The sequence below is a fragment of the Balaenoptera physalus genome (genome assembly GCF_965194825.1).
Source record: "Balaenoptera physalus genome assembly, chromosome: 20".
NCBI classification, from domain to species: Eukaryota; Metazoa; Chordata; class Mammalia; order Artiodactyla; family Balaenopteridae; genus Balaenoptera; species Balaenoptera physalus.
Window position 1 is genome coordinate 9106198 of NC_138901.1, and position 71736 is coordinate 9177933.

A 71736-nucleotide genomic window follows, 5' to 3' on the forward strand; every position below is an offset into this window, starting at 1 on the left:
GATGAGTGGAGACGGACCAGCAAGTTGGGCAGACCCAAGGACAGGTCATGACCAAGCCTGAGCAGGGCCAAGGGCTGGTGCAGAGGTCAGCTGGAGGACCAGGTTGAGGGTCCACAAGGGACCCAGTTTCTCTGTCTTACTACGGATGGTGCCAACACAGCATTGAGAAGATCGAGGATTGGGAAACACGGGCTCGAGGCTCTCCCAAACTCTATGGATTGAGGAGTTGGGAGGGCAGAGCAGGTTGCCATAGAAACTTGATCTGCTTTATTTTTGCCCAAGATAATTGGTAAGTACCCATGACCACGTGCCAACTTGATAGCAAGAAGATGTTGTGCGCGGGGACTTCAGGCCCACTTGTGCCGTTGATTGATTCCTTGATCGTCCCTGCCCCTCTGTCCTCTTTCCACCTCCCCCAGTCCCCTTTGAGCCCCCGTTCCGCGCCCCCCCCCCCAAATTGAGTAGACATAGAAAGTCAGACAGAGATAGAATCCTTTATTGCTCTGCTTTGACTATGTAATTTTGTCCTGGGCCAGTGGTAAACTGAGTCTTCACAGGAAGAAAATCTGGTGGGTAAGTGGAGTTTGGGGAACCTGCTAAGAATGTGAAACCTGGGAGCCCTGTTAAAAAATATTCCATCTTTAAAGGATGGGAGCATTTTAGTTCAGGTCCCAAGGATACTGCTTTTGACATATCACGGTGGGTCTTGCCTCTTAAAGGAAAGATGAAGTGCGAGTGAGGGGGCTGAGATGTGCCCATTCCAGCACTCAGCTCCAGCTGGCAGCCTCCCCATTCCGGAAGGGGCTACTGAAGACCCTGCAGAGCTGAGCCCCTCCGGCTCTGTCCTGGTTTGAGCCCTTCCCTCCCTAAGCCTCCTCCCCCAGTGAGTATCCCTATCAGGATGAGTATAAATAAGCGTGACCACCTCTCAATTTTCCATGGCTGATTACCCACTTTGCGGATTATCTGAAGCCAAGTTTCGCTTCTAGACCAGCATTACCGCACCCAGCAGCCCTCCCCACCCCGCCTGAGTGGGGAGACTCAGAGGAGAAGTCTGCTCGTTTGCGATCTGGCCTCACAAAGGGGCATCTCAGGGGGACAAACCAAACCACTGTCGACGTAGCGCGCTGTCCTCATGAGATAAATGCCCAGGATTTTGCATCACCCGCCCCATTGAGCCTCGTTAATGGAATAAGAAAACTGTGCCCAAATCCATCCGCCTCCGCATTTGTTTCCAGTTCACTTTTCCCTGTGGGAAGATGCCCGCCCCCCCAAACCAAACTGACAATTAGAAACTGCCCATTTTAACGGTGATGAGGACCCCTGATACCCGTGGAGGGCTCACCGCGTACCCAGCCCCGAGCCGGTTCAGGTAGATGTTCTCATCCTTACACCCAAGTCGCGGCTGTGTCCCCAGGAAGCGGACTCGGAGGCAGGACTGGAGTACAAATCATTTAATCAAGAGGGGGAAGCAGGGAGGTGAGATGCGGACAGGAAGCAGGGAGGTGAGATGCGGACAGGAAGCAGGGAGGTGAGATGGGACAGGAAGCAGGGAGGTGAGATGGGACAGGAAGCAGGGAGGTGAGATGCGGACAGGAGGCAGGGAGGTGAGATGCGGACAGGAGGCAGGGAGGTGAGATGGGACAGGAAGCAGGGAGGTGAGATGCGGACAGGAAGCAGGGAGGTGAGATGCGGACAGGAAGCAGGGAGGTGAGATGCGGACAGGAAGCAGGGAGGTGAGATGGGACAGGAAGCAGGGAGGTGAGATGCGGACAGGAAGCAGGGAGGTGAGATGCGGACAGGAAGCAGGGAGGTGAGATGCGGACAGGAAGCAGGGAGGCGAGATGCGGACAGGAGGCAGGGAGGTGAGATGCGGACAGGAAGCAGGGAGGTGAGATGCGGGCAGGAGGCAGGGAGGTGAGATGCGGACAGGAGGCAGCCAATCAGAATGCCCCATCTGTACTATTACCTCAGCGGACAAAGGGGGCTCCACCCCCAGTGACTCTGGGGGACAGAGGCTGGGGGGCCTATCCATCCACTCCCTGAACACCCTTGGCCGAGGGCTGCTCCCACGGGCATAACTCATCAGCACTTCTGTCCTGACCTCTTCCCAGGGGGACACTGCCTCAGGCATCAGAGTAAACAGAGGTGACTGTCAAGGGGCTATGGGTGGGACACCAACTGGTTCTGGGACACCATTTCCCTGAGAAGAAAGTAAAACTCATCAAGGGTCCTTGCCCAAGGCCATGCAGCTGATGGCAGACGGGGGATGCCCCCCCCAAAGTCCAAACCCTCCAAGACCCACCAAGGGTCCCCCCACCCCAGCCTGGCGACTCCCCCAGGTAACCATCCCTCTGTGGCTCCCCTGAGGCATCTGGCTCCCAGGTTAGAGGATTTTGCAGCCCTCCTTCTGCTAACACTTCCCTTCACCTGTGCCGGAGTAAAGGCACCACAGAACGAAACATTCACAACATTCCCAACCAAGGTCAAAAGTTAGGTAATGGCAAGAGCTTGACCTTCAAAATCCTGTTTTCTTCACCGACACAAAGAAGAGATGACTGGCCAAAAAAAAAAAAAAATCCGGCTGACAAGTGCTGGTGAGGATGTGGAAGAGTTGGAATCCTCATACACTGCTGGTGGGGATGTAAAAAAATTGGAGCCGCTTTGGAAAGAAAACAGCTAAAACAGTTAAACATAGAATTGCCGTGGGACTGAGCAACTCCACTCCAGAAATACACCCAAAAGCACTGAAAATGGGTGTTCACATAAACACCTGAACACAGATGTTCACAGTAGCACTGTTCACAACAGCCAAAAGATGGAAGCAACCCAAAGGTCCATCAACTGATGTGTGAATGGATAAACAAAATGTGGTCCATTCACATGATGCAATATTATTGTCGCCATAAAAAGGAATGAAGTTCTGCTACCTGCTACTGAAACAGGAGGGAAGGGGGCAGGGCACAACATTTAAAAGAATGACATAGCCCAAGGACACAACATAACCTGATTAGAACCAAATGGGTCCAAGATGGAGGATGAGTCGACTTCCACTAGACCTTGAGCCTCAGTATAGGCTCACTGTAACACATCAGCAAGCTAAATGACACACCCACAGGCGCCAGGACAGTTCCAAGGTCCATCATAAAGGTCAAAAAGTAGGCGGTGGCCCAATTCCTGGAAATCCCCGCCCCTTCCTGAAATAGCTGGAATACTCCTCCCACTCATTAACCTATGAAATTACCCACCCCTATAAAAACTGACAACCCCACACCCTGGTGCCTTTCTCACCTTCTGAGATGGTCCACACTCTGTCTGTGGAATGTGTTTCTCTCTAAATAAATCCACTTCTTACCTATCACTTTGTCTCTCACTGAATTCTTTCTGCGATGAGACATCAAGAACCTGAACTTCATTAAGTCCTGAAACCAGGTGTGTGATCTCAGTTAAAAGAACGTGGGTTCAGGTTCCAATCTGAGTTGCACCGTTTCACTACCACATGGATGAACCTTGAAAACATTATGGTCAGGAAGAAGCCAGATACAAAAGGATACATATTGTATGAGTCCCTTTATATGAAGTGTCTAGAATGGACAAATCTATAGAGACAGAAAGCCGATTCATGGTTGCAAGGGCTGGAAGAAGACAGGAATGGGGTATAACTGTTACCTGAAAACTGGGTTCACCTCTTGGTGGATGTCAAACCAAAAGACACAACCAAGCCAAAGAGTGGGAGAAGGAAGGATTTCTTATTACTTGCAGCAAGTAAGGAGAACACTGGGGATCTTTCCCAAAGTAGTGCCTCCCAAAACAGCAAAATTGGGGAAGTTTTAAGTTAAAGGTGTATGCATATTCATGAAGGGGCTGGAGCAGGGGAGAATTCGGCATAGAATTGGGGCAAAGGTCAACAGAGTCCAAGTTCTAGTTGGTTGAAGTCAAGAGGGTCAGCAGCAACATTCCATCCTCCCCCTGGGGGGGGGGCCTTAGTTCCTGGAGAACTCAAAGACTATATCAGATTGTGATATATATCCTTGAGGAGGAACTAAGACTGTTTTATTGCTGACCTATTGTTTCTTGACTGCATTTCTTTTGTTCCTGCATTTCCTTTACTTTCCCTAAGATCAGTGATTACGGAGACCTGTTCAAGGGCAAGCATCATGGCCGGGCTTAGATCACAGAACAGCTTAGACCAAAATGGCCTCTCTTATGTCAAGAAAGCCATGCCTGGTTCTCTTGCTCTGGGGACCCCCTACCCTATCTGCCTACCTAACTGCTTGTGGTGGGGAGTTCCTTTTGCAGTGATGAAAATGTTTTGAAACTAGATAGTGGTGATGGTCACACAGCACTGTGAGTGTTCTAAATGCCACTGAATTGTATTTAAAATAGTTTAAGTGGGAACTTTTATGGAATGCGTATTTTACCACAATAAAAAAAAAAAATAGCCACCCACCCCAGAAGGGAGGAGTGATATAATCTCAATAAACTTTTACTGCACATAATTCAAAGGGGGCACTTGAGAAACATGAGAAATCACGACTCTTTTTCATACCTACAATGGAGCCTGGGGACAAGCCCAAACCAATAATAATAAAATAATAAGACCTAACAGCTGTGGGGATAAAAATCATCTTTTTGGCTCACATGTGGATAATCGAGAGTTAACTCTTAATAAAATGATAAAACGCAGGAGCAGCTGGAATAAAGATTACCTCCTGAGCCAACTGCCAGAGACCATCTTCATAAAATAATGACTCCCTTTTTTATTTCCCTCATTTTATTGTACAAGATGTAATTGTAGCCAGGCTGTTCCCCAACTTCCAGGGGAAGGTAATTGTCAATCAAGATGAAAAATGTCATAATTTAAGTCTGTCCCGGCCTGACAGGAAGGTCCATATGGCCTATGAGGGAGACACGTGGAGTGGTGATTTACACCATCACTAGCAGGGTGGCTTTCTTCACAACAGTCAGGGGCCACGTGGGCTGGAAGGTCACCTTCAGCAGCTGGGGCCACCAGGTCGTGCTCCACGCTCGGCTGCAGAGAATGACCGGATGACATCCACCACTGTGGGGTCCTTGGTGAGTCCCCCGAGATGGAAGAAAGGGGCAGGGTCCCCACCCAGAAAACACTGGCGGAGAGATGACAGTGAAATAAAATAATTGGTTTCCGCTGTCCTCTCCTGCTGCCCCCAAAAGCTTAAATCTCGAGAGCAACCGACAAAGTCTGGAAGTCTGGGGGTCTGTCGTATCGGGTTTTGTCTTTGTTGCCTTGTTGCATTTCTTTGTCTTAAGTTTGGAAGTGTTGTTTGTTTCCTTTGCAGGGATGCTTACCTGGGACTGAGTTTTCAGGGGTCCGTATACTGTTAAGTTTCCCTCGAACCTGTACCCAGCCAGGGCCTGAGGAAGCAGGACACTCCTGCAGAGAGCCTGCCCACCGCCCCACCAGCCTCCTACAAGCTTAAACCGAGGCTTTACGGGCTGAACCCTGTCCCTCCCACCCCCCACCCCAACCAGGAAGCCGGAGGTCATGTTGTCAGACTCTGCAACCCAAGAATCAGAGGCGTCTGGAGTTAGTAGATCCTTGAAGCAGGACCATCCCTGACCTGTCTGATGTCCAGCCTCGCAGAAGGAGCGTTCCCTGCCCCCTGCCACCCCTGACTCCCCCCAGGTAACCCTTCCTTGGATACCCCATGCTGGGGCTGCTGCTTGTCAGGATGAACAGAACAAGTCCTGGCTCCTCCTCCTTTGGAGCCTGTCAACTACCCGCCTCGTCCCCCCCGTGCTGTTTACGGGTTTTTAAAAATTTTTTTTAATAAACACCATCTGAATAGCAACACAGTCACACGGTAGGGGCTGCAGCCTGTCTCCTCCATCCCCCTCGGGTACACTGGGCCCAGGGAGACTGGCAGAGTTTCTCCCGGGCAATCAGGAGCCTGGGGAAGCTCCAGGAATTTCTGAGGACAGCAGCAGGAGATGGCAGAGAGCACGCCCACCGCCCCCACCGCGTGCGCGCGCACACACGCACACGCACTTTCGCACACGCACACACGCTCGCGCGCTCTCCCTACTCTCAGGAGCCCCCACACACACACACACACACCTCACGGGCATCCAGTCCCGTTAACTGATTGCTTCTCCCCGTCGTAATATTCTAGGCTGTTCAGCAAACCTCCTTCTTTTGTTTCTGCTTCCCACCGTCCTTTGGAGAGAGGCCTGTTTTGATTAATATTAATGCTCCGTCTGAACCTCTTTCCCAACCATTGTAAAGGGCAGTTCCTCTCTTCGGCAGAGGCATTGATCAATTGACACAAAGCAAGGGGCAGGGATCAATACGGAGGGCGGGCCGAGGGAGCAGATTCCGGAGTCTTTGGACGGCCAAGATTTGATATCTTTTTCCTCCCCAGAAACGCCCCCTTCTGCTGCTCAGACTGAGCTTCAAACAGCGGGGCTGGAGGGGCTTCTCGGACGCAGGGCTCGGTGCCTGAAGCCGACCAAATTACCTCTGAAACAATGTGATAATCAGCTGAGCAGGGGCTGGCCGCCTCCGGGCACCATCCTGCTAATCCTGTTTGGCAGTCTCCGCCCCTCTCCTCCCCACGGCTCCGAGCCCCCTGCTCTGGGTGGCAGCCCCCTCGTTCAAGAAGCTAGCCTCCCTGCCGGCTAGCTCGCCTAGGCCAGGGCACCAGCCTGGGGTGGGCAGCGGGACGAGCCCCCCAAATCCCCGCCAGTTGGTCCTCCCCCTCCCCCTCCCTCCGCCCCACCCCTTCTTCCTCTCCCCAGATCTGCTGTAACTGACATTTTCCATCTGACAGGTTCTGTTTTCCCTGCCTCCGGTTGCCGGGGAAACAAGCAGAGAGGACCGCAGCCAGGGAGCCGTTAGCTGCCTTTTTAAGGGGCCCTGGACGTAAACAGCACTCTCCATAATGGGAGCCGGGCACAGAGGTTTAAAAAAACAAAACAACACCGAAGAGGAGGCTAAAGTGGGAGGAAAAAAAAAAAAATCAAGGGAAGGGTCCCCCCACTGGGATAATGAGAGAGGAGAGAGTGAAGGAAGAAAGATTCGAGAAAGCCTCACACTCCTTTGGACAAAACCAGCAACCTTTGTGGAAAGTTCTAATCCTCTCCCTGATGTGCAAAAAAGCAGACACCTGGCCCCCAGCCCTCTGTGGGGCCGCCTCCTAAGGTCTTCAAGACCAGGAATCTCTGCAGGTAGGACTTGGCCAGCTACCTGAGACTTTGGCGCCATTGAGCTGCAAGGGGGGCTGTTAGGATTGAAACCACCTCGGGGTTGAAAAGATGCTCTCCTGGAAGTGATGGGGACCATGCAAGCTTATCCTCCCACGCAGGTTTGTCAGCACACCTGTCAACTGTCAAGAGATTCTATCTCTTGAGTATTTCTGACCTTCACCCCTCCTGCCAAGGCGGGCTTCTACTATTTTCCCTGGGCCTTTGCAATTGCCTCCTAATCGGTCCCTGCACCCTCCTGGCTCACATGCTGTTGATGTCCAGGACGGGACATCTCAGCACAAGGGTTGCTCCCCTTTTGTGTGTACCAGGGGTTCAGGGGTGTCCTGTGGGCCTCCCAACAGTACAAGGCAGCCAGACAGAGGGTGAAACAGCTCTGAACTAACAAAAGCAGCAGCTATAAGGAGCCACCTCTCTATGGGATCCGACCCTCGGAAATCTCCTGCTTTTCTTTCCAGGAGCAAAGGGAGCCGATCTGTGATGAACAAAAAGTTCTTCTCAGGAAGCTCAGGCCCACCCAGCATCCAGGTGGCCACATCCCAGGGGGATGAGAATTATCATGCACTTCATTTGCATCATGCTTTTTAATTTACCAGAGTGCTTTCCCATCTTTATTTCATTTTGTCTTCCCTACAATCCTGTAAAATAATCAGGGAAGACACAGGCTTACCCTTCCTCTATGTGCGTAAAGCTCGGCCACTTCACCACATAGATTGTCAAATGATTATATAGGGAAACTGAGTCCCCAAAATGTTAGATCAACTGTCCAAGGGGCCAGAGACAGAGCAGACACAAAAAGGGCGGTGTGTATCTTCTATGTCAGGGCTTTTCTTGAACAATACTGCCTCCTGGAAGAGGTCCTTGATGATGATGACGGCAAATACAGCGATGGTGATGACAACGATTGTATGTATCAGACTCATGTTCTGTAAGTTTACAATAGATGAAGAAGTTGGAGAGGGTCAGGAACCAGACTGAGGAGGATCTTGGATGCCAAGGTCAATAGTTTCAGCTTTTCCCAGGAGCAGTGGGGACCCAGCATGTTTCCAGCTGGGAGTGTGTGCTGGGTTGAATGGTGGCCACCCCCCACTGCCCCAAAAAGATATGTCCATGTCTTAATCCCTGGAACTTGGGAATGTGACCTGATTTGGAAAAAGGGTCTTTGCAGATGTGATTAAGTTGAAATCTTGTTTTATCCGGTGGGACCCAAATCCAATCACAAATATCCTTATCAGAGGGAGGAAGAGGGAGATGAGAGAGACAGAAGAGGAGGCCATGTGGCCACGGAGGCAGAAATTGGAGTGATGCGGCCACAAGCCAAGGAACCAGGGTCTGCAAGGGGCAGGAAGGATCGTCCCCTCGAGCCTCCGAGAGAGCATAGACCAGCCAGATGCCAGACTTCGAGCCTCCAGAGCCGTGAGAGAATAAATCTCCGTTGTTTTAAGCTCCCAAGCTTGTGCTGATTTGTCACAGCAGCCACAGGAGACTGATACAGGGTGACCCACGCCACACCAGCAGGTCGGGTTTCATTGCATTTGCTGCCCCCTGCACAGGCGGGTCAGGCCTGGCTCATCGCCCAGGATGGGAGAGCAGGCACCTCAGGGCCTTGCCCAGGTTCCCGAGGTTGGCGAGCACAGAGGCACGACCAGGGCCCACGTGTCCTCACCCCGTCCCAGCGTCTCCCTCACCAAGGTCCAGAAGGCCCCGGTGCCCCAGGCAACTGAGGACTGTGCCCCCCACCCCATTTTGTTCCTTAACACAGACCCCACTCCTCAGGAGCTAAAGATATTTTCACCTGATTTGCATCAATTAAGTAAAGGCTCAAAAGAAATCTCTGCCTTTGCTCAGAAAGAATCTACTTAAAAAAAAAAAAAAAGAGCATGAGCTGGGAGGCAGACCTCAAACTCCAGGAAATATTCTCCTTTTCTCTGGCCGTGATATTGGTCACCCCTCAGAGGCCTCCACTGAGCCCAGGGGAGTCCAGGGAACTCTTGGGAATTGCTCTCATCCTCAGGTTACCCTCTTGGAGGTCAGACCCAAATCTCTCTGGTCTTCAGTTTATTCATCTGCAAAATGGGATCATTTTAGTGGCTACTTCCCAAGGCTATTAGGAAGGATAAAGACAATGAGATAATATGTGCCATGTGTTCAACAAGGTGCCTGCATGAGTCAAGATCTCCATGGATGATGGGGATGGAGGTGGGGATGGGGATAAGGATGGGTAGGGGGATGATGGATGGAGATGGGGATGGGGATGGGGATGGGGATATGGATGGGGAGGGGAAGGGAGATGGTGGATGGGGATGTGGATGGAGATGGGGATGGGGTTGGGGATAAGGATGGGGATGGGGATGGTGGAGGGAGATGGTGGATGGAGATGGTGATGGGGATGAGGATGGGGATGGGGTTGGGGATGGAGGATGGAGATGGGGATGGGGATGGGGATGGGGATAAGGATGGGGATGGGGATAAGGATGGGGAGGGGAAGGGGGATGGTGGATGGGGATGTGGATGGAGATGGGGATGGGGTTGGGGATAAGGATGGGGATGGGGATGGTGGAGGGAGATGGTGGATGGAGATGGTGATGGGGATGAGGATGGGGATGGGGTTGGGGATGGAGGATGGAGATGGTGATGGGGATGGGGATGGGGATAAGGATGGGGATGGGGATAAGGATGGGGAGGGGAAGGGGGATGGTGGATGGGGATGTGGATGGAGATGGGGATGGGGTTGGGGATAAGGAGGGGGATGGGGATAAGGATGGGGAGGGGGATGATGGATGGAGATAGGGATGGGGATGGAGATGGGGATGGAGATGGGGATGGGGATAAGGATGGGGAGGGGGATGATGGATGGAGATGGGGATGGGGATGGAGATGGGGATAAGGATGGGGAGGGGAAGGGGGATGGTGGATGGGGATGTGGATGGAGATGGGGATGGGGTTGGGGATAAGGAGGGGGATGGGGATGGTGGAGGGGGATGGGGATAAGGATGAGGAGGGGGATGATGGATGGAGATGGGGATGGGGATAGAGATAGTGGATGGGGATGGGTATAGGGATGGGGATGGGGATGGTGGATGGTGATGGTGAAAAATCATGTGACTAGTGTGGGCAGGACTCCCAGGAGGCCATGCGGCTTGTTTGGAGGCTGGAGGACTCAAGAGGAAGGAGTCCACTCTTCAGCCTTTCCAAGTGGAACAGGCTTGCCCTGAGCCAGGCCAGTGTCCACAATGTCCAGGGCTCCAGGACCATGCCCACCACCCACCTGGAGAGGAAGCTCCACTTTGCTGCCCAGGGAAAGCCTTGGAACATGTCCATCCCGGGGGCACCGCCAGCCCTACCCACCAGTCTCTTTCCTTTCCTGGATCCAGGAGCACTGCCTGGCCTGCCCTCTCCCTGTGTGTTAGATCCAAATTAATTGCCTTTGTTAGGTTAATCGTGCAAGTGTCCCTTTGATTCTTTTTCATCCAGCAGATTCCTGTGTGTTGCTAAAAATACAAACGCATGACTCACAGCTTCTGAGGACCATAAAGGAGAGAGAACACTGCATGGCCTTTCTGCGCTTTGGAGTCAGGCCAGGGTACCAGCCGGGGCGGGGGAGCTGAGAATGAGCGCTGCACTTGCGCCCAGCTGCGGAGGGCAGAAAGAGGAGGGGTCCAGATGGGCCAAGAGCTCCGAGCTGTCTGCAGCGTCTTCAGGGCATGGGACCATAGTTGTTAAGAAAACTTTTGCCCCTTTTCTTTGAGCTCTTCATCTGCTCTGCTATGTAGGGTGTTATCTTGCGAAAGGTCAAGATCTCAAGATCCCGGTTCTTGTTTATGGTCTTTTGTATTCTACCTCCCACCTGCTCACACCAGCCTTTAGGAGGCAGTAAGAGGTTCTCAGATGTATGCCCAGATGTGCCCGCTGTCTCTGGGCCCTCCACAGCCTTGCACCAGTGGAGAGAGATCCGCAGGGCACCAGCCTCACCCGAGATGAGCAACATAGACCCATTCTCACGCCTTCCCTTCTGATGTCGCAGCGGTCCCCCAGCAGCCCCCCACCCCAGCCCTGCCCTGGGAATGTCTTCCACGTTCCGTGAGGTTGGCCTTCATTTGCTTCAAGGAGAGACCCCGGGACCAAGAGGCAGCATCTCATGACCTTGAAGAGATGGGACTTTGAAGTCAGAGACATTCTCTCAGGAAACCTCTGCTTCCTCCTCATTCAAATGGGGGCATTGGTAGACGCCCCCCCCGCCCCCCCCCCCCCGAGGGTGATGTAATGAGGATTAAGGGAGAGCAAACATGCAAAACCCTCAGCCCAATGCCTGGCCCAGAGAAAGGCTCCATACACATCACCACTGATCAGCGGGTATTGATACTGTTACTGCATTCATTGCTCCCACACGCGGGGCCCACGCTTACCCCATCCTCATCCCACATCTGGGTCTTCTGCCCTCCCCTTCCTGGGCACCTCTGAGTCACAAAGACAGTTGGCTGAAAAGCAAACACCATCCGTCCCCGCCCCTGGGAAGCAGCCTCTGAAAAACAACAAAGCCTTCAAGAGAATTTCCTTGGCAGCCAAGGCCCTCCGATGAATCAGGGTTCTTTTCTGATTACTTACTGTATCCCAGGTGACCTGCTGGGTCATCTCCGATTCCCCTCCAGGGTGCAGAGCCAGCAGGAACAGGAATGCAGGGTAGGTGAAGGGGAGAGGAGATGTGTCCGGGCTCAGAAATAAGGGGCTGACCAATCCCTGTCAGGCTCCCAGGGAAATTTGTGTTGCTGTGACTGGAGCTGAGGGACCAGACATCCCTTCCTGCGCGCCTGAAGCCCTTCCACAGAGGCCGCCACCTCCTTCTCCCTGAGGCAAGGGCTGTATTGGGGTAGCCTATATGCCCAGCACCCTGGAACGCTCCAGCCCTGAATGGGCAGAAGTGAGAGCATCCGGCATCAGGTGAGAGCTGGCTGCCGGGGCTGCACCCATGCCTGCCCCCCTGTGTTCTCCTCTGTGATCATTATCTACACGGAGCAGGACAGCAGGACGCCTGGTCCCCTGGGCACTACTCCCCAGTGCTTCCAAACTCACTGGAAAAAGCTTAAAGGTAGGTGTTAGCAGAGAATCACAGTAAACAGCAAAATGACCCAGCTGGAGATGTGGTGGAGGGCACTCCGTACCCCCAACACCACCACACGTACCCCTTTTATGAGCGCTGGCTGCAGCCACACTGTTCCATAGGCAGCTAACTTCCCTGCAGCCGAGCCCATAATTCAACCTTTGAGGGTGACATGTTCTTCCCGTGTTGAGGACTGATTGATCCAGAAAGAGTTCGGTTCTATTGGAAGGTCAGTCCCCATACTGGCCACTCCTGGTCTACCTTGGGAGTTATGTAGGATTTTTTAAATTATTAAGATGGTGGACTGTTCGAATTTTATTTTTATTATATTGCCTGCCAAAGCAGTTTCCATCTTCTTGCCCCTCTGAGGCAAATTGTTGTAATAATGGCCCCTACTTGCTCATGCCTGCCTCTGTGTCCATGCCCTTAGCCCCTGTACTGCTGATTCTGAGCCTGGCCATGTGACTGGCTTTGCCAGTGACAGAACAGCAAACGTGACACCGCGGAGGCTTGGAAAGCACTTGTGCACTTTGGACCCCTGAGGCCAGAGTGAGGAAGCATGGGCTCACCTCCTGGAGGGTGAGAGGCCACGCGGAGCAGAGATGGGGCGTCGCAGCTGGGATCCCCGGACAAGCAACCTGCCGCTGGCCGGAATGTGAGTGAGGCCATCCTGGAGCCCCCAGCCCCAGCCCAGCCACCAGCTGATCATGCAGATCAGGTAAACCTGCCCAGAAAATATCTACCTAGCCAACCCATGGAAAACTGAGAAATAATAGGCACTAAATTTGGGGATGGTTTATAACTGATACACTCTCCAACCTCTACCCAACTGTGAGCTGCCGGATGGCAAAGACTGTATTATTTCAATGTGTATTTCTATGCCTGGAGCAGTACATTGTAGAGAAAACACTCAGTAAAAGGGGGTACATGGAATACGCATGTACACACACACAAACACAACACACACGCATGCAGCAGACACGCACACACATTTCTCACGCATTTATCTTCTAAGTGAACTGTAGATGCGTGAATTTCAAGCATCCCTCCTGCGACTTTCCTGGTGGAGATTTTTGCTGTAGGTACCGCACCTGGCAGCCAGGTCAGTGGGCGTGGCTGCCCTGCATTCTCTGGCCTTAGAGCAGGTCACCCTCAACGCTGCCTGGGACATACCACCACCTCAGCTGGTGCTCCAACATCATACATGAAGAAGCATCACCGCGTTCTTGACTAGCTGGGCAATGAGACCTGCAAGAGGGTCCCTGGAGATAGCAATGGAGGTCTCACAGGGCAACAGAGACTAGGTCACCTCTTGACGCCCCTTCCAGGAGCAAAATTTATGGGGTCCTAGGCTGTCTGCGGGGACCACCTCTTTCCACACAGTTAAGACCCACCCCCGACTGTTTTGCCCTAAGAGCCCACGTGTACCTAGGTGTGACTGGAGTTTCTCCCTCCAGCATGAGTGGCTTTTTTTACAATCTGACTTATGGTCTGAGCCAGAGAAATAGCCCCCCTTCCCTCCCTCTGTATCAACAGGGCTCCCACCTCACCTTCCTCTGTATATAATACTTTTGAGAGCATCTCAGAGTTTACAGGGTCCAAGGTCAGGTTTTCTTCTTGAAACCGTCCAGCATTCAGAGCTGCCCAACATAGGCTGGTGAGACAGGAGCCGGCCTGGGACGGGGCTCCCGGCAGGATTCCCACCTCACCTCCGACTCCTCAGCCTCCAGCCTGGTGGCTGGTCACATGGCAGCCACCCCGCTGCCCTGAGAGCACCAGGACCTGGAGTCACCCTACTTCTCTCTCAGCCCAAGCCCGACCCAGTTCCACGGGAAATGCTCAAAAACCACTGAGCTTAATAAAGTGTTGCCCAAGGGTATTGTCATAGACCGCTTTAGGAGAACAAATTGCTAGAAGCTTTACGAGGGCAATTTGGCAACATATATAAAATTTTTAAGTGGCCATCCCTGTTGACATAGCACTTTTCCAAGTTAACCTCGAGTATAAAAAGTTTAAGAATGTTTGTCTCAGGATTGTTTGTAATAGCAAAAGAAATTGTGAGTGGCTGATCATCTATACTACACAAATCCAAATATCCAGGGAACCAAATGCAAAGGCACACACACAAAAAAAGGTTTTATTTTTCAGGGGGGGAGAGGGGAGAGACCAATTGGAATATCTCTTTTTTAGGGTTATAATAACATACTGGGGGCTTCTCTGGTGGTGCAGTTGTTAAGAATCCACCTGCCAATGCAGGGGCAGGGATTCGAGCCCTGGTCCAGGAAGATCCCTCATGCCACGGAGCAACTAAGCCCGTGCGCCACAACTACTGAGCCTGTGCTCTGGAGCCCATGAGCCACAACTACTGAGCCCACGCGCCTAGAGCCCGTGCTCCACAACAAGAGAGGCCACCACAATGAGAAGCCCGTGCATCGCAACGAAGAGTAGCCCCCGCTCACCGCAACTAGAGAAAGCCCACGCACAGCAAAGAAGACCCAACGCAGCCAAAAATAAATAAATAAAAATTTTTTAAGTCTTTAAAAAAAAAATAGTATACTGAAATTTATCACCTATAATATTTATTTTCTTGATTAAGTTAGATCTTTTAAAACATGTTCTACAAAATAATAATTTAGAAATACAGCTTTTCTCCCACCCATATATTTTGCGCAACGACCTCTTCCTGTTTATCTTCAGCATGTGTCCTCATCACAACCACATCCTACATCCTCTTTTGGGACCTCGAACAATTTTCAGAAGGCATCATTTCCCTGGAAATTTCATCCTAGGCCACAGGGGCCCATTCACTTAATATGAGGACAGTGTTTCATTTTGTTTTGTTTGATTCATTTATCCTGTCGGGCATATTCACAGTTTCCACAAGATAACCACTTACCGTATTACATTTTAAATTGATATTTAAAGTTGTTTACAACAACATTGATTGAAGTCTAATAGATCAAATATAAAGTAATTCCTGTTTTTAAAAACTCTTGCTTAATACTAAATCATACACAATAAATGTCTATCAACAAGGGATTCCTTAATCAGTGATGGCACCTCCGTACAATGGAAGACTACCTCACCTTTAAAAAGAATGTGATAAGGAGATTGGTTCAAGATGGCAGAGTAGAAGGACGTGCACTCACTCCCTCTTGCAAGAATCACAACTAACTGCTGAACGATCATCGACAGGGAGACACTGGAACTCACCGAAAGAGATACCCCACATCCAAAGACAAAGGAGAAGCTGCAATGAGATGGTAGGAGGGGCGCAATCACAATAAAATCAAATCCCATAACCGCTGGGTTCGTGACTCACAAACTGGAGAACAATTATACCACAGAAGTCCACCCACTGGAGTGAAGGTTCTGAGCCCCACATCAGGCTTCCCAGCCTGGGGGTCCAGCAACAGGAAGAGAAATTCCTAGAGAATCAGACTTTGAAGGCTAACAGGATTTGATTGCAGGACTTTGACAGGACTGAGGGAAACAGAGACTCCACTCTTGGAGGGCACACACAAAGTAGTATGCACATAAGGACCCAGGGGAAGGAGCAGTGACCCCAGAGGAGACTGAATCAGATCTACCTGCTAGTGTTGGAGGGTCTCCTGCAGAGGCAGGGGGTGGCTGTGGCTCACAATGGGGACAAGGACACTGCAAGCAGAAGTTCTGGGAATTACTCCTTGGCATGAGCCCTCCCAGAGTCCACCATTAGCCCCACCAAAGAGCCCGGTAGGCTCCAGTGCTGGGTTGCCTCAGGCCAAAAAACCAACAGGGAGGGAACCCAGCCCCGCCCATCAGCAGACAAGCAGGTTAAAGTTTTACTGAGCTCTTTCCACCAGAGCAACCCGCAGCTCTACCCACAACCAGTCCCTCCCATCAGGAAGATTGCACAAGTCTCTTAGATAGCCTCATCCACCAGAGGGCAGACAGCAGAAGCAAGAAGAACTACAATTCTGCAGCCTGTGGAACAAAAACCACATTCACAGAAAGACAGACAAAATGAAAAGGCAGAGGAGTATGTACCAGATGAAGGAACAAGATAAAACCCCAGAGAAACAACTAAATGAAGTGGAGATAGGCAACCTTCCAGAAAAAGAATTCAGAATAATGATAGTGAAGATGATCCAGGACCTCGGAAAAAGAATGGAGGCAAAGATTGAGAAGATGCAAGAAATGTTTAACAAAGACCTTAGAAGAATTAAAGAACAAACAGAGATGAACAATACAATAGCTGAAATGAAAAATACACTAGAAGGAACCAATAACAGAATAACTGAGGCAGAAGACCGGATAAGTGACCTGGAAGACAGAATGGTGGAATTCACTGCCGTGGAACAGAATAAAGAAAAAAGAATGAAAAGAAATGAAGACAGCCTAATAGACCTCTGGGACAACATTAAATGCACCAACATTTGCATTATAGGGGTCCCAGAAGGAGAAGAGAGACAGAAAGGACCCGAGAAAATATGTGAAGAGATTATAGTTGAAAACTTCCCTAACATGGGAAAGGAAATAGCCACCCAAGTCCAGGAAACGCAGAGAGTCCCAGGCAGGATAAATCCAAGGAGAAACACACCGAGACACATAGTAATCAAACTGACAAAAATTAAAGACAAAGAAAAATTATTAAAAACAACAAGGGAAAAATGACAAATAATATACAAAGGAACTCCCATAAGGTTAACAGCTGATTTCTCAGCATAAACTCTACAAGCTAGAAGGGAGTGGCATGATATATTTAAAGTGACGAAAGGGAAGAACCTACAACCAAGATTACTCTCCCAGCAAGGATCTCATTCAGATTTGAGAGAGAAATCAAAAGCTTTACAGACAAACAAAAGCTAAGAGAATTCAGCACCACCAAACCAGCTCTACAACAAATGCTAAAGGAACTTCTCTAAGTGGGAAACACAAGAGAAGAAAAGGGCATACAAAAACAAACCCAAAACAATTAAGAAAATTGTAATCGGAACATACATATCAATAATTACCTTAAATGTGAATGGATTAAATGCTCCAACCAAAAGACACAGGCTCACTGAATGGATACAAAAACATATATATGCTGTCTACAAGAGACCCACTTCAGACCTAGGGACACATACAGACTGAAAGTGAGGGGATGGAAAAAGATATTCCATGCAAATGGAAATGAAAAGAAAGCTGGAGTCTCAATACTCATGTCAGATAAAATAGACTTTAAAATAAAGAATATTACAAGAGACAAGGAAGGACACTACATAATGATCAAGGGATCAATCTGAGAAGAAGATATAACAATTATAAATATATATGCACCCAACATAGGAGCACCTCAGTACATAAGGCAACTGCTAACAGCTATAAAAGAGGAAATCAACAGTAACACAATAATAGTGGGGGACTTTAACACCTCACTTACACCAATGGACAGATCATCCAAAATGAAAATAAATAAGGAAATAGAAGCTTTAAATGACACAATAGACCAGATAGATTTAATTGATATTTATAAGACATTCCATCCAAAAACAGTAGATTACACTTTCTTCTCAAGTGTGCATGGAACATTCTCCAGGATAGATCACATCTTGGGTCACAAATCAAGCCTCAGTAAATTTAAGAAAATTGAAATCATATCAAGCATCTTTTCTGACCACAACGCTATGAGATTAGAAATGGATTACAGGGAAAAAAACGTAAAAAACACAAACACATGGAAGCTAAACAATACACTACTAAATAACCAAAAGATCACTGAAGAAATCAAAGAGGAAATCAAAAAAATACCTAGAGACAAATGACAATGAAAACACGATGATCCAAAACCTATGGGATGCAGCAAAAGCAGTTCTAAGAGGGAAGTTTATAGCTATACAAGCCTACCTCAAGAAACAAGAAAGATCTCAAATAAACAATCTAACCTTACACCTAAAGAAACTAGAGAAAGAAGAACAAACAAAACCCAAAGTTAGCAGAAGGAAAGAAATTATAAAGATCAGAGCAGAAATAAATGAAATAGAAACAAAACAATAGCAAAGATCAATAAAACTAATAGCTGGTTCTTTGAGAAGATAAACAAAATTGATAAACCATTAGCCAGACTCATCAAGAAAAAGAGGGAGGGGACTCAAATCAATAAAATTAGAAATGAAAAAGGAGAAGTTACAATGGACACCACAGAAATACAAAGCATCCTAAGAGACTACTACAAGCAACTCTATGCCAATAAAATGGACAACCTGGAAGAAATGGACAAATTCTTAGAAAGGTATAACCTTCCAAGACTGAACCAGGAAGAAATAGAAAATATGAACAGACCAATCACGAGTAATGGAATTGGAACTGTGATTAAAATCCTTCCACCAAACAAAAGTCCAGGATCAGATGGCTTCACAGGTGAATTCTATCAAACATTTAGAGAAGAGCTAACACCCATCCTTCTCAAACTCTTCCCCAAAATTGCAGAGGAAAGAACACTCCCAAACTCATTCTATGAGGCCACCATCACCCTGATACCAAAACCAGACAAAGATACTACAAAAAACAGAAAATTACAGACCAATATCACTGATGAACATAGATGCAAAAATCCTCAACAAAATACTAGCAAACAGAATCCAGCAACACATTAAAAGGATCATATACCATGATCAAGTGGGATTTATCCCAGGGAAGCAAGGATTCTTCAATATACGCAAATCAATCAATGTGATACACCATATTAACAAATTGAAGAATAAAAACCATATGATCATCTCAATAGATGCAGACAAAGCTTTTGACAAAATTCAACACCCATTTATGATAAAAGCTCTCCAGAAAGTGGGCATAGAGGGAACCTTCCTCAACATAATAAAGTCCATATACAACAAACCCACAGCAAACATCATTCTCAATGGTGAAAAACTGAAAGCATTTCCTCTAAGATCAGGTACAAGACAAGGATGTCCACTCTCGCCACTATTATTCAACATACTTTTGGAAGTCCTAGCCATGGGAATCAGAGAAGAAAAAGAAATAAAAGGAACACAAACTGGAAAAGAAGAAGTAAAACTGTCACTGTTTGCAGATGACATGATACTATATATAGAGAATCCTGAAGATGCCACAAGAAAACTACTAGAGCTAATCAATGAATTTGCAGGATACAAAATTAATGCACAGAAATCTCTTGCATTCCTATATACTAATAATGAAAGGTCAGAAAGAGAAATTAAGGAAACAATCCCATTCACCATTGCAACAAAAAGAATAATATACCTAGGAATAAACCTACCTAAGGAGGTAAAAGACCTGTACTCAGGAAACTATAAGACACCGATGAAAGAAATTAAAGATGATACCAACAGATGGAGAGATATACCATGTTCTTGGATTGGAAGAATCAATATTGTGAAAATGACTACACTACAATCTACAATCTACAGATTCAATGCAATCCCTATCAAATTACCAATGGCATTTTTTATGGAACTAGAACAAAAAATCTTAAAATTTGTATGGAGACACAAAAGCAATCTTGAGGGAAAATAAACAGAGTTGGAGGAATCAGACTCCCTGACTTCAGACTATACTACAAAGCTACAGTAATCAAGACAATATGGTACTGGCACAAAAACAGAAATATAGATCAATGGAACAGCATAGAAAGCCCAGAGATAAACCCATGCAACTATGGTCAAATAATCTATGACAAGGAGGCAAGGATATACAATGGAGAAAAGATAGTCTCTTCAATAAGTGGTGCTGGGAAAACTGGACAGCTACATATAAAAGAATGAAATTAGAACACTTCCTAACATCACACACAAAAATAAACTCAAAATGGATTAAAGACCTAAATGTAAGACCGGACACTATAAAACTCTTAGAGGAAAACATAGGAAGAACACTCTTTGACATAAATCACAGCAAGATCTTTTTTGACCCACCTCCTAGATTAAAAACAAAAATAAACAAATGGGACCTAATGAAACTTAAAAGCTTTTGCACAGCAAAGGAAACTATAAACAAGATGAAAAGACAACTCTCAGAATGGGAGAAAATATTTGCAAAAGAATCAACGGACAAAGGATTAATCTCCAAAATATATAAACAGCTCATGCAGTTTAATATTTAAAAAACAAACAACCCAATCAAAAAATAGGCAGAAGACCTAAACAGACATCTCTCCAAAGAAGACATACATATGGCCAAGAGGCACATGAAAAGTTGCTCAAGGTCACTAATTATTAGAGAAATGAAAATCAAAACTACAATGAGGTATCACCTCACACCAGTTAGAATGGGCATCATCAGAAAATCTACAAACAACAAATGCTGGAGAGGGTGTGGAGAAAAGGGAACCCTCTTGCACTGTTGGTGGGAATGTAAATTGATACAGCCACTGTGGAGAACAGTATGGAGGTTCCTTAAAAAACTAAAAATAGAATTACCATATGACCCAGCAATCCCACTACTGGGCATATACCCAGAGAAAACCATAATTCAAAAAGACACATGCACCCCAATGTTCATTGCAGCACTATTTACAATAGCCAGGTCATTGAAGCAACCTAAATGCCCATCGACAGACGAATGGATAAGGAAGTTGTGGTACATATATACAATGGAATATTACTTAGCCATAAAACGGAATGAAATTGGGTCATTTGTAGAGACGTGGATGGACCTAGAGACTGTCATACAGAGTGAAGTAAGTCAGAAAGAGAAAAACAAATATCATATATTAGTGCATATATGTGGAATCTAGAAAAATGGTACAGATGAATCAGTTTGCAAGGCAGAAATAGAGACACAGATGTAGAGAATAAACGTATGGACACCAAGGGGGGAAAGTGGCAGGGGTGGTGGTGGTGGGATGAATTGGGAGATTGGGATTGACATATATACACTAATATGTATAAAATAGATAACTGATAAGAACCTGCTGTATAAAAATTAAATAAATAAAATTCAAAAAAAAAAGAATGTGATAGACCTCAAACACAGAAGACATCTGCACTATATTTCTGAACAAAAAAAGCACAGTATGGAACAAGATGTACAGTGTGATCCTATTTTTAAATACATTTATATGTTAGTAATTGCATTAAATGATATAAATTAAAACAGATCATATTATTGAGTTATTATCAAGGCAAGTAGGATGGTGAAAGTGCTCACTTTTCTGAAGTGCTGGCATTGCCTGGGAAGTGGGAAAATATTATATTTCCTTTATATTAGTCTTTAATAAATCAAGGAAGAATGTTGTAATCTCTAGTAGGATAACCACTAAAAGAATAGTAGAAGTCAGTTTAACTAACAAGCTAATGGTGGAGGAAATGAAATAATAGTATTCACTTGATTCATCCAAATGAAGGCAAGAAAGGAAATAAAATGGAACACAGAATAGGTGGGACAAGTAAAAAACCCATAGTACAATGGGAGATTTAAACCCTAACACATCAGTAATTAGATTAAATGTAAAAGAATTAAAAGACACAGATTGTCAGACTTGATTTTTTTTTTTTAATAAATTTATTTATTTATTTATTTTTGGCTGCGTTGGGTCTTCGTTGCTGCGCGCGGCCTTTCTCTGGTTGCAGCAAGCGGGGGCTACTCTTCGTTGCGGTGCGCAGGCTTCTCATTGCTGTGGCTTCTCCTGTTGCGGAGCACAGGCTCTAGGCACACGGGCTTCAGTAGCTGTGGCACGTGGGCTTGGTAGTTGTGGCTCACAGGCTCTAGAGCGCAGGCTCAGTAGTGGTGGCTCCCTGGCTTAGTTGCTCCACGGCATGTGGGATCTTCCCGGACCAGGGCTCGAACCCGTGTCCCCTGCATTGGCAGGCGGATTCTTAACCACTGCGCCACCAGGGAAGCCCCTGATTTTTTCTTTTTTAATTAAACTATATGTTTCTTATAATATCACAGAATGTTGAAAGTAAAAGGATGGCAAACAGGACAGGTTTATTTGTGGCTCCTGTGAGTACGCTGGGGGGACGGGGTGCCTTCCAGGGTGTGGCTCAGCCTTGCTCCTCCCGGGTGCTGGGGAGTCACACAGGCAACTCAATGCTTCCTTCAGGATGTGGCAGGAATCACCCTGCTCACGTTTCATCACCAAAGCATGTCACGTGGCCTCGCCTACCTCAAGGGGGCGGGAGGTGCAGCAACAACATGCTCAGACGGAGAAGAATCTAACACACACAGCGAGCGGGGAACAGCAGGACACGGGGGGTGGGGGGAGCAGCGGGACACAGTGGGGTGCAGTCTTCTAACTCACATCTCTGTCCTCTTAGAGGGTCCTCCAGATGGCTGGCTGCTTTGCTGTTTTGTGTGTGCGTGTGAAAGTCAGAGAGAGACACACGTCTGTAACGTTAACTGCAATCAGCAGAACTCCAGCTGGCCTGCTGGGCAGGTGTTGGCTGCCACCAGGTCCAGGGAAGCTCCCTTCCGAGGCTTCGTTCAACCTTGTCGGCTGGAACTGGGTCACAGGTAGAATAAGTCACGCTCCAGAAAGAGGCAGATGACCCAGGAAGCTGAGGGGAGCAGCCGTTCCGGGCCTCAGTGGCCCACGAGCAGCCCGGCGTTCCCTGTCTTGAAGGACACTCACTGCCCCAGCCACGTCCTTTCAAAGACTGCTTCACACCTCCTCCTCTCAGCTGAACTCATGTCCGCGCTGTCCTGGCAGGTGGGAGGGCAGTAAGTGTAGGCGAGGGTTATGCCTTCAACCAAGTACAGTCACGTCTGTTGCTTTCTTCCACAGCCAGACGCCTCGCTGTGGCCAATCTCCAGCACGTGTCCCTGCTGGTCACAAGGGTCAGGATGAGCATGGTAAACGGGCTGGTGGAAACTGGACTCCACGCTCGCTCTCCTGTCTGTTGGTTTGGGGCCTCATTTGGTCCAGCTTTGCCCAGGTTATCACCAAGGGTTTCAAATGTGGATGCTTCAGCCTAGGACACTTTAGTCTAATTCACCCATGGAAGATTCCAGGTGCTTTGGAACCTTAGAAATGTCCACCAGGCAGTAGGATGTGTGGATCAGAAGCCCAGAAGAAAGGCTTGGCCTCGAGATACACATACAGGGACTGTCTCAGTTATCCGTTGCCGTGTGACCGGCCACCCCAAACATGGTGTAGAATAATCCCTTTATTACGCACAGCAGGGGGGCAGGAATGTGGATGGAGCGTGGTGTGGGTGGCTTGTGTCTGTTCTGCAATGTCTGGAACCTCAGCTGGAAAGACTGTGTACAGGGGTGACCTGAATGGCTGGGGCTGGAATGCGCTGGAAGCATCTCCCTGGCACCTGGGCTGGATGCCTCTGTGGGACCGGTCCATCCGAGCACTTACCACTCGGGCCTCCATGGGCCTTCGGTCTCCCACAGATGGTGACCGAGTTCCAAGAAAGATGTCCCAAGAGCGTGTCAGAAATTCACTGTTCCAAGGGACCAGACAGAGGCTGCTTGGCTTTTTCTGACCTTGTCTCAGGAGTCATGTGATCCACAGGGTCTACTGATGACAAGGGAGTCACGAAGTTCAGCCCAGAGTCAGGGGAAGGGAATGAAACCCCAGTCCTCAATGGAGAGAGGCAGGATCACGCTGCAGGAGACACGTGGGGAGGGACAGGAGATGTTGATGAGGCTGGAGTTACGGGGCCCCAGGCGTCATCAGCGCTCGGTGGGATTTGGAATAGTGGAATCAAGATGTCAAATGAGAAGAATGTCGTGCAGGGCAGAGGGAGAGAAACCTCACGGGAGACGGGAGAGAAACCTCACGGGAGACGGGAGAGGGGGAGAAGCATCGCAGGGAAGGAAGGACCAGGGCGTACGGCATCTCCAGCGCATGCGCAGCGGCAGGGCTTCCAGCTCACCTGCTATAAGCCGACCAGTGATTTATGTGCGGGCTTCTCAGTTCCCCATCCGTTGGGAGGGGACGTGGAAAGGAGTTCTGAAAATTTAAGGTATTGACCCCTTTAGATTGTTCTCACCGAATGTCATTTAAGTTATAGTCAGGGTTGGGAGGGGACAGGGAAGGAAGGGTTCACTGAGATGGAAGAACAGGGTGGGACTGAGTTGTCGGAAGGAAGACAGAGCACCTTGCAGAGCCTCCTCTGCTAATCCCGCTCGCTCTGTCCGAATAAGGACCCAGCTGGAGGTCCTCAGCGCCCCTCCAGCCTCTGGAGCGTCCTCACCTCCTGCCTCCACTTGCCCTCATCTGCCTTCACACACACACACACACACACACACACACACACACACACACACACACTCACTCACTCACTCACTCTTCCAAATAGACATGACGGTGGCTTCTGCTCCATAGACCTGGGAGCTTTCCCAGATCAAAGGACAAGGAAAAAAAGCAGGGGCTTGATTCTTCTTTATCCAATTACCACTTTTATTGGAGCCCGGGATCCTTCAGGTGGTGAAGAGGGAGGAAGGCACTGATGAAATCTCACAGAGAAGCTCATTAGAAGCAGCAGCTGGGAACGTCCCACTCCTGGGAGCCGCTCTTCCAGGGACAAGTCACCGGAATTCCCTGCTTGGAGGAGGGAGGTTAAGGCAAGGCCACCTCTCTCCCCACCCCCACCCCCCACTTCTTGGTGGGGTGAGGAGAGTGCCCTGCGCTTGGGGAGTTTGGGGTCACACCTGCCTGGCATCTCGCCACACCTCTGGCCTCTCTGTGCTACCAGTCACTTATTCCATGCCAGCCTCAGTTCCCATATCTGTAAAATGGGAATTGTAACGTCACAAACCTTCAAAGGTTATTTTCGGAACATCCCAGGGCCGTGCCCATGCGCGCATTTGTAAATCATTAATGCATGCACTGTAAAAATATTGTGTGTTAAAAAAGATATTTTGTGTTCATGGAGAGGGAAAAACAACAGATTCTGGGAACTGTGAGTGTGAGCTCAGGACATCTAGAGCAGGGCATGGAAACGACTTCCGTGGCCCCGGGGCCAGGGCAGCGGATGAAGGATGCGTGGACGGTGAGGCGGCACCACAGTCTCCGCCCGGCCCGACACTGTACAGCTCTGCAGCGGCCAGTGAGCCAGAGCTGGTCCCTCGCCTCCTGCCTTCCCCTCCGAACGGTTTCCAGGAAAGGCTCTGTTGCCATGGGAACACATGTCCAATTATTCTACTTGCAGAAAATCACTCATCAGCCAACTTGGCTGGAACATATTCCTTTCTACAGAGCAAAACTGCCTCTTGTTTTTTTACCTCTGCCATGACCAGATCTTTGAGCGAAGAAGTGGAGAAGCGGGTCAGGGGATTCAGGCCACAAGAGAGATGGTCTTCTGGGCAGAGAAGGCAGAGGGTACTAGAGAGAAGCAGGCCCTTTAGTAAAGCACAGGCAGTCTCCCCATGTCTGCAGGTTGGTGCTCAAGCTGGCGCCTCCTGAAGGGGCTGAGGGATGGCCGGTGGGCAAGGACTGGGGCCTTCGATCCCCTCTGGTCACCTGCTCTGAGCCAGGCTCTACTAGACACTGGGCAGAAAGGGATGCTTCCAACACCTGTTTATGCCTTCAGTGGGGGGAATCAGAGTCCAGATGGGAGTGGAGACTGGTGAGCAGATCAACAACAATAAGTGATCAGGACACAATAGAATATGTTCAGAGTAGTCAGAAGTAGACCAAGGAGGCAAGAGAATGGAGGAAGGTAAATTGGAGGCTGGGTTTTGATGTATGAATAGGAGCTTGCCAAACAGACAAGTGATGAGGGTGTGTGCTCTGGGCAGAGGAGACGTGGTTAAGGAGTGGAGTCCTGGAGCAACAAAGTGCATTCAGAGAGCCAGTGGTTGAATACTACCCCAGTGGGGCACTCAGATGGGGAGGGGAGGGAGATGGGACGGGCAGGATTAGAGGTTGGAAGCCACATGTGCCCTTCAAGGAGGGTGGCCTTCAGCCTGTGTACAGCTGGAAGAACTCAGTCAGGTTGGCATTCGGCAGAGGCAGGCAGGACAGAGAGAAGGATGGAGCCTGGAAGACTGGCCAGCAGGTGGGACCACCATCTGGGGAGAGGAGAGGAGGCCCAAATGGTGTCAGCACAAAAGGAACAAATGAGGATCTGCAGGTGGGGGACCCTGAGGGCGGAGCCCCAGGACCAGAACTCCACCCAGTTCTCAGCTCTGGGAGACCATGTTTGGAGACAGACTGAACCAGCTGGGGAACAGCGGAGGGGTGGGCCTGGGGGAAGGAACAATATCAGATGGGGTCACGCTGAGCGGGAGGCAGTGAGGTGTCGATCACCTGAGTTCAAATCCCAGCACTGCTGCTTAGCGGCCATCTCTGTGGCCTTAGGCAAATCACTGACCCTCAAGGAGACTTGTTTCCTCTTTTGTAAAATGACACCAATTTCCTTGGGTCCTCGTGAGGATTCACTGAGGTCAGCATGAAAGATATGTGGTAAGTACCCCAGGACGCCAGCGGCTCTGAGCCCACAGCTCCCAGGGTTCCGGGTCAGGGTCCTCCTGCAGCTGCTGCAGCGCGCGGGCCCTGCGAGGCTCAGTGAAGGAGCCGGTCCCCTGCACACATTCCAGTGCTCACCCTGCCATCCTAGACCTCGCATAGGTGAGCAGTCCTCCTCCCGGGATTGTGTCCTCCTGGACAGTCGCTGCAGCAAGCCCACCGGCCTGGCATTCCCAGCCTGTGGGCCCCAGCTTATCACTTGGAGCACATTGACTGAGGCTTAATCCTGGGTTAGGTGTCCTACCTGCCTAGGGTGGCGTGACTTCTCAGGGACAGAAGCTTCTCTCCCAGCTGGCCCACTCGGAAGACCTCGTGTGTTCGTGTGTGGCCCCCTTCCACTGAGGACCTCCTGGCTCTTGGGATGGAGCAGTCAGGTCTCTGGACCTGCTTCTTGTGTCTTGGGAATGCCCCAGGAAATGACTTACCTCGACTGCCTTCACCCACCAGCACCTCTCAGCCAGACACGCCACTAGTTCCCCCCAAGCAAAGCAATAACAGGGACTCCAGCATGGTGGGCCTTCCAAAGGTGCTGCCCCCACTCAGGCTTCTTCCTCGGCACAGCGCCCGCCCGTCTGAGACCCTCGGTAAATGTGTGTTAGTGGATGAATTAATGAATTAACATAAAACTCCGTCCCTAAGGCGGCCTCAATTCTCGCTAGTGGCCAGCGTTCATCTGCAAGGAATCGGGTGGGTGTCTGAGTAGGAAGCCCCCAGCTGAGACCTGGTAGGGCCATCTGGTTATTTCAGGGCAAAGTGGAATACCAGGTGGGCAGGACCAGGCAGGGCGATTCCAGGGAGCAGGCATCCCAAGGGGCGGCTCAACCCAGGCTGGTGGCTGGCAGCAGCGGTGGAGGGGGGGCATGGGCTGGGCGGAACCACGGCATGAAGGTTAAAGCACAACCTTGACCCCAAGGAGAGGAGGAGGGCCTGAAGCAGCAGGACCCTTCAGTTGGGGCAGACAGCCCAGGGTCACTCCCATACGGTGATCGGTCAGTGCTCTAGAGAACATCTGACTGGAGTTCCAGGGGATCTATCCCCCCACGTCCCCAGTGCATCTGGGACCACCCAGGGAGCGAAGACTGACTTCTACAGTCCAGAGATTCCTAAATCCCCAGACCATCTGGGACCATCTCTATCTGCATCTCTGTCCTCCCAGGACGAGGACCTCACTGCTGGCCTCATGGGGCTTTTCCTTGTTGGCATCTGCTGGAATGGCCCCTGGTTCTCCAGCTGGGGGACTTCCAGGGCCTCAGATGCTCCACACACACCCCACCCCAATTTCCCAGACCATGGAGTGGCCTTCTTGAGACATATCCTTGCAGGGAGGAAATCATGAACTTTGGGCTTTACAGAACTGTATTTGAAAACCACCACTTACAGCTAGTTGACCTTAGATAAGTCAGACTCCCAGGGCTGAGATTGCCTGTCTATTCAGTGGAGGAGATGACACCTGCCCCCCAAGCCCTGGCACACCACCGCAGGGAAGGGAAACCAGGAGCAGACAAGCTGGGAGCGCTTGACACAGGGCTTCCCTATCCCCGCCCCCATTGCTCCCACCCCACCCTGCTCCGTGGTTTACTAAGCACGCCTTCTGAACCAAAATTTGGACCACGTGGCTTGACAAAGGATTTCTGTGCTCTTGCTTCAACATACACAGGAATTCAGACTGATTCCCCTGGACAGACACACGCATGCATGCCACCCGACCCCGGAGACCAGCCTTCCTGCCTCACCTGTTACCTGGGCCGTGACCCCGACACCTGATCCTTGACACAGCGACATCCATCAGCCTGGATTTCATGGCTCAGCCCTGAGTCAGGCCAACAACAGCCCCTGAAGAGAACCAAGTCCCACCCCCACCCCAGAAGCAAAATGATGCAAATAATAAGGGCATCAAACACTCACCGGACCCTCCAGGTAGAGCCAGACAGAGGCTAACACAGAGGTCCTGGGGTTCAGTTACAAATTACTCTATTTGCAAAACAAGAGTGGAAGGAATCTTCACAAAGGAAAACCCTGTCTCATTTTTGTGTGTTTTTTAGGGCAAAGCTCTCAGCTCTGTGGAACCATCCAGGTTCCTTGTGATTTTATCACAAAGGTGGGCTCTTTTGGTCCACTGCAAAGTATATGGCAACATTTTCCGGCTTTCTATTCCCTTCCAATAAGAAGGAATCTCTTCCTTTCTAAAACAATATAAAGGTGGATAATTAGCGTGTAATGGTTAACGGATAATTTTAGAGGGGTGAGCCGAGTTCATAACATCATTCTGAATATATTTGCATTTAGCTGATCTCCCTTTTTTTCCCCCCTATTCTGTGATTTTTTTATTTTTTTTTTGTAACTGTAATTAGTTTAATTGCGATCTTCCCTAATGAAAACAAAGAAAAGTGTCTGTGGGAGAATTGGCTCCTGGGGAGGCCATGGATGCTGGCAGCACCCCCTTTCCCCAGGCAGCCTCCGGGTCCCTGGGGACCCACCCTCAGCCTCCGGTGGCTTCTGCCCTCCGTCTGCCAGCCGAGCAGGGGCAGGTGGGCTGTGTATGTCTATTTGTCTTCATTCATTTATTCCCCCTGTTCCAGAAGGACAAAAGTCCAAGAGCTCTGGATTTTTATTCCTATTTGCTACCCTTACCCAGGGGGTGGCACTGAGCCCGTGGCACAGGAAGAGAAGGCTGCCGGCATCCCACCCTCTGGGTGTTTATGTCAGGACTCGAAGGAACAGCAGAGGGGCAAAGGTTAGCGGGCAACAGACGGAGGGGGGACCCCGGCCCCGACCTGTGCAGACAGGAGTTCCGGTCCTCGGACTCTGGCCCTGCCCACCTTGCTCTGGGCAGGAGCCTGTCCTCTGCCCGCAGGCAGCTCCAGGCGCTTGGCCACTTGATTCTGACTCAGCAGCAGCCCAGTTCTCAACTCCCACATTCCTAACCCCGTGCCCCATGCCGCGGACTGCTCCACGCGGGGCCCCGTGCTGCGGACTGCTCCACGCGGGGCCCCGATCCCCGGGTTTCCGCCGCAGCCCCTGAGCTGCTCACCGGCCCCTGACTCTTGGAGGCATCTTGCATTCAACGGCCCTGCCCCTGAGCTGTCCCTGACGCCACTTGGCCGGCTCAGGTCTCTTCCTCTGGCAAACACAGGAGTGCGGGGCGCATGGGGGTGTCCCCGCAGACCTGTCTTGGTGGCTCCCAGGCAGGGAGGCCTGGTCCCTGTCTCTGAGGACTTCCCAGGCCAGACATTTCAATGGGTCTTTCGAGCGAAGGCTGAGGGCAACTGTGCAAAGGCATAAAGTAAAGGCTCAGGAAGCTCAGAGTGAGGCCAGTGGTCCACGGGAGAGGCAGCCCCAGCCGGGTCCCAGGGTGAGAACTCTAGGGCATACATTGTGCATCTACCAGCCACAGATCTGGGGTCCTAGATGTGCCAAAACACAGCAAGTACAGTGGGGTGTCCCTGCTCAAAGAAACGTTTCCTCCCCGACACCAAGGGCGGCTGTCCCTGCTACCCCAGCTCCCTGCCTCGTCAGCATGGGCCCAGCTGCCTCTCCCCACGGTCACCAGGACCTTTGCCACAATGGCCAGTCCCGGGAAGATAACAGTGACCTTCACAGAATGACGACTATGGTCAAGGCCACCACGTGGCCAGTTGCATGGTGGGCAGGTCCCAGGTCAGCAGAAGATGCAGCAGGCGGCAGGGCCAGACCCCGCCTCCAAAAGGACTGGTGCAGAGGCCCTCCCTGCCTGCCCAGCCCCAGCGGGGCCCCTCCCTCTCCAGCCAGGCCCCTCCCTGCTCCCTGCCCACAGAGCTTTCCTCCCGAAGGTGCTCAGAGGAGGAAACTCCACCCTGGTTTTTCATTGTTTTCACAGAAAAGTTAGTTTCTGCCAAAAAGGGAAAATTAAAATGGGAACAGCCTTTCCCCACCCCCACCCCTCTGGGAATCGTTATTCTCTTCATGAAACCCTCTGGTCTGGCCTGGCTGGCCACCGACCCCGGGCCTGGCAAGTTCTTTCTCCTCCTTGGCTGAGGAAGGCCTCCCCTGCTTGGAAGGCCCAGGCCCCCTCGCTGTTGGATCAGAGGCAGGAAGAGAGGCAGGACCAGTCGGGACGGCCTTGAGTGGGAGAGGCAGGAGAACCGGCTGCAGAGAGAGTGACAGGCAGGGGACCCCTCCAGATGCCGGCCACCCCCGTGAGGCCGCTGCCACTCCGGACACACGATTCCTATTTTGAAAGCCCATCAGTGAGTTTCTGTAGCCCCCCCCAGCCCTGATCACGGAGCACAGCCCTCTTTCCTGAAGTCTGGACTCCATCCCGCTTCTTGTTGAAATCCACCAGATCCCGAGCTCCCAGCTGCCACCGGCTCACCTTCAAGCCCGCTGAGCTGTGGGTGGCTTATATTCCCTTTCCGGTTTCCTCTGACTCACATGGTGTTGGGGGCGGGGCGAACAGCTCTCTGAGGCAGGCCCTCTGCTGCCCCCCAGCCCTGAAGAGGTCCCAAGGGTAGCTAGGCTTGCATCCCTGCCCAAGCCAGATCGTAGGCCTCCCAGGTACTCTGTCATCTGTTGCTGCTCAGGGAGGTCAGGTGAAGGGGCGGGAAGGCACCTGGGCCAGCAGATATTGAAATGATGCTGCCTTCACACACTAGGGGAGAGAACAGAAGACCTCCACCACCTCCTGCCCCCTCCGGAGAACTCCAAGGAAGAGTGCGTCAGAGGCTGGCATGGCTTTACAGGAGGGCAATGGGGAGGCCCGCCCACATCCCCGCAGCCCTTTCCATTTCTGGGCTCACTGACTGGACTTCCCAGCGCCAGCGCCTGTGTCTCCTTCTCAGCCCTGAGAACACAGAGCGGAAGACCAGGGCGTCCACACCTTCTGCCCAACAAAGCAGCCGCAGTCAAAACCCAGCAAGATTTGGTGGGGACATAGCTCTGGTCTCTTGCTCTGGCGGGAGATGACCTCTGCGCCACACCGTCTCCCAAGAGACCCACTCATCCCCCTACCTCCCTACCGATGCTCTCGGGGGTCATCCCCCGATATACCACTGGACTCAAGTACTTGCTTCAGGGTCTGCCTTGGAGGGTTCCAAAATAAGTTGGGTAAGGTAAGGCCACAAGCACCCCTTTCCCTGCTCCCATTCACTCAAGTCACACAAATAAGAGGACTTTCCACTGGTCAGTGCACTCTGAGTCAACAGTGCAATAGGGCTGCCTAAGAAAACTCATAATAATGCAATGATCCTTGTGCATAGAAACACAAAAAATTGTGTCCAGTGAAATGCAGCTGAATATCCAGTGGAATGCAATTGACTACTGCCCTGTGGATGGAGACCAGTTTTGCCTATTTGTAAATTTGCTTTAGCCTTCCCGACTGCCTATAGATAGATGTGAGGTTCTTAGAACCAGTTGTAACATCATACTGGTGTCTTCATTAATTAATGAGTTAAATAAAATCTTTGGCATGTATTCCTTTTGAATTTGTATGAGAGTCATGGTCTTACCTTTTATCAAAAATGTCCTTTAACCAGTGTTTTGGGGGAGACACAATTCAGCTCATAACATACGGTCTGTGAATTATATCTCAATAAAGCTATTTTTTTTAATAGTAAAGGTTCCCCACAGCCTTTGCCAAAATAGGGGATCAGACTCCTTTCCACGGGAGGCCACAATTTAACTCCCTCCCTACTTCTCTGGATGCTGAATCAGAAGGTGACTCTTGGCTGCCCCACCCTCACAACAGCCAGACCAGGTGGTAGGCAGGGAGTGATCACTAGAATCTAACAGGCAGATCCTCAACCCAGTGGAGCCGGGGAACTCGATGGGGCTGAAGCATCTCCAGGAGCTACAGCTCATGGCCAGGCGACAGGTGTCTCTCCAAAAGTCCACAAGAAGAGCTAATCGAGCTCGTGGACATTTACTGAGCTCTATGGGAAGTACAAGGAAAAGCAACACACAGCAAGTCAGCTGCCAGAGCCCCACCCTGAGGCGGGGGCACCAAGATGGGTTTGGTTCTGACCTCAGGCAGCTCACAGCCTGGCCAGCACCACCCAACACAATCCTGAAAGGCTGTGCCCCAGACCATGAGCGTGGGTGGGAGGTTGCGGTACACTGGGTGGCAGACATTTTTCATCCTCTCCTCTCCTCGGCCTCCCAAGGGCTCCACAGAGAAGGCCTGAAATGCAGAGCAGAACTGGGGCTCCCCCAGAACCAAGTGTCCGGGACAAGCCCTAGGAGAGCTCTGCTCCCTCTCCAAAGAAGGCTCACCCATCAGGCTGCTCGTTAGAGCCTGCAACCCCCTCGTGATGCCCCGTGCGGTGCACAAGGTGGGAGGCGGCCTCAAGATTTTGGCCGTCTCTCCTTTTCTTATGAATCACTCTCCTTGGCAAACGTCTCAGGCTCAGGCACCTTCAAAGCCCTCCATGGATATTAACTAATTAGTGTAAATACAGGAATGCGGAGACTACATGTTAGCAGGCTGCTGCTGATATTAGATCATTAAAGGTGATGAAAACCCTCCCTGAGCGCTCCTCTGGGACTCGGCTCCAACTTTTTCCCTGCAAGTCTGGTCTCAGGGCCAAAAGAAGCATAATGAGGTGAGAGTCTGGCGGGTTTGCAGTGGGTAAGAAACAGCAGCTCTTTCTGTCCCCTCCAGTGGACTCTACGGCCATGGCTGGTCAAGAGGAAATCTCGGCCTGGACTATGGGAGGCGAGAGAGGCGGACCCGTTTGTGATGGCCACTGGGTGTCCAGGGAACCTATGAACCCTGGAGTGTCCACAGGTCAGTACTCACCTGGTGCCAGGAGGATTCTTGTCCTTGGGACTTCTAAAAGGATAGCCGTGGGGCAGGGCGGGTCACGGAAGCCCATGGTTTCCATGTCGTTCTGGGGTACTGACCAGCTCAGTATCCCTAGAAAATCACTTCGTTCACTCATTCATTCAACAAATTCTCTAAGGCGTTCAAAACAGAGATTCTCACTTGACAGCAAAAGCAAAAATCAACAAGTGGGACTATATCTTTCTAAAAAGCTTCTACACAGCAAGGGAAACCATCAACAAGAAGAAAAGGCAATCTATTGAATGGGAGAAAATATTTGCAAGCCATTTATCTGATAAGGGGTTAATATCCAAACTATATAAAGAACTCAAACAACTCAATAGCAAAAAACCAAACAATCCAATTAAAAAATGGGCAAAGGATCTGAATAGGCATTTTCCCAAAGAAGACATACAGAGGGCCAACAGGTACATGAAAAGGTGCTCAACATCACCGATCAAAAAAACCGCAAATCAAAACCACAATGAGATATCACCTCACACCTGTTAGAATGACTATCATCAAAAAGACAAGAAATAGCAGGAGTTGACCAAGATGTGGAGAAAAGGGAACCCTTGTGCACTGTTGGCGGGAATGTAAATTGGTGCAGCCACTATGTAAAACAGTATGGAGGCTCCACAAAAAATTAAAAATAGAACTGCCCTATGATCCAGCAATTCTACTCCTGGGTATTTATCCAAAGGAAAAAAAACACTAACTCAAAAAGATATCTGTACCCCATGTTCATTGCAGCACTATTTACAATAGCCAAAATATGGAAACAAGGTAAGTGTGCATGAACAGATGAAACGATAAAGACATTGTGAGATAGGGAATTCCCTGGCAGTCCAATGGTTAGGACTCCACGCTCCCACTGCCTAGGGCCCGGGTTCAATCCCTGGTAGGGGAACTAGGATCCCACAAGCTGTGCAGTGTGGCCAAAAACAAAAACACAAAAAAAGAAATTGTGAGATACACATGTACGTGCACACACACACAATGGAGCATTATTCAGCCATAAAATAAAATAAAATCTTGTAATTGGTGACAACATAGATGGACCTTGAGGGCATTATGCTTAGTGAAATAAGTCAGACATAGAAAGACCAAAAAAAAGGAAAAAAGTCCATAGATACAGAGAACAGATTGGTGGTCACCAGAGGCCATGGGGGGGTAAAATGGGTGAAGGGACTCAAAACATACAAACTTCTACTTATGAAATAAGTAAGTCATGGGGATATAATATACAGCATGGCACTATAGTTAATAATACTATATAGTTAATAATACTGAAAGTTGCTAAGAAAATAAATCTTAAAAGTTCTCATCACAAGAAAAAAAATTCTGTAACTATGTAGGTGACAGATGTGAACTAGACTTGTGATGACCATTTCACAGTATATACAAGTACTGAATCATTACGTTGTACACCTGAAGCTAATATAATGTTATATGTCAATTATACCTCAATTTTAAAAAACCCTGAGATTCTTATCTCATCCACCAATCCTGGCCACTCTCACCTTGTAAATTTACCCAGAATCGGCCACTTCTCATCTTCTCCAAGCTGTCACTGTGGTCCAAGACAACTAGGTTACTGCAGTAGCCTCCCAACAAGGCCCCATGCTCTCGCCTTGCCCCTGATACCAACACACACACACACACCATCTACGCATCTGCTTCACTCATTCCCACCGGCCTCCGCGCTGCCCTAGGCCACAGATGGCACATCCCCACACCTGGAACATCCGCTCTCAGGACCGTGGCACCTGTTGCTCTGGGGCCTTGAACCGTCTTCCCACAGACATCGGCGGGGTGCACTCCTTGCTTTCCCTGAGCAGCCTTCCCTGACCTCATCCTCTACAGAGGGGTCCACAGACTTTTTCCATAAAGGGCCAGACAATAGATCGTTTCCACTTTAGGAGCCGTAGTCTCTGCGGCAACTACTCAACTTAAAAGAAGTCTTAGGCAACATGTAAAGGAAGGAACATGGCTGTGTTCCAATAAAACTTTATTTATAAACACGGGCTACAGTGAGCCAGATTTGGCCCATGGCTGATCTGAGAGAACAACACCCACCTTTCTCTCGTCCCTCCCTCTGCTACTCATTACCACATGATGACATGTATATCTGTCCACTTCTTCGTTATCTGCCCCACCCAACCCCCAGAGCATCAGTGCCACTGACACAGGGACTCTGTTTATTTTGCTCATTGCTGTGTCTCCAAATCCTAAAACACTGCCTGGCACATAATAAGCCCTTGATGTATTGGTATAAAAATAGATAAATTAAATAGGCACAAACTGTTAAAATTTTAATGAGAGTAGCAGAAAATCATAGTTAACATATAGATAAATATAGATAAGTATAATATATATATATATGTATACACACACACACACACACACACACCCCATATAGTGCTTATATGCCAAGGCAATAAGAAAGCAGAGTGAAGGAAAGGTTAAGTAACTTGTTCAAGATCACAGGGCTAGAAATAACACAGCCAGACAAACCCAGTTCCGGAACCTGTATCTCACCCCTTTCCTGTGAAATGAAGAGGTGGGAATAGATCTGCACATGTGGCACCCATGCATCACGCCCCCATCCCCATCTCTCAAGGCAGACACCCTCCTTGATGACAGCCCAGCCCTCCAGGCAGCCATCACCAACGGATCACATGGTTCTTTGGATGCTTCTCTCTCCTGCTCACCTGGAAAAGCCCACCAGAGAAGTCCCCCCACCCCACCCCACCCTGGACCACTCGGGCAACGGTCTGATTGCTCCCTGGGGTCTTCTGCCTCTGCCTGAAGCCCCTGAAAAGTCATGAGGACTTCAACTCAGGAACAGAAAAGAGTGCTGGTGTCTTTTAAATCAAATCTGCCCTGAATGTGAGATTGAAGTGTTGATATGAACTATGATTCGCTGCAAAGGGTGGTGAATAAGTGTGAGAAGGTATTGCCCTCCAAATCCTGGCAAGAAAATTGGTTTCTATCTCCCGGTTACTGTTCTCCCCATCTTCCTCTCTGTCTTTTCACCCAGAAACCAGCCCCCAGTCACCTCATGTTCGTGAAGGTGGCTCGTGACCCCGTTCCATCTGCCCGATGCAGGGGGGAGCCCTCATTAACCTCGGGGAGACAATCCAGCAGTTTCAACAAAGACTCCAGAATCACATCTCTTCAGGACCGTCTCTCTTAACAAGAGAGGAGGGCCAGGTAAGATTAGCAGGGCCTTTAGACCAGCTCCCGCAGCTCTCAACAAGAAGCTCCATCTGGGCCTTATTTGGAAGGGAAACTCTCCAAGTCCCCAAGCCCCGTGAGTCACCCAGCAGGAATGCCTGTGACTTTTCATAACAAATAATAACAATTCCTTACCTCCGTGAGCCTCTTAATAGACTGTCCCATTAGCTCATTCGACCAACACAAACCTGTGAGTGGGTGGGTCCGATATTTTATCAATAAGGTGCGCAGAGCGCAGACAGCCTTGCCCGACATCCAAGCCAAGCCAGACAATCCAGGCTTCTGGCTCCCATCCCAGGGCAGCTCAGACGCTTCCTCCTCATAGGCCAGGCCTCCTGCTTCTCTGATGCATAAACCAGTGCTAAGGCAACATATCACTTAACAAGTATGCATCAAGTTCCTATTTTATGAAAGAAACTGAGCTAAGCATCAAGGAGGAGATGAGTAAGACATGGCTGTAGAGCAACGGTCCCCAACTATTTGGCACCAGGGACTGGTTTCGTGGAAGACAATTTTTCCATGGATGGGGCAGGCAGGGGAGGATGGCTCAGGCGGTAATGCGAGCGATGGGGAGCGATGGGGAGAGGCAGACGAAGCTTCGCTCGCTCGCCTGCCGCTCACCTCCTGCTGTGTGGCTCGGTGCCTAACAGGCCGCGGACCGCTACTGGTCCGCGGCCCAGGGATTGGGGACCCCTGCTATAGAGTCTCCAGGATGGAAACAGACCCGTCGGCGAGCCAGTCTGGCCTTCGGGCTGATGCACCATCTCTTCTACAACATCCTGTCTTTGTGACCTGTTGCTGCTTCACAGTAACACCATGACTTAACCGCTTAAAAAAAATAGTCACTTATATCTCGCATCTCTGTGGATCAAACCCAGAGTGGGCATCCTCAGCTGGGCCCCAGACCCTGTTCTCGAAGGTTCTTGTGGAGGCTTATTGGGCACATCAGCTTTTTTTAGAAAACATTTTATTAAAGTATAATACACATAAAGAAAAGTGTAAAACTACACATCCAACTCCATGAATTTTCACGAAGTAGCACACCCATGTGAGCGACACCAGATCAAGAGGGGAACGTTGCCAACCCCCCAGGTCCCCTCCTGCCTCCTCATGTCACAGACCCCCGCACCTGGACCAACTTGGCTCCCACGCCAGAGACTGATCTTGCCTCTTCTTTTAACTTTCCGTAAAGGGAATTACACTGTACGTATGCTCTTGTGTCTGCGTCTTTCATCCAGCTGGCGGCTATGAGATGCACCCCATGAAGGTGTGGAGTTGCCCCTTGGTTCTCACCGCGGCAGCACGGTCCATCTTGTGAACAAACCACAAGGTACCCATCCTCCGCTGCTGGGCATCTGGCTTTTCCAGTTTGGCTGTTGTGAACGGTGCTATTGTAAACAGTCTTTTGGTGAACATTTGTACACATGTCTTTAGGGCATATGCCTGGAACGGAATTACCGGGTTGTAGGGCAGATGGATGTTTGGCTTTAGCAATACTGCCAGTTGTCAAAAGAGGTTGTACCCACCTCCACTCCCGCCACCGGCGTGGGGGTTCCAGTTGGCCACCCCTTCACCCACACTTGAAGATCAATCTTTTTCATTTTAGCGTGTTTAGGGTATACTTGTATCTCGTTGTGATTTTAATGTGTATTTCCATGATGATTATGAAGTTGAGCACCTTTTTATACGCTTGGTTTTTGTCTTTTTCATATTGATTTGTAGAGGTTCTTTATGTATTTTGCGCACTAAACGTAGATATGGGTGTGGCTATAAATGATAGCGATAGAGATGAACAGAGACTACAAATGCCCTCTCAAACTCTGTCACGGTGATCTTTCTCCTTTATTCCATTAATGCAATGAGTTACTGTGATAGAACTTCCACTGTTAAAACAACTCTCCATTCCTGCAATACTGTAAACCCAACTTGGTCATGATGCATCCTTCCTTTCACACAGCATTGGGTCTGATCTGCCAATGTTTGGTTCAGGACTGTTGTACTCACATTCATGAGCGATGTCAGCCTGTAATTTTCCCTTCTGGACATGACCCTGTAAGTTTAGGGCATCAGGGTTAGACTCATACAGTGAGTCGGTCGGCCCCCCACTCCCTGTGTCCTGCGAGTTAGTGGAAGATTGGTTCGATGGGCACATTAATTGTTGATTCGGGGAAAGGGCCACACAGCTCATCTTTCCAGGCCTGGGGACAGTGTCTGGGGATCCTGAGTCCGTGGCCTCATCTGTCTTCTGAGTATGGGGGAGGGGGACTTAGGGTCTCACCTGACAAACATCCCCGAAATGAACAGGAAGGCGGGGCTGCACCCAGGGGCCCCCTGGAGGCTCTGCTCTGCCGGCTTCCGGATCCTTCCTTCCCTTTCTGCTCCCAGCTCTCCTGCCCTCTTCCTGCTCCCTCTTGCTCTGTCTCCATCTCTCTCTCTCTCTCACTCTCTCTCCCGTCCAGGACCACCCATAGACCTCTCCTCAACACTGTGTGTGTGTGTCTGTGTGTGTGTGTGCGGTCAGCCGCAGTGCCCACTGCTGGAAGATGCTGGATGCTGCTGACCCCGCCCCAGTCACTCACCTGCAGTGGTCGGGGCTCAGGCTTAAGCCTCCTCCAGGCCCCTTCCTGTGGCCCCCACCCTGCCCCCTAGCGGCTGACTCTGCCCCCTCCATCTTCCGGCTCTGCGCTGGAGCTGCAGCCCTGCAGCGCCCTGTGCCGTGTGCTTCAACAGCCTTCCAAGCGCCATGAAAGATTCATGAGGGCAAGTGTGTGTATGTGTCCGGATGTGTGTGTGGGGGTGTGTGTGTGTGTAAAGGCTGGCGCTGGGCTCTGAGCTGGGGGGGAGGGGGGTGGGCAGGCAGGGAGGGCGAGCCCTGGCCATGGGCGGGGAGCTGGGAAGGGCAGCCTGGCACCAGCGCTGGCCACAGAGGAGGGTGCCTCACTGTGGTGCCCCCAAAGTCAGCACATTGCTGCCAAGGGAGGGGGGAGGGGCGCAGGTGTTCCATCTGCGCAGGCACGAGACCTATGCCTTGAATGGCCTTGGCAAGATGTTGACGGCTGTCTTGGAGGCAGTGCCTGGGCAGCCACTGCCTTTTGAAGGGGTTGCTCCCTAAATGCCACTTAAAGGTTTAGCGAGACAGCGTGGGCCGTCACCCAAACACCTGCGTGTGTCTGTAAAAACACAGCTCTCTCAAGGATGTGCTGAAGGTGGAGAGATTAAAGTGAGTGGGCGGGTGCTGCTCCAGGAATAGGGAACCTAGAAAAGGACATGCGTTCCAGAACCTTCCATGCCGGATTCAGGGGGCCGTGATGACAAATAACAGTGCCGCAGGATGGTCCTCCCCATCTCCTGGCTTCCTCATCCCCCAGCGGCCACCCCCCACCCTCAGCAAGACCCCAGGCAGAGGCTGGTGAGGACGAGCGCTCTGGCACTTGCCGGGTGGGGGTCTGCCCTCCCCTTTGGCTGGCCTGTGTGGCTGGTCTGAGAGGCTGGCCCTGAGCAGGGAAGCAGCGGGAGGGGGCCCAAGGCCGGAGCCACCAAGGTCTGACTCATGTGCTAAGGCTAATTTGTGTGATGCTCCTAAACACATCCCTTCACTCCTTCTGTGAAGGGACACAGTCACCCCAAGTGACATGAGCCATTCCTTCCCACCCCGATAGTCCACAGCTCCATGGGATCTGGGATCAGTGGAACAGGCACGTGGCACCAGGGCCCCCCGGGGCCACAGGGGGTGGTGGGACGCTGCCTGCATCCCTGGAGAAGGGTCTCCGTGGGCTTCCCCCGAGCTAGGGGCTTTGCGGGCTCTCAGCAGAACTTGTCTCATCATTACTGTTAATTGCGATAATGAGAATAATAGTGATCATCCTAATCAGAGCCTGGCCGAGTGGGACGGTGGCTGCATTAAGGGAAGCATTAACACTGAGGAGAGGATAGTCTTAGAAACGAGAGGCATTCCCCAGGCTCCAGACCGCTGGGGAAGTGACTGGGGAGGAAACAAAGCCCGCGACCTGGGCCGTAACCGGTGGCCACGGGTTGACACCCGTGCCGGGAGGCCCTAGTGATGGCACCAGTAAACAGGAGGACTTCCTGTCTGGGCTCGGGCGCCGGGGACCTGTGCTGGGCCTTGATCTTATTACTAGAAGCCCCAGGTGCCATGGAATCCCCAAGATCAGCCATCCCGCTGCAACCCCGGGAGCACACCTCCTGCTGGCTTCTGCCCTGGACACCTGTTTGCAAAAGAGATTCTAACAAACTACAGTTTGCCCATGTGGTGGTGGAGAGAGGGAGGCAGGTAAGGATGGGGAGGGAGAGAAGGGAGGTCAGAGAAACTGTGCTGCGGACAAAGTCCGGTTGCTGGAGGGGAAGCTTTGCTTACGCAGGGAGTGGGCTGGTTTTCCGGTGCCTCGCAGACCCCGCGGGCAGAGCTGTGTCAGCCCTCAGGGAGGGTGAGAGCGGGGCTGGCTAGTGTCGGGCAGCAGGTGGTGTGGTCTCTCCGCCTCCTTCTGCCCGGTCGCTGCTCCTGCTTCCTGCTACCTGGCCGGCCCAGCAGGAGGGCGCTGCCCTCAGCAGCTCTGCCCTAGAGCCTGGCCTGATCCAGTGACATCCGTCCCAAGTGCCCAAGACAGAAAGCTGATGGGCGCGACCTGGGTCCAGTTCATCCCTCTCCCAGGCGCCTGTGGCCAGGGGGAGTCATACAGAATCCATGTGGGGTAAGCAGTTAAAGGGTGGGCCCCCGGCATTACGGGCTGGGCTGTTATCCTCGAAGGTGTCTGCTACGTGTCACATCCTATGAGACGTGGAAGGAGGAGTGTGGTCCACGAGGCAGAGGGAAGTCTTACCGGAGGCAGTGGGGGGCCTTCGGGGGAAAGTGAGGGGCGGCCGGGGGAAGATGAGATGAGTTCTGTGGCCCCAGGACCCTGGGAGGGCAGGGAAGGGAGGGAGGGTGGCACTGGGGAAACAGGCTTTAGCTTGATGTCAGGAGGCTTCAAGTAACTAGATGAGCTGAGCCGACTCTCGTGGAAGGGCTGCCTTGGCGAGGCTGGGTCCTGCACCACAGCAAACGTTCAGGTGAACTCACGCCCACCTGCCAGGAACACTGAACAGCAGGGTCCCACGTGGCCTCTGTATGGGTCAGGGGTCTCCAGAGAGACAGAACAACAGGAGAGAGAGAAAGAGAGACAGAGATGAGAGGGAGATTGATTTATTATAAGGAATTGGCTCCCACAGTTATGGGCACCAGGAAGTCCCACCATCTGCCATCTGCAAACCAGAGCCCTAGAAAAGCCAGTGGCGTAAGTTCCAACCTGAGGGCAGGAGGAGACGTGTATCCCAGCTCAACAGTCAGGCAGAGAGAACTCTCCCTTCCTCCACCTTTCTGCTCTACTCAAGCCCTCGAAGGAGTAGGTGATGCCCACCCAAGCTGGGGAAGGCAGTTCGCTTTACCCAGCCCACCAGTTCACATGCTAATCTCTTCTAGAAACACCCTCACAGAAACCCCCAGAAATAACTTTTCACCAGCTCTCTGGGTGCCCCATGACCCAGTCCAGTTGACACATACAGTCAACCATCACAGCCTCTTTGGGCCGCTGCATGGCAACCCTGGGTCCTTCATAGTCCTCACAACCCCGTGTGACCAGGCTCCTGTTCATCCCTCCTGCATCCTCCCTCCAGGCCCTCAGCATCCCTCGGGCCACATTCTCTCCCTTCCAGGGCTGGGCACCTGCTGGTCCCTCCGCCTTGCTCCTACCCACCCTTCACTTTTCATGGTAAGCATCACCTCTTCCAGGGAGCCTCAACTGTTAGGGTCAGAGACCACCCTCTCCTCACCATACCGAACTCTCTCAGGGCGATTTGCAAACTGAGATGAAGGAAAGGAACCAGCAGCTGTGAAACACTGCAGGGGTGGGAGGTGGGACAGTCTAGACAGTGAGGGAGGGTGGCCAGCTCCCTCAGGGCACGGGGCGCTAACACGGCATCCAGGAAAATCAAAATTGTATTTTCAATCTTCCTTTATCAACATGTTACATGATCCTGAAATCATTTAATAAAAGGACAGCAAGATGCAAAGTCCAACTCCAGCGCCTGAGCAGCTTTCAGAAGACTGAGTCCCCCGGTCCACCCAGCCTACCTCCCCGGGCAGGTGGCCACATTGCTGGCCAGAGAAGGGAGTGACAGCTGAGTCCCCGCCGAGCCTCCTTTGCCTGCAGTTGCATCATGACTGAGCCCTGGGTGCCAGCAGGGAGGGGAGACGGAGGAGGAGGAGGAGGCCACAGAGGGAAGGAGGGAGTCGGGGAGGCTGGGGGGTGCGTGCGGGGATAGAGCTCTGCTTCTCATTCCCCGGGGAGGCCGGGATGCTGACGTATGCAGTCAACCCAAATCTAATCTCAGAAAGGAACAATGAAAGTAAAAAGGCTGACCCAACTCCCAGGCTTTTGCATTTTCTGCTTTGAGATCCGCAAGGAATCCCGACATTTGAGGAGTGGTCCCCTGCACCGGCACAACTCCTCGCTCTGAGAGCCTGGCTGGACTCCAGGAAGAAGCGCCCACCCCAGGGAGGCCCCCAAAGCCAGCCAGGCCCCGGGCAGAATCGGCCAGTCTCCCTGGGTTCCTCCTCGGCTCTGTCCTCTGCCCCTTCTCGCCTCAAAAGGAGTGGTGGGCTCCTCCCAGCCGTCTCCCCATCCCACCTCCGCATGGGCCCCTCCAGGTCTAACTGGACCAATTATGATCCTTGGTGAGCAGAAAGCACTCATGGTGGGGACCCCCATCCGAGCCCCAGGCATCCGGCCCCTGCTGAGCGCTCTGCTGCGCCGACCTTCTGCCCCCGTGAGCGGGGGAGCCGTGGCAGGCCAGGCACAGGCCACGCCAAGGAGCCCATCCTGGGGCGTCATTGCAGGCACTTTCACCCCTCCCGTTTCTGTCTTGCCAACAATTCCCATCGGGTCTCTCTGCTTACTGTCCTGTCTGCTTCTGTCTTATGTCACTGCTGTCCAAGAGGGATGGGGAAGCAGGAGTTGTTGGCCTTGTTGAACATGGAACATAGATTCACAAGGGCCAGTGTGTGGCCTGATCGCTGGGGGCTGCAGTCTTTTTTTTTTTTTTTTTTTTTTATTTATTTATTTTTGGCTGTGTTGGGTCTTCGTTTCTGTGCGAGGGCTTTCTCTAGTTGCGGCGAGCGGGGGTCACTCTTCATCGCGGTGCACGGGCCTCTCACTGTCGCGGCCTCTCTTGTTGCGGAGCACAGGCTCCAGACGCGCAGGCTCAGTAGTTGTGGCTCACGGGCCTAGTTGCTCCGCAGCACGTGGGATCTTCCCAGACCAGGGCCCGAACCCGTGTGCCCTGCATCGGCAGGCAGATTCTCAACCACTGCGCCACCAGGGAAGCCCGGGGCTGCAGTCTTAATGCAGAGACCAAGATCCACCCACGTAACATGTACGGGTAGACGGAATAAATAACACCCATCTCAGGGTTATTTTTCAGATGCAGATACATGTGGTTACGAATAATCAGATACAAATTGATTTTAAACCACTACTGAATTCAAAGTAGCTTTTTGTCCTTGTGAGTTTTCTCAACCAATGAATCCTAAAAATAAAAGCACCAGCATGTGAAGATCCTCAAAGAGTTTGACATTAAAATGCAGCTCACAGACTCGAATCTACTCCATGGCAGATCCTTACTTTTTGCTGAAGAAAATGCGGTTCAGGGAGGTTAAGAACCTTCACCAGGGTCACACGGCTTATGAGGATGATGGTGCCTGGACCAACCCAGGTTCTGACCTCAGACCAGGGAATTTTAATCCCTCTGAATCTCCATTCCTCTTCTGTAAAATGGTATTGTTGCAAGGATTCAGTGGAAGGATCCGGGCACAGGGGTTGACACGGTGTCCAGCGCATAGTAGGCACTCGATGAGTGATGAAGATCATTACCATTATTATTATCACTATTGTTATTATAACCTGCAGATTTGTGCATACTCCCCCTGCTTCTAAGGCACACTCACCCTGTGAATCACTGGCCACACACACACATCGGAGCTGGGTGCAATGTGGTCAGGTAGTATGGTCCCCTTTAATGCTACCCATCCCTACCTGCATGTGGGAGCTGAGAAATAAACATCTCTCAGCACAGAGCCCTGGCTGTGAGCTCCATAGCAACCAGTACTTTTCCTACCACGGCTCTGCTCTTTCTGAATTGCCTTCACCTGGGTACAAGTCTGTGTCCCACAACAAAGAGCAAGCAGAAGTGGGATTGAGAACCAGGTGAAGAGTTCACTGGTTACCACTAGTGCTTAACAGAGTAATCAATCAATGGGTGATGGATAGATGGTAGAAAGATGGATGGATGGATGGGTAGGTCAGTGGATGGAAGGATGGTAGATGACGGATGGAAAGATGGATGGATGAATGCATGCATGGATGGATAGATGGATGTGGATGGGTGGGTAGGTGGATGGGTGGATAGATAAATGGATGGACCATTTTCTCAAGATACATCCTGGAACTGAAGAGAGAAAAGGGTTAAGCAAGAGGGTGAAGAAGCCACGCACAATACTTCAGGTAGACTCCAGATGACATCTCCAGAGAAATGGAACACCATGAACAGCTGCCCAGAATTCCAGCATCTGTGTCCACTCTCACAGGTCAGCACTGCCTTGGAGATAAGGATTGGGGGGCAGGTGGGGGACAGAAAGAACCCTGGAACCTCATCCCCGTCCCAGGAGCGAACCACCTTCTGCCCTGAGCAGTGGAAGGCACATGCAGAGAAGGCCAGGCCTGCTTGGCCAGGGAAGGAAGGAGGGACTTGAATGGTGGCTGAAACAACACAGCAGTTGGAAGAAGGGGTTTTCTCTGAAGAGGAACTCCAGGCTCTGGCCCTGGATGAAGGTGGAAGGTCGAGGGTGGGCCTCTCCCATCCCCAGCCCAAGGCCAAGGGCAAACGTCTGGGGCTGTGGAACTGGCCCCATGGCTGCTGCTCCCACGTGGGGAGGGAGTGGGCAGCTGCCTGTAAGCTCATCTTGCTTTCATCTATTTATAACCCGGGATGCTTGTTTTATTTATTTGTTTTCTGGCTCCTGCATCCCAAGATCCTGTGTGCTTTGTTCTTCTGGAAGGAACACAGCTTCGTGGCCTTGGACACTGCCTCCACCTGGGACCCGCACCTTGGTGTGACAACAGAAAGCCACCCACACACTCACACACTCACGTGTGCGTACCCACAAGGTGACCACTCTCGGGTCTGGGTCCTCCCCTCCCTCCCCTCTCTCCCTGTCCCTCGAGCCCGCCCCATCACTCCGAGCCCTAGCCCCTCATCCACCTCTGCTGACCAATGCAAACCTTGTTTTACACAAAAACTTGTCTCTGAAATGTCCACACTGGCGTCTGATTTTGAAAATCAAATGCCTTTAAGGACTGAAGTTTCAGGTCCTTCTGCAGAGGAAACCCTGGAGCAGGTCTTGGAGTAAAGTCAGAAATTCTTTTTGTAAGCAAAGGCCTGGCTGTCCATCATCTGCTGGGAACCCATGGTGGGAACTCAGAGTTTCATCGTCGCCTCTTAGAAACAGTCCATCTTGCGAGCGAATGGGTTTGGGGCCTCGAGTTTTTCCTGCCAGCCCAAAGGGGTCAGTTTTATGGGTTCATGTCCGGGCTCACTGGGGCACCTGGGAGCCAGCCCCCCTGTCTCTCCCCTGGTCCCCTCAGAGCGGGTCGCGGGCGGGTTTGCCTGACCCAGCGCGGGCTCTCCACCCTTTAGCGATGCCTGGGCAGGACCTGGTCCCCGCACGCCTGGGGCTGTCACTCCTTTGGGGAGGGAAGGCAAAGAAGGGACCCTGCCACCGTCAGCAGGGGTGTTGGGGAGAGGCGGGCCCCTCTGGATCCCCGGGGAACCCCGGTGGGAGTGAGTCCTACTTGACGTGGGCACCTTGGGAGCCCCTCTCGCCTCCACCGGGCAGACTCGGACCAGGTCCGGCTGTTGGCAAAATAAAAAGATGCAGTTGTTCTAGAAATGTCATGGATGTCCTTCGTTAGTACTGGACCAGGAGGGCTGTGCGGAAAACCTCACCAGGTGAGAAGCTGAGGCTGAACCTAAAAAGTCCGCGTGAAGTAGGGGCCATGGTGATAGTGCTGGGCAGGGGTGAGCAGACCCAGGTTGCCTCCCCCCCCCCCCGCCCACTAACCACTGGTGGCTTGTACAGCATGTGACAGTCTCTGTGCCTTGGTTTCTGCATCTGTAAAGGAATGGGAGAAAGCTGGACGAGGGTAGCTCCAAGGCCTTCTGAACCTCAGGGTGACGCATGCCGGGTCCCCTCAGCTGCCTTCTGTGCCAGAAGGAGGGGCAGTGGACTGTCTGAGGAGCAGCACAGGGCGGGCCTGGAGCCGCCCACCGCCGTCCGCTCAGCCTCCCCTCCAGAGACCACCTGCCTTCTCCGGGCCCACCTCCAGCCCCCTGAGACTCTCAGCCACAGCCGCCTCCCAGCCCGCCTGGGAGAAGGGCTTCGAAGCTCCTGGCAGGTGGGGGAAGCTTAAAGAACGTCACAAAGATAAGCAGGACTCCTGGGTACCAGAGGGGACAGACACCACATCCTAAGGCCAGCCGGGAAGTGGACACCTGTCACCGCACTCCTCACCTAGCTGGGTGCTGGTGGGGTCCACGCTGGCAGGTCCCCATGCGTTCCGCTGGCCGGGCCGATATGGGGGTCTCAAGATGACGGTGGATGGTCTTGAGGGTCTGAGCCGCAGGACGCATGGAGGCCAGGCAGTCCCCTGAGAATTCCCTGGAGCAGGTCAGTGAAGGCGACATCCAGCCCCTCCACTGCTCTGGGCCCAGAGGAGACAGCTGACTGCCCCTGAGGCCCTCCCAGGTCACGAAGACCCTCGCATCTTCCCGTCTGTGGATGGACAAGCACAGACACATCCACAGGTGCAGGTGACCCAGGGACCCCTGTAGTGGCTGTCCAGGTAGGGGACATGCCAGGGTGGGAGGGTGTTCAAATCTGGCCAGTGAGCCACTGAGACTCAAAGACCCTGGCAGAGGCGTCCTAGGCGGGGAGGTGGAAGGGGCAGTTTGCTCTGGACGGTCAGGGAAGGATTGGGGTGAGCGGTGGCAGCATTGGGGGTGGTATTTAAGGCATTTATACAATAAGCAGGCTTGTTTTTCCTTAGGTCCGCTTACTGAGACCCATAGTTCTGTGTGCACACGCATGTGTGTGACCTACGTGCTTTGGATCATTTCTTTCTCTGCAGAGAAGAAAAATACCAAGATAAACAATCACCCGAGCTTGGCCCCCTCTGGCCAGATCTCCCACTAAAACAATGAAATGCCCAGAGAGCCACCGCTCCCCACCTACCACCCACCCAAGTCTCCCAGGGCCCCCTCCCCACTCCCTTGGAGGAGAGCTCTGCCAGCCTGACAGCCAGGCCCAGGCCGGACCCTGCACACGGAACGGCCAGTGCTATGAGGGCGGATTTCTCCTTTTTCTGGCTGTGACGCTCCAAGAGGCCTCTTTGGGGACCAGCCAGCTGCAACCAGGTAGATCTAGCAGCTGAGCCTCCACAAAAGGGTCCTGAAGGAGAGCTGTCCAGTGCATGTCCCTCCAGGTCTTTTTCCATTATTGTTAAATGACAGTGTGTTCTAGAGGTTAAGAGCCAGGACTTTGGCTCTGATAGGGCTGGGTTCAAATTCTGCTCTGACACTTCTTAGCTGTGTGACTTGGGGCAAGTTACTTAACCTCTCTGTGCCCCATTGTCTTCGGTCTATGGAATGATGGTAATGTCACTATCACCTCCCTGGGTCGACAGGACGGGAGGACATGTAAAGCAACCAGCACGCTGCCCAACACAGATAAGTTATCAGTGATGAAGATATTATTGCCGTTTTTATTTACAGCTTACTATTTAGTGAACAATATCATTCTATTTACAGCAAACTGCACCTAATAGATGACCTGGGCCCAATGCCAGCTTCTAGCCCCGTCCAGTAAGCAGCACTCAGCCTGCCTTGAAGTAGGGCTAAGGGGACTCAAGGCCTCCGCCCTGGCCTGGCCCACCCCTCATCTTCTTCCTCCAAATCCTCAGGCACTGTTGCACATCCACGCTGGGCTGGATGTGGCCTCCACCTGCGGTTTCCCAGATTCAGACATGCCTTCCTCACGGCATGCACTGAAGCTAAAGAGGTAAGTCTTTCTGGGGCTGCCCACATCCCCCTGGAATGGGCTGCCCCTCCCTGGGAAGAGGAAAGGAAACGCTTGCCAGACCTCTAGTCCCTCTTTCTCCATTTACTACTGAGCCCAGAGAGGGTAAGCCACTTGCCCCGAGACATACAGCAAAGCAGTGGCAGAAGATTCTCAGGGTTCTGAGTTCCAGCCTTTGATCTTCTCCACCGGACTAGTTTATAACGGAACTGCTTCATGTCCTGGGGACACGGAGGGTAAAATGAGCCCTCAGAAAATAGTAAAGGCCCCCTCCTCCCTCCTGAGGCCTCCTGAGAGCTGCTCACACATTTCCTGCTGTCTTCATTCTGTGGTCAAAAGCTCATCTCTCTTCTCCACCTGCAGGAAGAGAAGCTGCTCTGCTGGAGAAGACATTAAACCGAGCCGGGGACGGGAGAGGGCATGGGGGGACAGGGCGCTGGGAGAGCTGACAACCTTGCTGAGCAGCCCTGAAAGCCACCAGCCACCTCCACCCTCAGCCTGGAGCCCGGGGTCCTGGGCCAAGCACCTAGGGTGTTGGGCAGGCCTGCTTCTCCCGGCCCGAGCAGGGCCCCAGGGAGCTCTGGCGTTGCCTTCGCTCCCCAGAGGCCTTGGGCATCCCGGGGTGGGGGAAGCTCCTCTCTGCTCAGCAGGCAGCCTCTCGGCAGTCTGGGAGCCTGCGCAGCCTCAGACGACCGTCAGCAGATAAAAATAACTGCGTGGATCCCTCCCCCTCTCCACATCCCTGGACCTTCTGTGGTTCCAAGCCCTGCAGGGGAAGCTCAGGATGCGTGGCCGCAGCTCTGAGTTGGGGAGATAGGCAGGTCAGAGGCATCTAGGGCACCAACTCCCTCACTTCTCTTCCTTGGACCAGTGAGAAAACAGAAGGCTCATTAGCCAGAAGCTGTTTCAGGGTTGTACTCTTATTTGAGCCCTGCAATAGGCCCTTGGGGGAGGCCAGGGCGGGTGTACCCATCCTGCCTGTCAAGTGAAGCGACGGCGTGGGTGCTGCCCCGGCACCCTGTCCTGCGCACACCGGGGGCTTGAGGCAGGTGCCAGCAGCATCGATTCTCTCCTCACTGTCCTTCCTCCAGGAGAAGGTCAGCCAAGTGAGCACCTGGGCAGGGGTGATGGAAGCACTTATAAAGAACATTAGAGAAACAGGTGGAGCCCCATCTTACCAGCTGAGGGGTTGGTTAAAGGAGCGCTCAGGTTTGCGTGGAATCAGGGCTGCCTTCCTGGAAGAGGAGGACTGCGAGCCAGGTTTGGAAGGACAGGCTCCACGACTAACCTCAGTCCTGGCATTAGAGTGTGTACACAGTGCCGCCCGCCCGCTTGCCTGGCAGGGCAGCCTCCTGCCAGATGCCGTTCTGTGTCCTCCAAGAGTTGCTGTCACCTCCGAGGGATCCAACACAAACCGGGCTGGGGCCTGTGTTCGGGGTGACTCTAGGGTGTATCTGAGTGTCATGGGTGAGAAGATGAAACGGCAGTCTTTTCCACTGACTCATTGTCACTTTTCCATTGTGACCTTCTCGTTGCCCCGAGCAGTTTTGAGACTCCAGGAGCCGGGCCTATCAGAAGCCGCAGGTGGGTGGAGCCGCCTCCTGCCCGCAGCAGCTGGGCATGGGAGAAAACCAGGGCCTTCCCGGGACTGGGCACCCCCTCCCTATGGCCTCTGCCGGCAGCGTGGATTCCCGAATAATCTCTGGGTCCCAGATCCATGGCTCAGGGGAGGAGAAGCTGTCCACAAGCACCACCGGCCTCTGCATACACACACACACACACACACACACACACACACACACACACACACACACACACGCACACACAAGTCTGGGCGGGAGGCCCTCCTTGGCTGAGGAAAAAGGGAAGGGCAGACACCATGTCTGGGAGTCATATCAGTCAGGAGCCCCCATAAGAGCAGCAAACTAAGTCCCAGGTGCTGGGTGGACCTCATTTAAGTCTGGAAAAAAAGGGGATTCCGAGGAGGGCCAAAGCAGGCAGCCAGCTACAGGGCTACGAGCCCACAGAGCCCGCCGTACAGACCAGGAAGCTCCGCAGGCCGGGCCCCGGATGCCAGGGAGGCTGGGTCCCTGGGGAGGGCCCTGGGGAGGCCTGGGGGACCCTCCCGGCCCACAGCACTTTCCTTAGGGATGTTTAGCCTCTCAGAGCTGTTTCCTAATTATCAGGTAAGGAGACGGTGTCCAGACTTGAAGCCAGCTGGCCCACTTGGGAACCGTCTTGCCCCATCAGCTTTGGACTTTACAGCCCGCAGGCCTCTCGATGGAGGAGGGTGTCACCTCCACCTGAAAGGCCTTTCTGAGAAGAGCCAGGGACAGCCAGCTGTCTGCACGAGGAGAATGGAAACAATAGCCCAGATTGCGCAAGCCCACAAGTCCACTCTGTCTCCATCACCTGTCCTTGGGCTGAGCGCCGTGACCATTGGCCCATTGGGCCCCCTCCCAGGCTGTCTGTGAACTTCTGTGAGCCCAGGCCTTACAACGAAGCCCATTGTCTTTCTTTAAAAAGCAATAGTAGGGGCTTCGCTGGCGGTCCAGTGGTTAAGACTGTGCTTCCACTGCAGGGGGCACAGGTTTGATCCCTGGTCAGGGAGCTAAGATTCCACGTGCCGGGCAACACAGCCAAAAAAAAAAAAAGCAACAGTAATGGATAAACATCATATTTAATCTGTGGTCCATCCAGACAATGGAATATTATTAAGAGATTAAAAGAAATGACCGATCAAGTCATGAAAATACATGGAAGAAACTTAAATGCATGTTGCTAAGTGAAAGAAGCCAGTCTGAAAAGGCTACAGACTGATTCCAAATATATGATATTCTGGAAAAGGCAACACTATGGAGACAGTAAAAAGGTCAGTGGTCACCAGGGGTTAGCAGGGAGGGAGGGATGAATAGACAAAACACAGATAATTTTTAGGGCAGTGAAACTATTCTGTATGATACTGTAAGGGTGGGTACATTTGTCACACAAATACCATCTGTTTGTCAAAACCTGTAGAATGTACAACAGCCAGTGAACCTTAATGTAAACACTGGACTCTAGTTAATAATGCTGTCTCAATATTGGTTCAGTTATAACAAGCGTACCACACTAACGTAAGATGCCAATAATACAGGAAACTGTGTCTGTCTGTCTGTATGTCTGTCTGTGTGCTGGGAGTAGGAGGTCCATGAGAGGTCTCTTTACTTGCAGCTCAATTTTTCTGTAAACCTAAAACTGCTCTTTTAAAAAGTTTATTAATTAAATAATAATAACAAATTTACATGCAGCACATGTTTTGTTATGTTCCTGTATTAACTATAGTTTCTTATTTTCTATATTCTTGATGCTCTGGTATCCGGGGCCTTGCTGACCCTGGAGGGCCTGCCCCTCCCAGGGCGGGCTAATTCCTGGAGATAATTTCCAGGGAGCCCGTCTTTCATGTACAAACCAACAAGCCCAGAGCCCACATCCCCCTCCTCTATGGGGCTCTCACACTCAGGGCCACCATCCACCTGCCCTAATCACCCTAGTACCAGGTGCCTGACACCTCGGGACAGCACCTGTGCCCAGGGCCCTCTGCAGTTATTCAGAGTAGCCAATCCTAAGCCTGCTCACCAGGCCTCACCTGTTCCTTCCCACGGAAAGCACAATACACGCTCTTGCCCACATTTTTCCACTCCCCTGCCTCCTGACCAACCTTGGTGCTTCCCTGTGTGGCCCTGCGTGGCGCAGAGTGCCCCTTCCTCCTGGGAACTGTGAGTAACAACTCTCTTTTTGGTGGCAGTCAGCTCCTAATCTGTTGGGCTCTCCATCCTTGAATAATAAGAAAGCCTACATCTTAAAGCAGTGCGGACCCGGGGACCAGCACACTGTGAGGCCCTGGACAGTGTATCCACCAGGACTCCAGTTGCAAACGTGACCTTGGCTTAGTTTCCAGGGCAGCACCAATAGACCCTAAACAGAAAGCAGCTTCAACCTGCAGGGTAATAACAAGACCCACGCTCTCTGGAGCTCCTGGGAGGTGGGAGCAGGGGTGGAGATCCCCCCGCTTCATTTCCCAGGTGAGTAAACTGAGGCCCAGATCGGGGAGGATTTGCCCAAGGTCTCCAAGCTAGTTGGCGGCCCAGCTTGCACTAGGTCTGTGTGGGAAACCACAGAAGCCAAGTGTGGCTGTGTGTCCCCGTGGCTGCCATGCCCCTGGGTGGGTGAGGGTCGGTCCCTTCTGCCAACACTGCTGCTGGGTTCCATTCAAGCTCCTGGAGGCCCCACCCACGGAACAGAAGGCAGGTCCCAGTGCATCTCACTCCCCTTCCCGCTCCCCAGTGTCCTGGCTTCCCCTGGCCCCGGCACCTCCTAGAGCCCCAGCCCTTGAGTTCGGGAGGTCCCGAGGCACACAGGGGGGGTCTTAGCGTTGACACGTAGGAGGACCGTCTGTGCTCACCGCCAGCCTCCCCGTCCTCACCCTGTGGAAGCAGCAAAGCCAAGAGGTGCTCTCAGCAGAGCAGCCTGAGAAAGCGGCTGGCTCTTGGGGGCTGTCGGCAGCTGTGTGCCGCCCAAAACTGAATTCAGGGACACCTCCAGAGCCGAGATGAGGCCGGCCAGAGGGGACAGAAAAGGGGACCAGGCTGTAATGTAATCACATCAGATAATGGGATGTATTAGGTAATGGCCTGAACCCCAGTGGGCCTGTGGAAGTGGGGTCTGGGGCCCGGGTCATGGGTGTATGTGTGTGCATGTGCGTGTGTGTGTGTCTAGAGGTGGGCGGGGCTCTCCTTAAGAGTGTTCTTAAGCAGATCTGGTGACGTTATCAAGAAATACTCAGAGGGACTTCCCTGGTGGCACAGTGGTTAAGAATCCACCTGCCAATGCAGTGGACACAGGTTTGAGCCCTGGTCCAGGGAGATCCCACATGCCGCAGAGCAACTAAGCCCACGCGTCACAACTACTGAGCCTGCGCTCTAGAGCCCGCGAGCCACAGCTACTGAGCCTGCGTGCCGCGACTACTGAAGCCCACGCGCCTAGAGCCCGTGCTCCGCAACAAGAGAAGCCACCTCAATGAGAAGCTCGCGCACCGCAACGAAGAGTAGCCCCTGCTCGCTGCAACTAGAGAAAGCCCGCGCGCAACAACAAAGACCCAACACAGCCAAAAGTAAAATAAATAAATTAAATTAAAAATTAAAAAAAAAAAGAAGTACTCAGATGAGCCGCAGGAAAAATAAATAAATAACCATTTAAATAAACAGCAAGACGAGGCAGGAACAATCTTTGGAGAGAAAATTGTTGGGGAAAGACTGCGAGCGATGGAAAGTGATAAATTTCACGTCACTCTGAAAATTGCTGCTCTCCAGGGGGCTTTAGGCCAATGAACGTCGATACAGCTCTGATGCGCCAACACGGGAGGGACACCAGCTCATGGTGCCACCTCCATAAGACCACTTCAGCAGCGCCGGGCTTGAGACGGGGCTTTTTCCTCCCCGCGGTTGCAGGCCTAGGTCCCCAGCTGTGCCCTGTTATCTCTACCCCTTTAACTCAGCCCAAACCACAGGGAGTTCAGAGAGTTCAACGTCTGTAGGATGGGAAGCTGGGGACCAGCTCGCTGACATGGTGACACCGGAGGAACAAGCTTTGTCCGGAAGCAGTGTCCCAAGCAGAAGGGAGGGAGGTGGCTGCAGGTGATGACGAATGAAGAGGGTCCTTCTTCACGCAGGGGTCGTACAGCCATCTGCAGCTGACTGCAGCCTCCAGGCCCTGGTGGGAGACCACGCACCTCCACGCTTCCCCTAATTAGTTCCCAACTTGGGGAGGATAGTTCTGTCTGCTCAAGGTCAGGATGATGCGTCTACCTTGCAGATGCTTCAGAACCCGGAGCGCGCACTCTGCAGAATGAGGCAGCGTGAAGTGCTGCGTGGCACCTGAAACACAGATTCCCAGGCCGGGCCTGGGCGAGGCCACCGGGCAGGCAGTTTTGAAAACCACGAGAGAAGCGATGGGGTGTTTGATTTGGGTCTACGAGGCCAAGATGGTTCCCAATTCACTCATCCTGCCCTAGCTTTGACCTGCTGTGTGAACTCGGGCACGCCCAATCACCTCCCTCCATCTTGGGTTTTCTCCTCCATAAAATGGGAATCACGGCTTCAGCTCTGCCAGCCTGTCAGGCTACAGGCAGATCGAGTGAGAAAATGGGACATGAAAGCGCTTTTGTAAACCATCCAGCACTGAACAAATACAAGATGCTGTTGTTATTATGTCACTTCCCATGTGCTGTACTGAGCACACAGCCACACCCACGCCAGCCTCGGGCTGGCCCTGACCCTCTGCAGCCTCCTGGGTTCCCAGCCTCCCCGCTGAGGCTGCATCGTGGAGTCTTCCCAGTTCCTCCTGCGTTTATCCCACCCCTGGGGTCCTCCCCGCAGCAGCGGATCCTAGTAATGGCAGTCGCTAACTTGTGTTCTGTGCATCAGCAGGTTTTATTCTCCCAGTAGCCCCATTTTTCAGATGAGGAAACTGAGGCTTAGAGAAGATAAGAAATTATCCAAAGTCAGCATGAGCTAGTGGTGAGGGTGGACCTCAGCCTCGGGTCTGTCTGGTGGCTTCTGTACCAAGTGTCACAGGCATTTGCCCTCCACTTTCAGGACATTTGCCAGGTCTATACCCTACCCGACTGTTATGTACAACAGTGCACATAAGTGGATTCTGTACAGTTTACTCATTCATTCAACAAATTTTTATTGCGGACCTAAGATGTGCCAAGCACCATGTAGTGATTGAAGGCAGAGAGGGAACAAAACAGACAAAAATACAATGTGGGGTCTACCTTCCAATATGGTCCTCTGTTTACTTAATGGTTTTTAGTCTTCTTTTAAAGTAACACTTACTGTAAAAGAAAGTTTCTGTTGCTACTACAGATCAAAACCCAGTATTGGATTTTCTGATCCTTTAAGCATGAGTACCATTCAAAATCAATGTCACCGTAGTCTAGCTGAGTGTTCTTGCCTACTGGAGGTTTGGATCCCGAAGCCTGCTCTGGTTTGATGAAAAAGGGAGATTTCCATTCTTAGAAAGTGTAAATGTAGAATTATATATGGCCCAAGAATTCCACCCTTAGATATATACACAAAATAATTTTGAAAAGAGATATCCAAATAAATACTTGTACACAAATGTTCACAGCAACGCTACTCACAAGAGCCAAAGGGTGGAAACAGCCCTCTGTCCAGCAGTGGATGATGGACAAACAAAACACAGTCGACCCATACAATGGAATATTCTCAGCCAGAAAAAGGAATGAAGCTCTGACACAGGCTACAACAGGGATGGACCTTGAAACATTATGCTAGGTGAAAGAAGCCCCATAGAAAAGGTCACGTATAGTAATATTACATTGCTATGAAATATCCAGAATATATAACTACATAGAGACAGAAAGCAAATGAGTGGTTGCCAGGGATGGGAGGTGGGGATGGGGGGTAGGTGGGGAGAAGGGAAATGGGGAGTCATTGCTTAATGGGGGCGGACTTTCCTTTTGAGGGTGATGAAATGTCTCAGAACCAGACAGAGGTGATTATTGCACAACATTGTGAATGTAATAAATGCCACAGAAGTACACACTTCAAAACAGTTCACGGTTAATTTTAGGTTATGCGAGGTTTACCTCCATTTTTTTTAAAGGGAGATTTCCAAGTGTTAGCAAGGCGGTAAAGACGTATCTTTGCCAAATGAGATTTTCTCCTTAATGGAATAAAAAAGAAAGGAAGAGAATGACATATTGCCTACTAATCGTCACGGTACTGTCACTGGAAGTCTCTCATTGGGTCCTTACAATGACCCTGGGCTGTAGACAGAAAGGTGATGGGGTCTGTATCAGTCAGCTCAGGCAGCCATATTAAAGTATCACAAACTGGGGGCTTAAGCAACAGATATTTATTTTCTCACTGTCCTGGAGGCTGGAAGTTCAAGATCAAGATGCTGGCAAGTTTGGTCTCTCCCAAGGCCTCTCTCCTTGGCTTGGGGATGGCCACCTCTCCCTGTGCCCTCACACGGTCTTTGGTCTGTGCGTGCGAATGCCTGGTGTCTCTTTGTGAGCCCAAATTTCCTCTTCTCGTAAGGAAACCAGTCAGATGGGACTAGGGCCAACCTGAAAGGCTTCATTTAACTTAATCATCTCTTTAAAGGCCCTATCACATTCTGAGGTGCAGGGTGTAAGGACTTCAACATATGGGTTTGGGGGCACACAATTCAGCAGTGTCCCAGGTGACTTATGAGAAGAAGCAGGCAGAGAGAAGCTAGCGCAAGTCACAGAGGTGGCAGGGAGCAGAGCAGGCCAAGAACCCACATAGTCTGATCCCCCATTGAAATATTTTCCTCTATGCTGGCTGCGTCTAGCAGTGCGGACGGCTGCAGACGTGGCTGGGGTCCCGGGAACCGTGCTAGTGGGGGCAAGGTCATCCATTCACATGGCATCTTGTTTCTGCAATCAGGTCCCTCGCCGTTATAAATCCCTCTCCATCCAACAACCAGGCAGAACTTCACAGAGGACCTGATCTAGCATCTGGGCAGTAAGTGTATGATTAGCTAATTAAATCTAATGAATTATGTGTCCACAAACCTGGTGGAAAGATGCCATGCCGAGGATGCCTGCTCTAAGCCGAGCATTTGTACCTGGAGAGATTGATAACTGTGGCAAGTGCTCGGAATTCAGAGCTGAGTCTTTGTTTAATATGCATCTTTCTTCTTCAAAGAGATTTATTTGTTAAACAGACTTCAAAACATCTGGTCTCTGAGAGTCTGTACCTGATTTGGCAGTCCTGGCTCAGACTGCCCCAAGCCTTCATCATTTTGCAAGTGGATGAAAGAGAGGGCGATAGTGGAGGGGCAGAGGGGAGGGGGAAAGAGGATGCCCAGGGAAGTGCCCTGCGTGCTGGTTCTGCTCCTGCAACTGAAGCCCAGGAGCTCTGAGCCAGAAACAAAGGGCATCAAACAATGCAGAGGAGACCAGCCCCCCCCGGCTCGCTCCTCCCCACACCCACCACCTTGTGGGAACCCTGTCTCCAGATATGTTGCCGGATATGTCAAAGGCTGTGCCCATTTCATTCCAGGCTGTTTTAAAGGACATCCCCTGAAAAGATGCTCAACTGGAGAAGCACGTTTTCTCAGAATCAGCTGGTTGCCTCCCCCTCAAGCAGCCCTTTCCTCCAGGAATGGCCCCTCCACACTGCTAAAACCAGAAACCGGGGTCCCCTTCAAGGTCTCTGTGCCCCTTGACCCCGGCAGCCAGCCCCCAAGCCTTCAGAGACCACCCCACCCCTCTGAAACCCCTCATTCATTTAATAACACAGGGCCCCTGCTCACGTCCATCACCCTGCCAGCCACTTGGCTCTGCCTACCCTGCCCTCTCCCAGTCTCCATGCAGGGCAGCTCCTTTGGCCTTGAGTCTTTTTTTTAAGGTTATACTCCATTTATAATTATTATGAATATTGGCTTGGCCTCGAGCTTTAAACACACTGCTCCACCATCAATACTGGTTTCCTCCCCCGCCAACTCCTCTCCACCTGCAGAACCCCGCTGTCCCATCTCCACCTCCAGGGTGCCTCCCCATCAGCTTAAAGGGCTCCAGGAAGACAGTATCTTGCTCACTCTGTATGCCCTCCTGCACCAAGAACAGTTGAATAAATGCTTAATTAATTAAAAGCCTTGGCTGCTTAAAGACAAGCCAGTCTAACAGTAGTGGGAGTTTACAGCACATCATCAGAGACCCAGAAGTCTTCTTGGCTCCTGGGCTCAGTAACCATCGCCCCCACCCACCCTGCAGGGCATCACTCTGGGATATATGGCTGCCACCTGGTCATGTGACCTGGTGGGTCTAGAAGACCTCGGTGAGAAAAGAGGCACAGTCCCCGCCCAGGCTGCCATCCCCTCCATCCCTTGATGTAAACACCACTTGGCACTTCTGTGTTGCCAACTGGCTCTCTGAAGGATGTCTCCTCCACTAACGTCCTGTTTGCCGGCAATCGCCAAGGGGTAAAGGGCCTCCTGGGAAATGGGTCTAGCTCTTCCCTATTCAAACACCAGGCAGATGATTAAATGATTAGAGGGACTGGGAAAAGCTACAGACCCTTTACGAAGCAGGTTAGGGCAGATATTCTTGAGGGAACCAGATCGTAAAAGGCAAGTTGCTTTAATAAGCCAGGGCTGAGCTAGGGGAGAGGAGAAGGGGCCAAGGGTGCTGGCCAGAGCCAGGTGGGAAGGGGTCGTGCTGGGGCCAAGGGACCAAGGCCCTCATCTTTTTCCCAGCACAGGTGCTGAGACCTAAAAGGGCAGACGGAGCTTTTCTTTGGAAAGTAGTGATGGATATGCAACTGCAGAAATAGACTCGGGGCCTCATTTATGATCACCGGGAATTAAAGAAACGCCACTTCTAGGGCTTCCTTGGTGGCGCGGTGGTTAGGAGTCCACCTGCCAATGCCGGGGACACAGGTTTGAGCCCTGGTCCAGGAAGATCCCCCATGCCACGAAACAACTAAGCCCGTGTGCCACAACTACTGAGCCTGCGCTCTAGAGCCTGCGAGCCACAACTACTGAGCCCACATGCCACAACTACTGAAGCCCGCGTGCCACAACTACTGAGCCCGTGTGCCGCAACTACTGAAGCCCGCGCGCCTAGAGCCAGTGCTCCGCAACAAGAGAAGCCACCACAATGAGAAGCCCGCGCACTGCAACGAAGAGTAGCCCCTGCTCGCCGCAACTAGAGAAAGCCCGCGCACAGCAACGAAGACCCAACGCAGCCAAAAATAAAATAAATACATTTTAAAAAAAAGAAACGCCACTTCTGTACCGAGCTGCTGCTCTCCCCGCCAACACATGCAAGGTGCACAGACCAGGCCGGCAACGCCCCACAGTGTCGGGAGCCATTGCACAGGGCCACCACACCCAGGATCCTGTACCTCCTTTCTCTTCATGTACTTCCCACGCTGCTGAATTCCCCCATAGAGGGAGAGCTCCTGAAGGTGCGAGTGCAAGTCCCTTGCTCACTGCCCTGTCCCTCCTGCTTGGCTGCACGCCAGGAACTTGGTGGGCACTGGCACACCTTTGTTGAATAAATGAATGAGTGATTTTCCACATCTAGAAGAAGCATGGAGAAAATAAGCCCCGGTGGCATCTCATGGGACTGGGGCCACCATGAGGTATAAAATAAGGAACACCGAGAGCAAGACCCCGTTGCCTGCCTGCACGTGAGGAGGCCTCAGCACCACCTCTCGCCAGCTCAGAAGCCAGGACGACATCAGGCCTGCGTCTTAGGCCAGTGGGCTCAGGAGCCCCCTCGGTGAAGCGGAAATGAAGAGGCCCCCTGGCCTGCTTATCAGACCCTTGCCCAAGGAGGGTTAGGCTGCTTATTCTAAAACAGCTGAGTTTGGAAAGGGAAGATCCAGGATTTGGGGCACTTGAAGCTTAGACATATGCAGGGACTCTTTAAGAAAAGAACATAAAAATATCTGGCATAAGTTTTATTAAACCCGGCGACAAGTGAACTCCTTGCTGGACGCCTCCCAGGGCTTCATGGTCATCCCAGGAAATCCACCTGGAATGCCTGGAATAGAGAGGCCAACCTGGACCCGTTTCTCTCCTGCTGCCCCACCCTCACTTGCTCTGTGCCAGCCAGGAATACCACGCTGTGCTACTCTAGAGATGTAACTTAACTTCTCTGTGCCTCAGTTTCCCCATCCTTAAAACGGGTACAATATCAGTGCCTATGTAGTAGTTGTGTTGGGAGGTTCAAAGGAATTAACACAAGGAAAGGATTTCATCCAGGTCCTGGCACATGCTAAGTACGCAAGGAGGTGTTGCTCTAAATGGCTGTTTCTACAACCTTCCACCCCTCGTGGGTCAAACAGGAAGTCACAGCCATCTGTAACTAAACAGTGGAATTGCAGCATTAAAGGCCTGCCTGGTGTGACCACGGATTGTGGTCACGGTATTTTAAAGGGACTTTATCTTTTAGAGACACACACACACACACACACAATTTTAATTACTCATGTATTTCTGCAAATTTTGCTCCCAATTGTGTGTGATTTTTGCTTCTACCTTGTAAGTAGACATTCTTAAATAAAATAACTACACCAATAGGGAAAAATCATAAGTGACTCCGTCATACCTGATTGTTCTGACATCCCAAGAAGCCCCTGACCTACGGTTCATGAGGCTGTGCCCTCCAAAGGCTGCATTTCTATGAGATACCCAGAATAGGTAATTCCACCCCTAAAGCGCCAGCAGAGTACCCAGAAAGACCCAACCGGCCTCCAAAACCCTCCCAGCCCCGCTGAGGAGGAGGCAACCGCCTCTCTGCCCGTCCCCATCACTATGGATGGCTCCGGAGCCCATCCCCTCCTTTCCTCACCCGCCCCTGGCCTTAGTAGCGGAGGCGTGTTCTGTACTGGCCCGTTGTCTGAGAACAGGTCGGGAGGAGGGGAGGCACCATGTTATGGGGAGACCCAGCTCAGCCCAGCCACGCTGGTTCAGGACATCCCTGTGCTGACATTGTTGAGCCCCATCCTGGACCCTGTGCTGCTGGGCCCACCCTCAGAGGCCCGGGTCGCCCTGCCTCTCCCCATCAGAGGGCTGGACCCTCAGCACCAGACAAGCAGCACCTAGGGCTGGGCTGGCACCAGACAGACCTGGTGGGATCCCAGCACTTCCTCTGGGACATCATGGGCACGTTCTTAACCTCCCTGAGCCAGTTTCCTCTTAAGAAAAATGGAGATGGTAACCAACCGTCCCTTAGGAAAAGTGGAACAGGGAACCGCTCCACATAGAGCCAGCACTCAGCAATCACCAGCCCTTTCTCTCCCCCTGCACTTCCCCCTGCCCCTCTGCTTCTGGGGACGCAGGGAACTGCTGAGGGGTCCGGGCCCTATTCCTTGCTCAGGCCAGAGGGCTGCCCGCTGGCAGGTCCTGACCGCAACAGCAGTTCCCTACGTGACCCTCAGCTCCTGGGCGCCACACGCTCCCCCGGCCCCCGGCCCCCACTTGTCGGTCCTGAGGGAGCCCAGGCTACAGAAGCATCCAGGCTGGCTCCAGCCTGGCCACCCTGACCACACGATTGCGCTAATTCTGCCAGAAAGACCAGCCTGTGGTTGGGAAGAGCAGCCATTAAGGTTTCCAGGAAATTCCTCTGAGCGGGGAGGAGCTCTTTGCCATTCCTGAGGCCTCTCCAGCCTGTTTGAATGAGGTTTTCCGATTAAGCTGGGGCTGCTCCCAGATTTCCGGTTTAAAAAACCATCTATCTGCTTTCCCTCTAAAGAAACAAAAATCCTCGAGACATGGACGTTCCTTCCTTTTATTTTTTAAAATGACTTCTGGCTGTTTTTCTTTTCTGATTATCAAGCAGCGCCTGTTCCATCATCCAGGAACGCTGTGGGAGCCCTGGTTGGGGTCGGAAGGCTGGTGGGGGGTGGGTGAAGTGGTGCCGCTCCCTGAGTTGGAGACCACGTGGGGAGAGACGAGTCTGGGGGGAAAGATGACGCCTTCCTCTCTGGCTGGGATGATGCAGATGCACTTTGGAATTCTTAATTCTGCCTGTGGGCAGGAATGCGTGGGAGAGGGTTGGAGACCCAGGGCCAGCTCTCAGGTGTGGGCTGGAGGTTCGAGGTCCAAATGAGGCATCAGCATCACGGGGCTGGATGAGATCTCCAGGACAACGTGGAGGGTGGAGAGAGAAAAGGGTCGAGGGTGAAACAAGGAAGAAGGACCCTGGGGAAGAGAAATCATCAGAGGATCCTGGAAGGAAATGGAGAGGAGGAGGAGGACCAGGAGAGAGGAATGCCTCGGCGGTCAAGGGTGAAGGTAGGGCAGCCAAGTCCTGTGGCCAGAGGCGTGCATTTAGATGAGGCCTCAGTGGTCCACTGGATTTGGTACTTAAGATGTCATCGGACCTCCCATAGCTGCTGTGTCAGTTCTGGGTCTAGTCTTTAAGAAGACTGACAGCTTTCACTTCCTCTTTCTTGAAATCACCTCTCTTGGGGCACTCCCTTGCAGAACCAGGTCGCCAGGCTGTGAGAAGCCCAGCCTGGGACACGCATAGCCTTGCCATCAACAGCCCCAGCCGAGCAACCAGCCCAGGGTCAGCATCAAATGCCAGTCACGTGCGTGAGATATCTTGGGGGCTCTGGTCTAGTCAAGTTTATGCATGACTACAGCCCCAGCCGGAAGAGCCTCCCAGCTGAGCCCAGTCAACTCATAGATTCAAGAGATTTTTAAAAAAATATCATCAGAGACTTTTCCAGAACACATTTAATGGCATGGTGGGGATGGACCCCCTAACCAAGAGGGATAAAAGCACGAAGAGGTGCACGTGTGTGTGTGCACCTGCACGTGCGCAGGGAGGAGAGATGCTGCTTAGAAGCTCGTTGACTGAGGAATCTGAGCATAGAAGGAGGAGAGGATGGGACCTGCCTATTGTCCCTCACTACTTAAAACCCTCCTTCCTCACCGAGCCTCAGGCCATGAGCACCCAAGACAGCTTGCCCACAGCCTCAGCCAAGGGCCCAGCCAGAGGTGCCGACCTATGTGATCCAGCCGCCCTGCACAAAGAGCCTTGAGAGGGGACAGGGGGCCTGGGTCCCAGTCCCAGCCCCGCCACTGAAACCCTTGGGTCTCAGATTCCCACCTTGTAAAGTGGGCCTAATGACACTTGGCCTGCCAACTTTTCAAGGCCATTGCTGGAAAGAAATAAAATGAAGGATTTTAAACTATCAGGGCGGGCTTCCCTGGTGGCGCAGTGGTTGAGAATCTGCCTGCCAATGCAGGGGACACGGGTTCGAGCCCTGGTCTGGGAAGATCCCACTTGCCGCCGAGCGACTGGGCCCGTGAGCCACAATTGCTGAGCCTGCGCGTCTGGAGCCTGTGCTCCGCAAAAAGAGAGGCCGCGATAGTGAGAGGCCCGCGCACCGCGATGAAGAGTGGCCCCCACTTGCCGCAACTAGAGAAAGCCCTCGCACAGAAACGAAGACCCAACACTGCCATAAATAAATAAATAAATAAATAAAATTAAAAAAAAAAACAAACTATCAGGGCAAAAGCCAATGTAAGAGATGATGGTGATGGTGATGATGATGATGATGATGATAATGATGGTTCAAAGGGAGGAGGAGGTTGAGGTCCAGCCAGGAGCTCACAATCTGCTTCAGTTTACACAACACGTTTACATAAAAGAAGCTCAGGAAGATCAAGGTTGCCCAAGATGCTTTGAATCTCGCCACCAACCTGGAGAAAGTCCCCAGTGTGACTCCGCTTGTCTTCTGAGAGCCCACCCAGCCTTGGGCCCCTGTGAGGATGTCTGGATTTGCAGGTACATTGAGGATTCCTCCTGCCACCACCAACAGCAGCCATTTCCACAGCACCTGCCAGAGGGGCTGGCATCCTCTCCATGTATCATAATCCCATTTTCTGCCTCCGAATCTGTAGCTGCCTCCTGGGGTGGAGGTGTGAGCACCAGGGGATGAGGCTGAAAACACCATTAAGTTTTTGAAAATCATTAGCACCTTTACTCTCCTGACCTGCAGCCAGCTTCCCGAGCTGATTCCGAGGAGCCAGGGTGAGAGTGGAAGAGAGGGGGTGAGACACACAAAGGGGGAAGTCAATAAACATCACTCGGCACATTAGGGAGAGGGTCCAAACGGTGGCCGATGGTGGCAGCTTGCAGGGCTCTCCGAGTAGTTTCCATGGCACCCGTGCCTTCACAATCTTCACCCTACAGCTCTCTAATTCAGCTCAACTTGTGTCACCGAGCCAGAAGAGAGATGGAGTAAGTGTGATATACATGCTGATATGGAGAAAGTACGTGTGTGTGTGTGTGTGTGTGCACCTGCGCATGAGAGAGAGACTTGGAGACAGAGAGAGAGAAGGAAAGAGAGGCAGAGCCAGGGTTTCCCTCCAGAATAAGTGACCTGAGTCCCTGCCTGGGGCTCTGAAGGCATTTCTGGGGCCTGAGCCCCGCCAAACTGATTTAGAAAAATCAGTGGACTCAAATCCGACAGGGTCTGGAGGGGACGGCGATCTGGGCTCCTCACCACGGATGCTCACTTAGGAACGCAGAACCCTGAGCCTTTCTCAGCCTCAGAATCCCTCGGAGAAAGAGGTGTGGAAGGGATCCCTGAGAAGAGTCTAGCCTCCATCTGCTGATTTTTTTTCTTTTATTCATTCAATCGTTGTTGGGCGCCCGCGAGGGCTGGACATGGGGCTGGGCTGCGGGCAGATTTCCAGCCAGACCCATCGCCCAGCACCTCTCCTTCCCGTCCCGGACTCGCCCCCAGGCTGAAATCTTGCCCCGCCATATATCCTCAATTTCCTGCTCTTCACATCGGACCCCGAGCGGCGGTAGGAACGGAAAAGGATTTCCAGGCATTCCCCTCTCCCTTCTACCCTTTTCTCTCTCCCTTTCTTGTCTTCTTTTTAAAAATGCTCTTTAATAGTAAAGTTAGCATGAAAAGGAGAGAAAATGAGGCTCAGCGAGGCTGTGTCAGATGTGCGGTGACATGCTAACCTGCCAGAGGTCCTGCCTCGCTGCCCCCTGGCTGGGAGACGGGCTTCCCTTCTCCCTCCTGAGAACAGGGGCAGGAGATGGGTCATGGTAGGTGTCCGGCCTCATGGCAACAGGTGAGGTCAGGACCGTGGGGGACCAGGGTCAGGTCTGCTGCTGGGTCCCTGATGGCACCTGCTGCAGCCGTGCCGGGTCTGGAGAGTCGGTCTCCATAAGGCATCGTCCTTCTCCACCCGGGGCAAGAGCCTGCTATCAGGGGACAGCTGGAAGGTGGCGGATGGGTGCCTAGACTCAGGCATGGCGTCCCAGCAGGGCGGGTTCAGGGCGCCAAACGGACCAGGTCATTCCAGGGATGCAGGCCACCACTGCCCCTTCCCTTCCACCTGGCACCTGGCCCTGTGCCCCACTGCCCTGCAGAAGAGGCAGTTGGGCACCTGCCATGGGCTCACCCAGGACACCAGCTGGGCACCCCCCTGGAATGACCGTCGTGCCACCCTCCTTTACCCACACGATAACACCAGGACCCATGTCTAAGAAGGAGCCGGCTGGAGAAGACTCACCACAGGCCCCCATCCTTGGGGGCGCGGGGGGGCGCCGGCTGCCCACCATGCAAGGCAGGGCTCTGGGCCAAAGTGCCCCCAGGGTGAGGAGGCTGCTAGAGCTTATTTGCCTGGAAACGACAGAGGGTGTGTCACAGGCAAGCCATGAGGTTCAGGGCTCAAGAGAAGCTGGATGGCTCTGTGGTTAGAGCATGGACTCAAGAACCAGCCTCGGGGCTTCCCTGGTGGCGCAGTGGTTAAGAATCCGCCTGCCAATGCAGGGGACACGGGTTCGAACCCTGGTCCGGGAAGATCCCACATGCCGCGGAGCAACTAAGCCCGTGAGCCACAACTACTGAGCCTGTGCTCTAGAGCCCGCAAGCCACAACTACTGAGCCCGCGTGCCACAACTACTGAAGCCCATGTGCCTAGAGCCCGTGCTCTGCAACAAGAGAAGCCACCGCAATGAGAAGCCCGCGCACCGCAACGAAGAGTAGCCCGCGCTCGCCGCAACTAGAGAATGTCCGCGCACAGCAACAAAGACACAGCCAAAAATAAAAACAAATAAAATAAATAAATTCAAAAAAAAAAGAACCAGCCTGCCCGGTTCACATCAAATCGAATCAGCTTCCCACTTGTTAGCTGTGTGATCAGGACCATGACCCCGATTTCTTGCCCATAAACTGGGAGCGGCAATTGCATCCTCTCTCTGAATCACCCAGCCAGGCCCTGAATGAGCCTTCTTCTCCACGCCAGGCGGGTACCTCCCACCCCCCAGGGGCAGGGCAGGAGGATGGAGGCTGGGTGTTCCCCCCACAGCCAGACCCAGGAAGCCCAAACTCCCAGGGGGCCCTGTCCCCGGAGCCCCAGACCTCCTCCACCGTGACTGAGGCAGAGCTGGGCGCGGGACAGGGGTCACCCCGCACCACGCAACTCTAGGGGGCGCTGGTACCTGAGGGCCCGTGCCCGGGCTGAGGGCGCTCCCTGGAAGAGGCAGGGCGAGACTTCCCTCAGGGCCCTTTGCCCACCGCAGGCTGTGTAAAGACCCGGAGGATGAGACCAGGAGGCGGGAGGTGGGGTGGGGGCCAGAGCGCCTGGGACTCACTTTGCCAGTCAGGCCCAGCCTGGGGGAACGCGGGGTTCTCGTCGCCTGCAGCACTGTGGCCTGGCTTCGTCCTTGACACTGAACAGGGACTGGGAGAAACAGCTTCACACCCTCCCTCCCCTCCCCGGGGCCATCTCACCCCCGCCTCTCAGGCCACTCCCCGGCCTCGGCTGCCCTTCCTCCCCCAGCGGGCAGGAGCTGCGGGCGCCCTGAGCGAGAGTGCGGTTTCCTCTCAGCCTCTGCCACTCGGAGACTTCCGCTCGGCGGCGGTGCTGGCAGCCGGTCCTCAGGAGGCCCCCCTGCACTGGGAGACAGACAGACAGGAGGCAGACAGATGGGCGACCAGGCCAGGCCCCTACCCTTCCAATGGAGGGGAGGCAGGTGAGGCTCCCGGGGAGAGAAGGGAGACTGCAGAGACGGATGCAAGGGTGTGTACAAGTGTACGTGTGTGCATGGGTGTGTGCGCACGTGGGTGGGTGTGTATTTGTATGCAAATACCTATGCATGCAAATGTGTGTGCCTGCACGTGTGTGTTTCATGTACATGTGCGTCCAAATGCAGTTGTGTTCAAGTGTGCAGGTATGTGTGCAAACGTGCACGAGTGTGCATATGCAAATGCCCATGTGTGTGAGCACATGTGAGTGTGCGTGTGTGAGGGTCCTGGGGAGAAAAGGAAGGAGGGAGAGCAGAGCAGAAAGACACCCACCGTGAAAGCCAGCACTGCCCAGCGACCCTCAGGAAGCCAAGGACGTAGGAGCAGCAGTCCTCTCTGTCCTCTCCATCCTCTCCAACCCCTCCTTCCTCTCCGTCCTCTCCGTCCCCTCCATCCTCTCCGTCCTCTCCATCCTCTCCTTCCTCTCTGTCCTCTCCTTCCTCTCCAACCCCTCCTTCCTCTCCACCCTCTCCATCCCCTCCTTCCTCTCCTTCTTCTCCATCCCCTCCTTCCTCTCCATCCCCTCCTTCCTCTCCATCCTCTCCGTCCTCTCCATCCCCTCCTTCCTCTCCATCCTCTTCTTCCTCTCCATGTTCCCCACTGGCTCCCATCTTAGCACCTGGCGCACAGGAGGTACACAGGCACTTGCCGGAGAGATCACACAGGTCATCGATGCCTCCTCATCCCAAATACAGTCCCCACACCCTCTCGTAACTCCACTCCTCCCCCTGCCTTCACCAGCCAGCCCCGTCCCTCCTAACCTCCTCCCCGGCCTGGTCCAGGACAGCAGGCCCTGCCCACTGACTGCTGAGGGGGCCCAGGGTTGTACGCGCTCACTGCCTTCACTCACAGCGCTGGCTCTCCTCACCCAGGAACAAGGGGATTTCCTGACCATTTCTTCAGGCAGGTGATGTAAGCTGTTTTTCTAGTGTTCAGCCACAGAACCTTCCAGGCCTTCGTTTCTCTGAACACGGAGGTTTTGGGGAGTTAGTCTGGCTGGCTTATTTCCATCCAGCATCTTAGAACAGTTCAGACACTAGTGCTGCCTTTAGATCATCAGGACATAAGAAACAGGACACAGCAAAAGGACTGGCGAGACAAGGTCCTTCCTCAGACCAGGTGCTCCAGGGGTGGATGGCGTTTCCAGCCGTGTCAGCGGCAACTGGAACTGAGCCCCCGGAGGGTGAGACCTCACGGCGCCAGCCACAGCACTGACCGGAGAGGGTCCAGCCCCGGCCCTGCTCTGGGCTCTGCATCCCGAGCCATGAGATGGCTGACATGTCCAGAGAGGAACAGAGAGCTGACCTCACCCCAGAGGGCTTCCCAGGAGGGGGTCTGCTCTCCTCTGGGGCTCTCCACGGGGTCCTGAGAGCCCGCTCTCTGCATTATGCCCCTCAAGGTCAGGAAATTCTCCTTGGGTGAGTCTCCAGGACAGGCAGCCTGCTGTGCGTGGCAGACCCCACCCAACTCTACGCCGGGACCCCCAGATTTGGCGTGGGAGAGTCCACCGTAGAACCCGCCCCCAGAATCAGAGCTGGGCCCCCCCTCCTCTACCAGCTGCACCTCTTTGAACCTCAATCTCATCTACGAGGTGAGAGGTGGAGGTGAGGATGCCCACTTCAGGGTCTTGTGAGGACCAAACGCACCCCCTTCCCTCCTAATCTGAACGAGGACAAGCCCCACTTCCCTCTCTGTGCTGTCTTCCCTAGCCTGGTTCCAGGCTCTAGCCGCTCAGAAGCTTGCAGATCCCAGTCTATCTCTGTCTCTCTTCCTCCCTCTCCCTCTCTCCTTCCTCCCTGCCCGCCTCTCCTCCCTCCACATGGCTCTCTCGCCCGCATTCTTCACGACTGACTCCTTCATCCTTCAGGAAGCCAAGTAGACATTCCTCTCTCCTGGTTACCTTTCCTGCCCCCAAGTCTGGGTTAGGTGCCTCCCCTGGGGGCTTACATCGTGCCCCAAACTTCTACTATCATAGCATCAATCATGGTGGCCTGGAATTACCTGACTACCTGTCCCCCCAGCCCTGACCTAGAATCTCCTAAGAACAAGACTGGGTCCTGCAGCCAGTTGTGTGCCCAGTACCCGACACGTGTAGGTGTCCATGGAATACATGTAGAATGAACAAACTTTCTCAGCACAGAGAGCATAGCGCCACCCGGAACCAGTGACCTGACTGAGATGGGACTGGGAGCCTCTTCCGAATGGCTGCTGGGAGAGCCACCCATCTCGCACCCCCCTCCCAACCCTCCAGCTCCTCTCCCCCGCCAGCCCCTGCCATCGCAGCCCAGCTCCCACTCCAAGGCAACCTCAGGCTGGCGGCCCTGCCATCTCCTGATGCAGACTCATCAGCTGTTGCCATGGAGACCAGCCAACAATCATCCTGGTGCCCTCCTGTTTCATGGAGCGGGCAGAGCAAAGGTGGCAGCCAGCTGTACACAGAGAGAAGCCACCCAGCAAGGGCAGGAGCCTGGCTCTGGACTCGGACCAGCCTGAGCTGGCGCTACCCACCCCCACTCTGCTTCCCACAGGTGTGATCTCCAGTCACCTCCCAAGACACACAGGTTTTGAGGGATGAGATGAACCATGCAGGACCAGGGCTGTCACTGTGTCATTTTGGTGTGGTGAGCTCTGCGTTAGCTTTCTGGGAGCTGTTTCCAGCATCTTTGTCCTTTGAGTTTTGTGTCCAATCCCCCCCAACTCAGATGGGGCTGGAGGAAGGAGACACTCCAGTCCATGGTAGCAGGAAAAGATTTCGGGGGACATTCGAAAATGAAGAGGAAGTCTACGAGGTCGCTTACGTGGGTGCCAAACTGGCCACTAATTTTAAAGAGCAAACCCACTAGTGGCGTGGCCTCTGCTCACCAAGGACTTAAGGTGGCATCACACTCACCTGACAGCCTCCAGGTCTCCCTAGAGTCGGGGGAAGGGTCACCCCATCTCCTTATTGCTTTAAATGGTGCTTATTTCTGCTAAATGTCCCTGTGCCAGCTGGGTACCTGGGGGCAGGGATGTGCTGAGATACAGCAACCTGCCCCTGGCACCAAGGAAGCCAGCTGTCCACGGCCCGCCTGAATCCTGGCGTGGACCTGAGCACCTGCATCTCAGGCAGGCCTGGGCCCTGATACAAAACCCGCCCACCCGCCTCCCTCTCAAACACGGGGACTCAGCCCAGCTGCTGGGCTTTTGTCACTACTGGGGAAAAGCTTGGCTGTGTTCTCAATAGTAGGAGACAAGAAGTGGTCCCTTTCGTTAAATGAGAAATGGATGGATGGATGGACAGATGGAAGGAAGGGAGGAAAGTAACAAATAAAGGCTCCCTTCTTGGAGCAAAGGCCCACTGAGACCACGAAACTGGGTGAGGGCTGGGGAGGCGCTGGGAGCCAGAATCACAGGGACACTGGATTCCAGAACCCAGTTCTCTGAACGATTCTACAGTGGGGTGTTTTGGGGGTTAGGGCGAAGAAAGAGGGAACCCACGGCTCTGCTCCTCAGTCCCCCTTCCCCTTGATCTCTTCACACCCTGAAAGGCAGGACTATATCCTTCAACCCCAGGCAGGAAAGCAGGAATCCCCCTCTCCCCAGCCAGCCCATCACAGCTGCCCTCCTCTCATGCCCACCACACCACCCACAGACTCACTACCTGTTAGAACAGACGCAGAATGGTGTCCTGATCTCACTGCCAGGGCGATCAAGACACAGTGAAGTGAGGCAGGTAGCAAAGGGATTGTCCCAGATGGGTCCCCCTGTGAACAAACTTCAGTGGTGTCAAGAAATGCCTGAAAAGAACATTTAAGAGCCTTTTGTGTTCTTCATTTTCCTGAAAAACACCGAACAGAAAGTTGGAGAAAATTTAGAGAAAAGGTGACTAAACATAAGTTTTTGATGAAGATAATAGAAATAAATCATGCCCTAAATTCTTAGAAAACCTGACAGTTTTCTGAGAGCTGTATTTGAGCCCCAGTGAGGCATTAGCGGTGTCTGATCACCCCATTTCACAGAGCAGGACACTGAGGTCTGGGCAATTGAGACTTGCCGGTAACACGGGGCATGTGAGAAGCAACACATAAGAAGAAGTGTGACTGGGAGTTCCCTGGCAGTCCAGTGGTTAGGACTCTGCACTCTCACTGCCATTGA

General features: G+C 52.3%; 1 long non-coding RNA gene across 1 annotated transcript; it reads right to left on the reverse strand.

Annotated features, from left to right (window-relative positions):
- Nucleotides 1–42794: 42794 nt before the first annotated feature.
- On the reverse strand, nucleotides 42795–50509 carry LOC309650857. Its single transcript, XR_014257792.1, has 5 exons — nucleotides 49294–50509; nucleotides 49119–49209; nucleotides 47426–47686; nucleotides 46976–47026; nucleotides 42795–46767 (listed from the first exon to the last, which is right to left on the reverse strand). It is a non-coding gene; the product is annotated as an uncharacterized lncRNA (long non-coding RNA).
- Nucleotides 50510–71736: the final 21227 nt, after the last annotated feature.